The 60,948-nt window shown below is 43.7% G+C and overlaps 1 long non-coding RNA gene across 2 annotated transcripts; it reads right to left on the minus strand.

Annotated features, from left to right (window-relative positions):
* Positions 1 to 23,498: 23,498 nt before the first annotated feature.
* LOC109492853 lies at positions 23,499 to 47,279 on the minus strand. Of its 2 annotated transcripts, XR_006586865.1 has the most exons (4): positions 47,153 to 47,258; positions 32,349 to 32,448; positions 26,118 to 26,289; positions 23,499 to 23,921 (listed from the first exon to the last, which is right to left on the minus strand). It is a non-coding gene; the product is annotated as an uncharacterized LOC109492853 (long non-coding RNA). The 2 variants fall into 2 exon arrangements; XR_006586866.1 differs by lacking the exon at positions 32,349 to 32,448 and having other exon boundaries at positions 23,502 to 23,921; positions 47,153 to 47,279.
* Positions 47,280 to 60,948: the final 13,669 nt, after the last annotated feature.

Genomic DNA, 60,948 nt, shown 5'->3' on the forward strand with positions numbered 1-60,948 from the left:
GCACCGCCAGACACCTCACGGCGCGCCCCAGCACCGCAGAGCCCCCGGCCAGACACCGCGCCGCGCGCCCCAGCACCGCACTGCCGCCCGCCACCGGGTCTCCACTCCGCATCGCCGCCAGGCGGACTCTAGGCTCTGCCTGCGGCACGGCACGCCACCCCGCTCCCCTCCCCCGCTGCGTCCAGCACCCGAAGCCCCCCCACCAACCGCCCGCCCTCGTTTGGTGCTTCTCACTGCCTCCCGCTACCTGCTGATGATTACTTGTTTCGCACAAGTTAATTCTTTTATTTCAAAACAACAAACTCAGTCTTTTTTTTTTTTTTTAATTAAAATGTATAACTGTACGACTCCGGCTGTGAAGTGGTGGTGCTTTTCCTTGGAAATCTCAGGCTGGGGTGACATTTACTTCTAAATCCAGAAAATGCCCAAGATAAAGTTTGTGTTTTTGAGGTCACGTATACCGCGAGTGAGGAAGGGAATGGTTCTGTGGCTGCTGCCTGGTCCCGGTGGTAACCTGGTAACCGGGGCATTTTTCTCCCGGAGACGCATACCGTGCGCCCCTCACAGCGCCCCTCGCCTCCCAACGGCGCAGTTCGGACAGCGAGGAGCGTGGGCGGCGGGGAGGCTGGGTCAGCGCCACGGAGGCCACAGGACTCAGGAGTGAAGCTTTGCTGCCCTGGGTGTGCTGCCTCACATTCCAGTCCAGCCCAGCCAGCGGGGTGTTCTGTCCGCCAGACCCCCAGTCCCCTCATTTGCGGCGCCAGACAGGATCGATGCTCCCAGACAGAAAACTTGACTTAGTTTACACCCCAGGCCATCTCTCCAGGTTACCCCGGGATGCCGGCAGTTGTGGAGTGCTGGGGACAGAGAGGGGATGCCAGGCTGACCTCTGGAAGCACTCCAGACAAGCAGTTCGGGTAAACAGAAGAAAGAGGCCCGAATCTCCAAGGCTCCAGTAATTTCTTGTGACTCCTTTTCTCATCTGTAGAGTCAACTTCAAGCGAAATTGTGGGTTTTTCTAAAACTGGCCCCGCGGAGCCTGGATCCAGCCCTGTTTTTCCTCCAAATTAGTGTTTACACTTTCCCGATATATTCCAGGTGCTTCACCAAGGCAACGTGTACCTTTGGCGTCAGGCTCCTGTTCCAGCTTCTCCAACTTTCCCTTCTCATCGCCACTTGAAGAGGAAATACCGCGGTGCCTGGGTGGCTCAGTAGGTCGAGCATCTAGACTCTTGATTTCTGCTCAGTTCAGGATCCCAGGGTTGTGGGATCAAGCCCCACCTCAGGCTCTGAACTGAGCGTTGAATTTGCTTAAGATTCTCTCTCTCTCTCTCTCTCTCTCTCTCTCTCTCTCCCCTCTGCCCCTCTCCCCTGCTCACATGTTCATGCTCTCTCTCTCTCTCTCTCTCTCTCTAAAATAAAAAATAGAGAGGAAATAATCCCCCACCTGTGATCTTGTTCCCCTCAATCCCTTCTGCACAGAGCAACTGGAGTGAGCTCTCTGAAGAGTAAGTCTGACCATGTTGCTCCCAGGCTTAATAATATTCACTTGTCCCTCACCGTTCTGAGGATAAAGTCCACACCCCTACCCAAGCTTACCTCCCTGACTTGTCTCTCTAACAGGTGTTACAGAATGTTAAACAACTCTTAACTCTCCTACACCTAGAAAACTCTTTCCACTCTTTCCTCCAACAACTAGCCAAATCCTATTCATGTATAAGGAGGTTACTTCCTCCTGAAAGTCTCCCCAGACTATGCCACCCACCATCTACTCAGGATTAGATTGAATGCACCACCTGTGTGATTACAGGGCAACCTTGCACAATTTGTCAGTCACCCCACTTGTCTGTAAGTTTCCTTCAGCTAGAAATGATGCCTTGTTTATCAATGTCTTCCCTGTGTTTGCCTGGAGATTAAAAAAAATATCTGTTATTACCTTATTATACTGAAAGAATATAGTTTGTCATCAGAGGCCCAGGCTCTGATATTTCTCTTTCACCATGTGAGACCTCTATTCACAAGACTACCTTAGGACCCAATATGGCTGCCAGCTCTACAACCATTGCATCCACCTCCCAGGCTGGCCTTAGGAAGAACAGGGGAGAACTAGAGGGCCCTTGTCCTTTCCTGTTTATGGAGCCTTCCCAGAAATACCACAGAATGCATCCGCTTTCCCCTCATTGTTAAAACTTAGTTACCTTAAAGAGGCAACTGCAAGAGAGATTGGGAAATGTAGTTTTTATTCCATATGGCAACATGCACAGCTAGAAGTCAAGGTTCTGTGATTATGGATGAAGAGGAGAATGGATTTGGGGAGGAATTAGCAGTCTCTACCAGCATCAAATGTGCTTCTCACTATTCTTAACATTTTTGAAAATAAAAACTATGTAAAATAAAAATACTTGCACTTAATAGAATGCAACATGCCTGGGGCACCTGGGTGGCTCAGTCCTTTAAGTGTCCGATTTCAGCTCAGGTCATGATCTCGCAGTTCTGGGTTCGAGCCCCACATCGGGCTCTGTGCTGACAGCTCAGAGCCTGGAGCCTGCTTCGGATTCTGTGTCTCCCTCTCTCTCTGCCCCTCTCCCACTCCTGCTCTGTCTCTCTCCCTCTCTCCCTCTCTCAATAATAAATAAATATGTTTAAGAAATTTTTTAAAAAGAATGCAACATGCCTTGTACACTTGAAAAATACTTTCACTCCTCCTCACCAAGGGGTCACACTGAAAGGTCATTTCCTGGGTCCAGCTTGGAGTCCAGCACCTGTGGGGGACAGTCATTCTTCCTTTCATTCTGCCACTGCCCATCTCAATATTCTGATCTCCTAGATTAAGTTGTCTAGTCCTAATTTATCTTATATAAACAGAAGAAAAAATACAAGGCAGTTAGTTAAAATAGATATAAACACACATAAGGCACAGCAAGGAAGAAAATATAAGTAGAAGTTAGAGTTCATTGTTTTTGCAACTCGTCACAAAGCTATAAGTCATAAAACGATACCAATTTATGACTCCTCTCTTCAATGCATATTACAAAATCTCCATTTCTCTTTATCAAGCATCTCAGCTAATCAGGAGATAACTCTCATGTCTGAGGGATCTGAGTATGTTAATTTTTATTTTAAGGTTTTTTTATTTATTTGAGAGAGAGAGAGAGAGAGAGAGAGAGAGAGAGAGAGAGAATGAGTGGGGGAGGGGCAGAAACAGAGAGGGAAACAAAGAATCCGAAGCAGGCTCCAGGCTCTGAGCTGTCAGCACAGAGCCCAACACAGGGCTCAAACCCACGAACCATGAGATCATGACCTGAGCCAAAATCAAGAGCCAAACACTTAACCGACTGAGCCACCCAGGCACCCTGAGTATGTTAATTTTTTTTTAACAAAAAGTTTTTTCCCATTGGACATCCCACAGCAAGAGACACCAGCACGGCTAGCTTCTACGGGCCTCCTTTTGCCCATTGTGTGATGGCAATCTTACATCCCTTTGAGTGTCACTATCATCACAGCCAACAGTAGAAGTGAGCTTTCGTGCAATTTCAGCCCCTGGCATGAAGAGTCTGGAATAGCCAGTATCTCCATTTCGATCTCAAGGGAGCTATGCTGGAGTCCCCTGGGAGAAAAATTCCTCCTCGGTCGCTATGACCTTCAAACTCGCAAAGCCCAAAGGAGAAGGGAACAGAAACAAAAACTTTGCAAGTGGGTCATTTGGCATATCAGAGATGCCATCCCCTTGGATCCTGTACCCACGTATCCTGGCTGCAGGAGAAACACCATATATTGGCCTTGAGATCAGAAGATAGCCTGTGTGTGCAGGACAGTCATATTGTCCTTGCAGGTGTATCTTCCAGCAGGCAATATCACCAAGCCTACAACTGTCATTCCATTATTCTTTAAGCCCAGCTGCTTCTAAGGGACAGAAATTAGCCCACCTTATTTCTTCTTTTGGTGCAAAGTGAGGTTCTTAGTCAGAAGCAATATTGTGTAGAATGCCATGATGATGAACATGCCATTCAGAAAGTCTGAGCATGAGAGCATAGGCATGGTGGGAAAAGAAATCCAACTTCAGAAGCATTGTCTCTTTCAGTGAGGACAAATCACTGATCCCCCTCCATGATGAAAGAAGTCTATATAATAATCTGCTTCCAGGTGTCTGTGTAGGACCTCCTCTGAATTTGGTGCCTTTTGCAAGACTCATTTGGTTAGTGATGCTGGAAAGAAGCCAGGTCAACCGTGGAAGGGGAAGTCTAAGTTGCTTAAAACAAGGCTGAGTCTCTGCCTACATGGTCACTGTGTCCATGAACCCACTGAATAAGCAGTGGACTAGCTGGGGAAAGAAGCTGACTTACATTCAAGGCGCTAGCTAACCTCTCCTCTTGAATACTGAGCGTCTCCAGTGTAACTGGGTCTTTTGGTGACCTGACTTGGTGGCTTGATGGACCAAAATAACATTAGGCTCAAACGGACAGCTCTAGACTGCATGGTAATCTGAGTTTCTTCATAAGGCATTCAGTTCCTTTCATGGCCCAGTAGCAAGCCAAGTTTTTTTCTCAAAAGGAAAATAGCTATTTGACAAAGAAGGTATCACTGAGAGTTGACACTGTGATTCTCCTAATAGGGCTTGTCACGAGTACCATACGTCTGTCCAATCTGCCATTGGCACTTGGATCCAATGCCATTGGATCCACTGAGTCGAAGGCAGCAGAACAGATTGTACTGCAGCATGAGCAAGATGGAGAGTCTTCTGTATCTCTGGGCCATTCCTCAAAATTAGCACCCTCTGAGTCACCCAGTAACTCACCCAATGTGACAAATGTTGCTTCCATTGAGGACTTCAAAGCATTCTCTCTCTTTCCTGTAGGAGGTTGTATAAGGTACAACCGCTCATCCTTTGCTTTGGAGAAGCTATCTCAGCCTGCTGAGATCACTAGACTCTCTAAAATTGGCTCCAAAGGGGGGTGGGGTGGCACCTGGGTGGCTCAGTTGGTTAAGCATCCGACTTTGGCTCAGGTCATGATCTCACAGTTCATGGGTTCGAGCCCTCCATCGAGCCCTGCATCGGGCTCTGTGCTGACAGCTCAGAGCCTGGAGCCTTCTTCAGATTCTATGTCTCCCTCTCTCTCTGCCTCTCCCCCCCTTGCACGAGTTTGCTCTCTCTCCTCTCTCTCTCAAAAATAAATAAATAACCATTTTAAAAATAAATAAAATTGTCTCCTAAGGTCACAAGTCCCTGTATATTCATGCAGTGTATTTCCCACACTATGATTTGCATGTTTCTTACCAACACATCTAGAATATATATGATTTGTGCTGTTGGGCCCCGCGAGCATGATATCATCAATGGAGTAATCACTGTGTTGTCCTAAAGAATGTTGAGCTGATTACAATTTCTATAGACCAAACTGTGATGTGGAGCCGGAGTTGACATAATACTGAAGCAAGATGGGAAGCCGTCCTTGCCAGATGAGAGAAAGCAGTTTTGGAGTTCTTTGCTTAATGGGAATGAGAAAAAAGCATCCTTCTCCAGGAGCTGTGTGGATTTGCTGTACAAAGTTACCACCTTGTGAAGCTCATGATAACTCATTATCACTAAGACCCGTCCATCTTCTACATCAGCTGGACCGTTAAATGTGGATGTTGTCGGAAGTTACCACTTCTGAAGCGTTCAAGTTCAGGCCTAAGAATTGCATATGGGTACAAGTTGTCTGTTGATGACGTGTCCAAGCTGGAGCATCCTGGTGTGGATTACGTAGGGCCATGGAGGACTACCCATCTATTTCGGTGCTAGGACTCATGGTCAATTAGTTTCTGCCAAAGAGATCCAATGTGTAGATAATTCTGATTCCCAGACTGGCCCTGAGCCAGTCAGCAGGCCTTCCACTGAGATGACCTTGCCTCTCCTGGTGGTTGTGCCCCCACTGACCTCTGACGCCCGGAATCCTGGCAAATGTGAGGGAGTCTATTTGACTCCAGCAGCTCTGAACAGCATCCCTGATGTACATAAAACAGCCATGGCAGTGCTTTTGAGAGGTGGTGGCATTTCCCTCACCAATGTATTTCTCAGTACCTCGATGAAAGGGGTATCTCCTGGTCCCTCTCAGGGAACAGAGTTAGGGGATTGGTGAATGGCTCAGACGCAGTATATCCACACCCACGTTCCTATTTCCTTCGGCTCTCGCTTCTCCATCATGCCAAAGGAATTGAGGCCTTTCAACCTCTCTTGGTGTGGGCCACCGGGTTTCATTCAACCAAGCAAGCAAGCCAAGGCTTAGAACCACTCCCCCTGCTCCAGGAAGCACACTGAGCGAGAATCTCTTGGGAAGGAGACATCCAGTTCCTCCCTCCCCGGTTTAACACCCTCAGAATTGATCCCCACGTGTATTTCCAAGACTTTTGCCAAGATAAAGAGCAAAATCTTGCACTTACTTTGGTGTAGAAGTCTCTTCCATCCAGGTTTGACTTTATTACATGAGACACGTGTTGGCATTTAGCTCCGGTTTTGGTCTGAAGATCATGAGAGGTGGCAAAGTGACTTCTCAGGCAGGAACATTATAGGTCTTCAAGCACATGATGAACAGCAGGGAGAAGGGGCTACTTTGTAAAACAAGGGAAGCTTTGTGTTCTGTGAGTCCTCCGCCCCCGTGTGTCCCATTTCTCACTCTCTCCGAGCAGTCCCTTAACTACCAATGAGAGACGAGAGGAGGTTGTGAAGCTAACAGATGTTGCAAATCAGGAACCCACAGAATCTGCCTGCTGGTCTCAGTTGCAGTTGCAAAAAGATAAGGTATTCTTTCCGTAGTCATTGAAAGCTCCTTGTTTTCAGACTGTGCCTTGGACGAGAAGTTAAGACCTTGCCATTCGCTTCTTAATCTTTCCAGCCATTAGGATCAACCCCTCCACCCCCACAGTTCTTGAATTCTTTGCTCCCTTCTTGCTGTTTTCTGGAAGCAATGGCTTGGTTTCTCAATGCCCTAACCTCAGTGGGACCTTCACTGTACTGGACGGCCGCTGCAAGTGACAACAAGGCATCATTTGCGCATGAACTGTCTTAATACTACTTGAATTTCCTTTGTCATGAGATCCAAACAGGCTAGATGATCAGTCTCCAATTCTCTCCCGTTTCCCGAGGGTATGTTGCTGCCATCACTCCTGGTGTCAATTTGACGTGGAAGTTTGTGTCACAGGCTATACCAATGCTGGACACTGGAAGCTGCCTGTATCCACTGGGGATGAAAACGGTTGCAGATAACAGAAAACCTGGTTAGTAAATAGGTTACAAATAAATGCTTATTTTTCTCACATATCTAGAAGTCAGTGGTTGCAAGCATGGATTCAACTGTCCAAAAAATCTGCCAAGGACTCTGGCTCTTTGGATCTGTTCTACCACCCTTAGTATATTGGCTCTAACAATCCTGAGAGTTGTTACCTCGTGGTTGCAACCTCATGGTTGCAACATGGCTGCTGAAGCCCCAGATAAGACATTTGTGTTGTCAAGGCAGAAACTGGGAGAAGACAGAAAGCGTGACTCTCATATCAGGAAGGCAAGAGTTTTCCCAGAAATCTCAAGACAAAACTCCACCTATATTAGCCTGGCCAGAAGTGTGCCGAACAGTCATCTAGTGACAAAAAGGAATCTGAGAACGTACATACTTGGCAGGACCAGGCTCTATATAGTAGGGGCAGGCAAGGGGTTGTAAAGGCTGTACGGGGCTGTTGGGTGAGGGAATCTCTCTCTAGAATAGATTATGCAGCTCACGCTTCTTTGAGTCAAGAACTTCTAAGTCAAAGTCTGGGGCAAGGCCATCTGTTTGGTAGAGCCTTGGCCATGTTCCCACATCCTAGCAGCAATGGCGGCTGGAAGCATAAGCATCTATAGCATCTTCAGCGGCCAAGGTGGGAGGTTCTACTTCCTAAAGCAGGACATTCCCCAATGTAGAAAGAGACTTCAGATGCTGGAGGGGCCCAAACGGTGACAGACATCTTCCTTCCTACATCGTTGTAGACCTTCCCAGATTATCGTCTGCAGGCAGTTACAAGTTGAGAATGAACTTTTTTTGGGAAACAGAATATTTGCATGCAATTATTATTTTTTAATTATCTGTCAGCTGTCCTCAGATATTCTTTTAAATACTTAAAGGGTGAGAAGGCAGCACTCCAAAGAAGGAAATCTGTTCCGCACCTTGGCTTGTTGCTGAGGTCCGGCTCACCACCAGGCTTCTCTTCCAGCTCTGTACTTTCTGTCTTGACTGGGGGTGCAGGTATCCAGGAACCTGCAGCCGCACAGCTGCCCCAGACCTACTGACCACAGCGTGCCCACCCTCCAGGCCTTTCCAGCACCCCCCACCCCCACCCCATGCTCCAAGCCCCATAAAATGCATCTGTGTTCCACTTCGGAGGACTAGAATTTCCAAGGTAGTAAGTAGCTCACTTAGATACACAAATCCTTGCTGGTACTTTGCTGGGAGAACGCACGCTGTCCTATTCGGTACGGCTGGTTGCAGCTACGGAAATGCATGAGAGTTAGAAACCACATAACCACCACGGCCTGACCATATTAATAAAGGCCCTGCGAAGGCACACACACTAACGGGGAGAAGCAGTCAACTGAAGAAGGCGTGGCCCCTGAGGCAACAGAAACTGTCCTTATTCACATTAATAGGTGTGAATTGTTAGGTGAAAACTACCTCATCGGTTCCAGCAGCCCCAGAATTATTGTTGTTTCACATTTTTAAAACTCAGCGCCTGAAAACTTTGTGTCATGTGGCTGTCAGTCTCTACATTCCACTCCTGAAAGGTTTCGTTTTGCTGTAAGAGACGATAGGTTTGTCCTGCCTCAGCAAACCTAAACTTACAGAAAAGCATAGTGATCGCTTCATTTTCGTGATCAGCACGTATTAGATGTTTGATGGCTGCAGTGTTTGTTCTTAGCCATTTCTTGTGGGTTTCTGGTCTCATTTGCATTCTTAAACTTTGAAAGCTAAGAGTTTCAAACATTTCAGGAACGCTGAGAGATTCATGGGGGAGTAGGTGAAATACCATGAATGAGAAGGGTTTTGTAAGCTGAGATTATTCTTAGGCAAGATTTCAGCAAACAAATCTCACTTTTTGTGAAATACGAGTGACTTACACACCTCTTTCTTTCTTTCTTTTTTCTCTCATGCTTGTACTTCCTAAATTAAAAGACTATAAATCATATCAGATTTTTTTTAAACGACTTTATTGGATCCACCAAATGAGTGGATTTTAAAATTCACCCATTTCAAATGTACAATTCAGTGATTTTTCATCACCTCGCAGTGCAACTATCTCCATAAAACTGTGTTCGAATGTTTCATCCCTCCCAACAAGCAGCGTATCAGATTTAAATTCAGTCAGGTAGCCAGAGTGGGATTATTTGTAACAAACTCCAAATCTAGGACAATGCTGAACCGGTATCTAAGCAAACAGGCAGATGGTGCAGGCCTCCCGGGGTTATTCAGTAACCGCATTAAAACTTTGGCATTAAGTGGATGTGGGGCAAAAAGGGAACTTAGTGCAAACTGAGGCCCACAGCGGTCAAGAGCGTGGATGTTGCCTACTTGCCTGGAAACGGAACTACCAGTGAATCCCCAAGAGCCTGGCAACATCACACTCTGCTCCAGGGGAGTACTTTTCAGGGGTTTGCTCAAGTTTTGGTGGGGAGGGGAACTAGATCCAGTTCTTTCCAGGATTTCTTGGAAAGGCACCCAAGCTGCCTGCTATGCTCCATATTCCTCTTTGTAGCCCGTTATCGTCTCCGGAAAACGTAGCGCTTGAACAGGACACGGAGAAGCGAAAGCAGATTTCGCAGGGCCTGGGAATAACCATATCTTATTTTCAGGAGTGGAAGGTGCGTGCACAGCAGGGAGAATGAGCTGTTAGGATTAGACCACGGGTCTGCTGGGCACACACACATTTAGCCATGGAGGGTGGCTGGAACGTCTGTTCCAGTGAACTACGTAGAAAGGCTCGCCGATAGCCACAGGGCAGGGCAAAAGGGTGAGAGGTGTGCGTTCGGAGTAATTCTGAGAAAGCAGTTCCAGAGGCTGGGCTCGATCCAGGTTTCGTGGGGCCTGAAGCTTCCTCGATGTCGGAAACCCTCTTTAAGGAAAGAAAAACAAAACTACTAATACAAAACTAGGTAAAGTGAATATTTACTTGAACAACAAATTACAAAATTTAAGAAGCCAATCAGCACCACAAATATCACAAAACCCAGAACAATGCAGGGATTTTACTAATTAATTGCCTGAGGCATTTCTAAATACTTTGTTCCCTTTATTTGCTGGCTGTATACGCCTCTTCACATAAGAATGATTCTGCAGTATAATCTTCTGTGGAGAGAAGAGAAAGATAATTCTTTCCTCGAACATGATTAACCAAATACTGATTTTTATTACCAAAGTTCAGGGGAGTTTCAGCTTCCTCACTTGGTAATGTTAGTCATGTAGAGCTTTAAGATTCTTGTCCGTTTGGGAAAACTTCAATGAACTTTTCTTTCACTTACAATCCATAGCTTGCAGGGCATCTCAAGCTTTCTTGTGCAGTGCTGAATGTTAAGTGGTCTTTGAATCAAGGGCCCTCGTTACCCAGTTGGTTGTGATGTCCCTGTTGGGGTGTATTGAAATTTCAGGCTATCTTTATATGTCAGGTCCAGCCTGTTGGAAGGGAAAACAAAGGCCACAGTAAGAAAAACTGCAGGCCAGCACTTGGGGCCCCAGGCTGGGCCACACCCAGAGATTCATTTGCGTTTCTCCTGTGAGGCAGTGCATAGTGATGCTTTGTGCTTGGAGAGGGAAGCATGAGCTCCCGGCCCACGGTGCCAGGGAGCGGCCTCCACCATCAGCCGTCTGGAGACCAGGGCAGGAGGGAGCGAAAGAGGAGGACGGAAGGCAAACTGAGGACCGTGCGGTGGGCAGGGCCGGGCCGCGCGGTCAGGGATGGTAGGACGTCACCAGCAGAGGCCTGGATCTGGACAGATGCCTTCTAGAGTAGATAGAGAATTGAAACCTGGCGCAAGAGTATCTAGCAGCAGATCCTAAACAAAATGCTTGCCCACTGGGCTCTTGAAGTGGGAAGCAGCACTGGGGAGAAGAGTTCTAACGGCAGTCATGCCCGATCGCTTGTCCTGAACTGAGGATAAGGAAACTAACAGTGTTCGTCTGCTCGGGCTGTCGTAACAAGGTACCAAAGAGTATGTGGCTTAAACAACAGAAATGGACTTTCTCACGGTCCCAGAGGCCAGGGGTCCACGGTGAGGCCTCTTCCTGGCTTGTGGATGGTCACCTTCTTGCTGTGTCCTCACATGCCCGAGTGAAAGTAAGCTCTGGTGTTTCTTCTCATAAGGGCACTAATCCTACCATGAGAGCCCCCCCCTCGTGACTTCTCCTAACCCAATTATCTCCCAAAGGCCCCAACTCCACATACCATCACACTGGGGGTTGGGCTTTCGGCACACGACTTTTGGGGGAGACGGCATTCAGTTCACAGCAGCATATAAATGAAGGAAAGGGTAAAGCCCAGGGAATCACAGGGCTCAAACGAGTCGGGGAGAAGTGGAGTCACACAGGCAGTGAGAGCCAGTCTGGGGAGCTAGTGGGTGGGTGAGCTGCCCCCCTCTGCCCATAGGAACAGCACAAAGCCACACCACAGCCACAGCGGCCCTGGCCCGTCCACCACATGCTGCCTCAGCCCATCTGGGTCATGGGAACAGCGCCAGCCTTCTGCTTGGACAAACTCAATGACCAAGCTTCAGAACAATCTCCCATGATGGTGCAGTGAGAGCCCTCCACCAGAGGGCATGCAGCCTGAGCCCGTCAGCTGAGTAGATGGCTGAGCCACGTGGCTTTCTGGAGCACAGGGAAGCCCCAGAGGAGGAAGAAGGACATTCACAAGCCCAGCGCTAAGCTGCTGAGGCCGGAAATGGGTCACTCTGGAACCTGTGTGGGATGGACAAGTACCGTGCCTCACTGCTTTAAACATAGACTTGCTAGGGCGCCTGGGTGGCTCAGTTGGTTAAGCGTCTGACTCTTGATTTCAGTTCAGGTCACGATCTCATGGTTTGTGAGTTAACGCTGACAGCACAGAGCCTGCTTGGGATTTTCTCTCTCTCTCTTTCTCTCTCTGCCCCTCTCCCCAGCTCATGCTCTGTCTCTGTCAACATAAATAAATAAACTTTAATAAACATAGCCTTGCTGATAACCATGGTTCTTCTGTCCAAACTAGGTGATCAACACACAGGTCTACTGTGAAAAAGTGAAATAAAATATGCATATGAGCTCTTAGCCCTGTATCTAGAAGATTCCGCCAGTTGGGAGCAGTGAACGGTGCTGCCGTTGAAAGTTCCAGGGTGGTGATGGGGGACTGTCAGTGGTGAGAGGTGTATTCCGCTCTCTCGGTCCCCTCCGACCTCATTCCCACTGTGATGGGAGTGACTCAGCCACACGTGCCCTGAAGCGAGCAGTCACGTAGGAGACGTATGACCCCTCAGCTCCAGGGCCGAGAATCACAAGGTCAAGAGGGAAAGAGAAGGAAGTCCAGCATGAGGGAAGGCTCAGGGGACACGTAAGAACGAGGAGTGCACAGAACAAGGTTTGGCAGATGGAACAGAAGAGGGGCCCGGTCTCACGGGTCGTGTGGACTGTTAGGGGGGATGGGACGCAGGCCTGGGATCACCAGAGGAGGCTGGAACCTGAGAAGGTGGGGGGAGGAGGGCTGAGCATGGGAATTAAAAACGCTTGAGGAGAAGCAAACAAGCAAACAAACCAACAACGATCATCTCTAAGGTGTTAAAAGAAAACATTTTCAAGCATAGTATTTCATGCATTCCTAAGCATATTCCCGTTAATTTAACATACTGTTCTCTCTGGGTGATGAAAGGCTCAGAGAGGGTAGGAGAGTCCCTGAAGTCACACAGCTCACTGAGGGCAGAGCCGGCCCGGGAGGTCTCGCATTTAGCCCTGAAATGCTGTACAGTTCTGCCCAAAAGCACAGTGATGATCACCCCCCCCACACACACACACACACCACCCCCCACCACCCCAGCACCAGGGCAGGTGACTTTATAAACTGTAACTTGCCCCACCTGGCCTGCTTCCTTTAATATGTAGCCACGTGCTGGACTCTGGTCAGCGCAGCAAGGACAGCGAGCCCTTGGGCCAGGGGGCAGCCCAATCTGTCACGCTTCAGTAAGAGCTGCTCAAGTGACCACTTGGCAATGGCATTTTAACTATGAGCTGCTTTTCGGGCTCGGCCTCAGTCTGGATCCCACATGACTCTGCAACAGCAAGTTGTAGGAGACTCGAAACTGGCCTGTAGGCTGCATCTCTGTGAGCACTGGTGGGCTCCCAGGAGCTAACGGCCAAACCACCACGGACAAGCCGGTCCCCAGCAGGCCCTCCCAGCTGGTCACCTGCAACACAGGCATCAGGCACTGAGGCAGGTTCTGAGAATGCAGAGGCGTTTACTACACAGGCCTTGGCCTTGAGGAGCCCAAGGCAGAGACGCTCGCAAACACCATGTAGCCGGGGAAGCTCAGAGGCGGGAGGTTCAGCCTGTGGGTGGGGAACTTGGGTGGACTCTCCGGCCAGGGTGGCTTGGGGGGTATCAGCAGGCACTTGCAGAGCTGAGGGTGGTGGTTTTGGTTGGAGAACCATCTGGGGGCTCAGAGGGAAAGCAGACCCCCCTCTGTCCAGCCCATGGAGCGTCCCCTGCACTAGAGAGGGGGCAGCAGTGAGAGAGGAGCCTGGCCAGCAGCATTGACCAGGAGCTGCTGAGTTAGGATCTTATTCTGCAGAGACGGCATTAGTCAGGACGCTCTAAGTTGCGAACATCCCAAACCGCCTCCAATGAACAGAGCTTAGGGGGGCAGAGGTGGGGTTGGCCTTCAGGGTGTTGGGGTGAAGCCTGGGCGGGCCCCCGGAGGCCCCCTCATCGCAGGTCAGCTTCTCCCCACAGCAGGGCTGTGGCTGCTGCTGTGCACACGCACCTTCTAAGAGTTGGCCGGGAAGATGGCTTCTGTCCCCAGGCACAGTGGGGACACATACTCCTCCCTCCCCCTTCTGGGCAGAAACTCCTTCACGGGTGGCTGGCGGAGCCTTGTGCCTCAGGGTGGCGTGGCGGCTGGCTCTAAAACACAAGACAAGGAACTTCTCTAGTTGGATACGTTTGACCCCTGAAACAAAGTCCCACAGGGTGGGTGGCTTCAACCATAGAAGTTCGTTGCCTCACTTTTCTGGAGGCTGGAAGGAAGTCCACGAGCAAGGTGTCCACAGGGTTACTTTCTTTCTGAGGCCTCTCTTCTCGGCTGGCAGATGGCCACTCGTCACTGTGTCCTCACATGGTCTTCCTCCGAGTTGTCTGTGTCCTTTTCTAATAAGGACACCAGTCATACTGGATTACGACCAACCCACATGAGCTCATTTTCCCTTAATTCCCTTTTAAAGATCCAACCTCCCAATACAGTTACATTCTAAGGTACAGGGGGTTAGGACTTCCACGTATGAATCTCGGGGGGGGGGGGGGGGACAGGAATAACAGGGCATTCGAGGTGAATTGTGACTAGGAGGTAAGAATGCACGTGATATCAATTTCTAGTGCTCATTGGGTTCTGTCTTTGTGCCAGACACTGTTGTAAGACTAAGACCTTTTCATGAAGTAACTAATTTTATCCTTGTAACAATCAATGAATTACGATTTCCCAATAAACTTCTGACATCCATTACAAAACAAAAAGCAAGGGGTGCCTGGGTGGCCCAGTCGGTTGGGCGTCCGACTTCGGCTCAGGTCATGATCTAACGGTTCGTGAGTTCGAGCCCCACGTTGGGCTCTGTGCTGACAGCTCAGAGCCTGGAGCCTGCTTTGGATTCTCTATCTTCCTCTCTCTCTCTGCCCCTCCCCCACTCATGCTCTATGTCTCTCAAAAGTAAATAAACGTTAAAGAAAAATAAAAAATAAAAAACAAAAAGCAAAACCAAACAAAGGTTCGGATGTAGGCAATGGTCTTGGAAGAGAGCAGGAAAGGTGCAGGCAGACTGTTCATTTTAATGGTCCATATTCAGCACATACATTGATTGCCCTCCTTAAAACACACTGCAAAGTCATATTCCTTCTTGCCCAATTTTTTTGTTATAATACCTGTTAATCACTTTCATCAACAGATATCTATGGAAGATTTACTCAGTACTGGGCACAGAGCAAGATAGTTAGAAAACTTGCAGGTATAAGACATAATCCTGTGGGCGAAATAGTTCCATGTTTGCTTGTATATGGATAAAGAAACTCTGGAATGCTATAAAAGAAACAAATAGCAATGGTTAGCTGAGGGTGGGATTGGGCCCATGGTAACAGAGGCCTGGAGGATTGTCACTGTATCCCTTTTTGTAGGTTTTGATATTTTTTGAACCATATATCTGGATGGCCTATTCACAAAAATTAGGTTAAAAAAAGTTAGATGTGAACTCTGCACCCCCCCTGCCTCCCTCCACATCCCACCAAGGCACCTATAATTTGTCACATTTAGATCAGGCTTTAACTGGGGTGGCTTAGCAGGTTAAATGTCCAACTTGGGTCCAGGTCATGATCTCACAGCTCATGGGTTCGAGCCCTGTGTCGGGCTCTGCACTGACAGTTCAGAGCCTGGAGCCTGCTTCTGATTCTGTGTCTCCTTCTCTCTCTCTGCCCCTCCCCTGCTTGTGCTCTGTCTCTCTGTATCTCTCTCTCTTTCTTAAAAATAAATAAACATTAAAAAATTTTTAAAAAGTAATAATAAAAGATCAAGTTTTAACTTTAACAGTGAGGTAAATCTAAAATTATCCCACCTTCTTCACCCAGTAGCCTCAGAACATGTGTGACTGGAACCATTATCCTTGCTTTGCAGGTAAAAAGCTGAGCCCAAGAGAGAGTGTGTGCACTGATCACTCAACACGGGGGTAACTGAGCCTAAACTGGGGGCCTGATTCTCTGATTTCTAGCTTGGGCCCCTCCTCACCACATACATAGTTGGTCCTTAGAGAAAGAAGATAATGGAAGATACCATCATCATTCATTCAACAAGTACATTTTGAGTCTCTGGCAAACAAAATGTACATGGTCCCTGACCTTTGGGGGTTTATGTTCTAGGGGGAAAAACAGGCAGAGACTCAAGTGAGCATATCATTACATGTTGTGGTAAGTTCTACAAAGAAGAAAAGAGATGCATTGAGGAGGAGAGATGATGGTGGAATGTAGGAGGATCCCAAGGTCACCTCAACCCACAGACACATCTAGAAAACACGCACATCAGTGCAACAAACTCAGGAAATGACCTGAATCCTGACAGAATAGACTTTCTACGGTTACTCGCAGAGAGGAGGTGAGAAGGGTAGGAGGGGCAGAAACATGGTCAGGAAGCAAACTTCTGAAAGGACTAACCACAAACAGGAGGGACGCCCCCAGCATGGAGAAAGATGAGGAACCGACCCCACACCCAGCATCCCAGACACAGGGGACCTGCTCTGGGAAGACAAGTCCCCATAACATCTGGCTTTGAAAACTGGTGGGGCTTAGCTTTGCGAGATTTTACAATCAGTGGGGCTTAACTGAAGGTACTTTAAAAGTCAGGGGGCTTAGCTTTAGAAGAGCTGGAGAGTGATAGGAAACTGAGTCCCTGCTCTTAAAGAAAAAGGATAACAAACAGCTCTACCACGATCCAGCATTAGAAGCACAGTTTGAAAAGCACTTGCGGTATATGTGAACACTGATTTATACTATTCTCAGAATGTGTGCTGGAAGGAAAGGGATCTTTCGGAGACTTCTCCAAGAACAAAAGAGCTGGCGGAGGTCATTTCTCCCCCATCCAACCCCCGCGTGGATAGACTGACACTTCCAGAAACCAGTGTGAACACCCGCCACCCATCTTGCCAACACCACAGCCCTGCCCCAGTGTTCTCCTCTGTGTCTGCTCTATCCAACTCACCTCACTCAGCAGGTGTCCCCCCGAAGTGGCTCCTGCTACAACACATCCTGAAAACAGCTCCGGTGGGGCTCAGTGCCACTCCAAAGCGACAGCTGCCCTGGGCACAGGGGAAGATGACCTCACACAACACTATGACTGCAGCCCCAGCAGACAGGTTAGGGGCAGGCCTCTGGTCTGACTGCTGACATCACCTGACTACAAGCCCACAACAGCCCCAAGCTGGCCCCTTAACAGCACAGGCTCCAAACCCTGCCCAGTGTGCCTACAAAAGGCAAAGTGGGCCATGGCAGGCGACTAGCCTGAAGGCAAATGTGGCTCAGTCACAACAGCAGGGCGCACTCAACCCACACAGGAGACACCCCTGAAGCATGTGGTTCTGGTGAACAGGGGACATTGTGCTACAGGGCACCCCAGGACCTCTTCTTCATAAGGCCACTACTTTCAAGATCAGGAGACACAGCTGATTTTCCTAACACATAGAGAAGCAAATACAGAAAGTTAGGCAAAATGAGGAGACCAAGGAATGTGTCCCAAATGAAAGAACAGGACAAAACCATAGCAAAAGAGCTAAAGAAACAAAGATAGGCAACATTCCTGATAAAGAATTCAAAGTAATGGTCATAAAAATAGTCACTGGGAAAAAACAAAAAAGGTAATCACTGGACTTGAGTGGAGTGGACGATCCCAGTGAAACAAAGAGAAAGAAAATATAAAAAAGAATCAATCAGAGATGAAAATTTCAGAGATGAAATTAAATACATTAGAGGGAATCAAACAGATTAGAGGAGGTGGAAGAATGCATCAGTGAGCTGGAAGACAGTAATGGAAAGCAACCATGGACAGCAAAAAGAAAAAAGAATAATAAAAAATGAGAATAGGTTAAGAGAACTCAGAATCATGCATAATAACGTTTGTATTATAGGGATCCCAGGAGAAGAGAGAGAAAAGGGGGCAAGAAATTTATTTGAAGAAATAATGCTGAAAAATTCCCACATCTGAGCAAGGAAATGGATATCCAGATCCAGGAGGCACAGAGAGCCCCCAACAAAATCAACCCAAGGGGATCCACACCAAGATAAACAGTAGTGATAAAGAGAGAATTTTTAAAGTATCAAGAGAAAAGAAAACAGTTATGTACAAGAAAAATCCCATAAGGCTATTAGTGGATTTTTCAGCAGAAACTTTGAGGCTAGAAGGGAGGGGCATGATATATTCAAAGTGCTGAAAGGAAAGAAACCTGCAACCAAGAATACCTACCTAGTAAGGCTATCATTTAGAATAGAAGGAGAAACAAAGAGTTTCCCAGACAAATGAAAGTTAAAGGAGTTTATGACCACTATACCAGCCATACAAGAAATGTTAAAGGGAATTCTTTGTGTGGAAAGAAAAGGTCATAATCAGGAGTAAGAAAATTAGGAAAAGAAAAAAATATCACAGGTGTAGTAGATTAATCACTTACAATATCACTATGAAGGTTAAAGCACAAAAGCAGTAAAATCAATTATATCTGTAAGAATCAGCCAAGGAATTCACAAAAAAAGCAGAATGTAAAGTACAGTATTATATATATAAAACATAAGATGGTGAGTAAAAATGTAGTGTTTTTAGGTGACCACCAATTTAATATAGACTGCTGTATGCATAAGATGTTATATATGAACCCAATGGTAACCACAAGTCAAACACTGTAATAGATGTACAAAAAAATAAAGATCCAAGCATATCACTAAAAAAAGCCATCAAATCACAAAGGAAAAGAACAAGAGAAGAAAGGAATAAAGAACTAAAAATCAACTATAGAGCATGTTACAAAATAGCTATAAGAACATACCAATCAACAATCACTTTGAATGCAAGTGGACTAAATGATCCAGTCAAAAGGCAGGGTGACTGGATAGATAAAAAAGCAAGACCCATCTATATGTTGCCTACAGGAGACTCACTTCAGACCTAAGGACACATGCAGCTTGAAAGTGAAGGGATGGGAAAACATTTATCATGCAAATGGAAGCAAAAAGAAAGGTGGGGTAGCAATATTTATATTGGACGAAATAGACCTTAAAACAAAGACTGTAACAAGAGACAAAGAAGGCCACTACCTAATGACAAAGGGAACAATCCAATAAGAAGATACAACAATTACAAAAATTCACGCACCCAACATGGAAACACCTAAATACATAAAGCAACTATTAACAGACATAAAGGAAGAAATTGACAGTAATATATAATAGTAAGGGACTTCAACACCCTACTTACATCAATGGATAGATCATCTAGACTGAAAATGAACAAGACAACAGTGGCTTTGGACACACTGGAACAGATGGACCTAACAGATATATTCAGAATATTCCATCTGAAAATGGTAGAATACACATTCTTTTCAAGTGCACATGGAACATTCTCCAGAACAGACCACACATTAGGCCATAAAACAAATCTCAGTGAATTCAAAAACACTGAATAAAGAATTCATCATGCAACTTTTCCAAATACAACAGTATGAAACCAGGTATCCATTACAAGAAAAAATCTGGACAACACACAAATACATCAAGGCTAACTAACATGCTGCTAAACAATTTCTTTCTATGAGGAAATAAAAAAAAAAAACATACATAGAGCCAAATGAAAAAGAAAACACATCAGTCCAAAACCTCTGGGATGCAGCAAAGCTGTTCTAAGAGGGGAGGTTATGGCAATACAAGCCTACCTTAAGAAGCAAGAAGAATTTCAAACAACCTAACCTTATACCTAATGGAGCTAGAAAAAGAACAAACAAATCCCAAAACCAGTAGATGGAAAGAGACAGTAAAGATTAGAGCAAAAATAAATGAAATCAGGATTTAAAAAACAACACAACAGATCAATAAAACCAGCAGCTGGTTCTTTGAAAAATTAAACAAAATTGATAAAACTTGGACTACACCCATCAAGAAAAAGAAAGGAGTAAATTAAATAAAATCAGAAATAAAGGAGGAGAAATAAAAACTGACAACACAGAAATACAAAGTGTTACAAGAGAATACTATGAAAAATTATATGCCAACAAATAAAAGAATCTAGAAGAAATGGCTAAATTCCTAGAAATGTGTAACTTTCCAAAATTGAATCAAGAAGAAATAAAAAATTTTAACATACCAATTACTAGCAATGAAATCAAATCAGTAATCAAAAAACTCTCAACAAGCCAAAGTCCAGGACCAGATGCCTTCACAGGTGAATTCTACCAAACATTTAAGGAAGAGTTAATACCTATTTTTCTCAAACTATTCCAAAAACATAGAAGAGGAAGAAAAGCTTCCAAATTCATTCTATGAGCATTACTCTGACAACAAAGCCAGATAAAGAGACTATGAAAAAAGAACTACAAGCCAGTATCTCTGATGAACATAGATAAAAAACCCTCAACAAAATATCAACAAGCCAAATTCAGCAATACATTGAAAAACTCATTCACCACAACCAAGTAGGATTTATTCTAGGGATGCAATAGTGGTGCAATATTCACAAGTCAATCAACCACATTAACAAGAGAAAGGATAAAAACAATATGATTTATATAAATAGATGTAGAAAAAGCATTTGACAAAGTATGACATCCACTTATGAAAAAACTCTCAACAAAGTAGTTTCAGAGAGACCACACCTCAACATAATAAAGGCCATATATGAAAAAGCCACAGCTAACACGATATTCAATGATGAAAAACTGAGAGCTTTTCTTCTAAGATTAGGAACAAGACAAAGTCATCCACTCTCACCATTTATTCATCATAATACTGGAAGTCCTAGCCACTGCAATCAGACAAGAAAAAGAAATAAAAGGCATCCAAATTGGATAGGAAGCAAAACTTTCACTATTTGCTGATGACATACTACTATACACAGAAAACCCTAAAGACTCCATCAAGAAACTACTAGAATTGATAAATAAATTCAGCAAAGTTACAGGATATAAAATTAATGTACAGAAACCTGTTGCTTTTCTATATACACTAATAATAAAGTTGCAGATAGAGAAATTAAAAAAAAAAAGTCCCATTTACAATTGTACCAAGAATAATAAAATACCTAGGAATAAACTTAACCAAGGAGGTGAAAGGCCTATATTCCGAAAACTACAAAACACTGATTTAAAAAAATTGAAGACAACACAAATAAATGGAAAGATATTCCAGGCTCATAGATTAGAATAATTAACATTGTTTAAAAGTCCATATTACCCAAAGCAATCTACAGATTTAATGCAATCTCTATCAGAATACCAATAGTATAAGGGCATCTGGCTGGCTCAGTCAGAAGAGCATGTGACTCTTGATCTCTGGGTTGTGAGTTCAAGCCCCACATTGGGTGTAGAGATTACTTAAATAAATAAACATTTTTAAAAATGTTAAAAAATACTGAGCACATACACCACAAAGCTAAAATGAATGATACTAAAATCTGTATGGGACCACAAAAGACTGAATAGCCAAAGCAATTTTGGAAAAGAATGAAACTGGAGGTATGACAATCCCAGACTATAAGATATACTACAAATGTGTAGTGATCCAAACAGTATGGTACCGGCACAAAAATAGACACATAGATCAACAGAACCGAGAACTCAGAAATAAATCTACAATTATACGGTCAATTAATCTATGATAAAGAGGCAAGACTACGCAATGAAGAAAAGACAGTCTCTTCAGCAAATGGTGTTGGGAAAACTGGATAGCTACATACAAAAGAATGAATCTAGACCACTTTCTTACACCATACACAAAAATAAACTCAAAATGGATTAAAGACCTAATGTGAGACCTGGAAATATAAAGTTCCTAGAAGAAAACATAGGCAGTAATTTCTTGGACATCAGCTGTAGAAACATTTTTCTAGGTATGTCTCCTTTGGCAAGGGAAAGTAAAGCAAAATTAAACCATAGACACCGCACCAAAATGAAAAACTTCTGCATAGTGAAGGAAACCACCAACAAAAGTGCACCCTACTGAGAGAAGATATTTGCAAATGATATATCTGGTAAGAGGTTAATATGCAAAATATCTAAAGAATTTATACAACTCCACACCAAAAAAACCAACAACTACAACAACAACTAAGCAATCTGATTAAAAAATGGGCAGAGGATGTGAATAGGAGACATTTTCCCAAGAAGGCATAAAGATGGCCAACAGACACATGAAAAGATGCTCAACATCATTAATCATTAGGGAAATGCAAATTAAAACCACAATGAAAATCACTTTTTTTCTCTAGTCAGAATGGCTAGAATAAAAAATATAAGGAATAACAAGTGTTGGTGAGGATGTGAGAAAAAGGAACCCTCACGCACTGTTGGTGGGAATGCAAATTGGTGTAGCCCCTGTGGAAAACAGTCTAGAAGTTCCTCAAAAAATTAAAAATAGAATTACCATATGATCCACTACTGGTTATTTACCCAAAGAAAATGAAAACATTAATTAGAAAAGATATATGCCCCCCTATATTTATTGCAGTGTTATTTACAATAGTCAAGATAGGGAAGCAATCCAAGTGTCCATCGGTACATGAATGGATAAAGAAGTGGTGTAATACATACAATGGAATACTACTCGGCCATAGAAGAGAATAAAATCTTGCCATTTGCAACAACATGGATGGACCTAGAATCTTCTAGGAGTCTAATTCTAATGCTAAGTGAAATAAATCAGTAAGAGAAAGACAAATACCATATAATTTCACTCATGTGGAATTTAAAGAGACAAAACAAACAAACAAAAAAAAAGAAATGACAAAAACCGGACTCTTAAATATGCAGAACAAACTTGTGATTGCCAGAGAAGAGGTAGGAGGAGTTACGAGTAAAATAGATAAAGGGAATTAAGAGTACGTTTATCTTGATGAGCACTAAGAACTCTATGGAATTGTTGAATCATTATATTGTACACCTGAACTAATATAGCACTGTGTTAATTATACTTGAATAAAAACATAATTTATTATGTTGAGATGCCTTGAGAAAATAGCAAAGCAAATCTATGTCCAATGCAGTAATCTAGATGCAGGTCATGGTCACAGGTGAGTGAAGCAATGGGGCTGGCATCCTGATCTGTGACAACTGGTTTTAAGGAAGAGACTTTTAGCATGTCAACAGGGAGTGACACTTAATAGGCCTAAACACATTTCTTGGGAGATTTTTTTTTTCCAAGCAGAAAATTCAAAGGTTTTTTTGTACTTATTAGCAATACTGCAGTAGACCCCAGCACTCTACGGTTGAAACCTATCAACACTAGAAAGGGAGGCTGTCGGCGCCTGGGTGGCGCAGTCGGTTAAGCGTCCGACTTCAGCCAGGTCACGATCTCGCGGTCCGTGAGTTCGAGCCCCACGTTGGGCTCTGGGCTGATGGCTCAGAGCCTGGAGCCTGTTTCTGATTCTGTGTCTCCCTCTCTCTCTGGCCCTCCCCCGTTCATGCTCTGTCTCTCTCTGTCCCAAAAATAAATAAACATGGAAAAAAAAAAAAAAAAGAAAGGGAGGCTGTTGTTACAGCAGAGGCCATTCGGGACAACCAGGAGCTTATGAAGTAAATACACAAAGGAAAAAAAAACAATCAGGACACACAGTAGGGGAAGAATTTTCTTCTACTCATCATAGATTTCAGATGACATTGTATAATAAAGGCAAGATTAACAAGGCAAAAACGAATAAAACTCCCCAAACCCAAGTTTATTAACATGTATATCTCACATCTCACATGTACACGGGACAGAACAATTCAAAGAAGTGGCTTAGAACTCTGGGTTCTATAACATAAACAAAGAACAACACATTTATAGAGAAATTAAAGACAGGGAGAGCGAGACAGAGGGAGACCATGAAAGGAAATAACCAGGGTAAAACTTGAAATCCAGTGGTCAGGGAAGACTCCGGTGGAATGACATTTTGGTTGACATCCGAAGAGCTGCAGGAGGGTCTGTGAAACACAAACAAGATTGTGGGAGAGAAAAAAGTTGAGGACACAAAGGGAAGGGTCATTCCATGAGTCAAAAATCTGTGATCTTTGAACATGTCATTTGTGGGTTCTGTGTTGCCCCACTGACCATCAAATGTGCCCAGCTTGCTATCTAGTGATTTGGGATGAAAAACGAAGTAGGAGCCATGCTCCTTGGCCTCAGGAAACTTACCAGGTGGTAAGTAACCCATGAAACAATCAGACTCAGAGAGAATCATGAGATTGGGGAGACAGAAGGAGGGATGTAAGTGGCTGTATTCGTTTGGTAGATGGTGAAATGCAGAAAACCTAACAGGCAGGGAAAGGAAGCAGGTGGATCAGGCTATCAGAGAGGCAGAGTATGGCCTTAGGGTCATGAATGGTTTTGAACCCCCAGTTGTGTAATGTTGGGTGAGTTCTTTTTTCTCTCTGACCCTCAGTTTCCTAATCTGGCGATTAAATCTTGTATTTTCTACCCCTTTTGTGGTTGTGAATATTAAGTAAAGTAAGATACATGTAGGACTTTGGACAATGAAATGCCTGAACCCCATGGCCGTCTAGGACATGGAGGTGGACCATCTCCCCCGGGGCAGCACTTGGTGAATTTCCAGTGTTTGCTGCAACCACGAGCTCAGCCTCCTGGTTAATAACCAGCTTGGGGGGTACAGACAGCAGTCCAAATCTGTGCCCCCTAATTAACAGTCTTGACTAAATGATAGGTGGGTTTTGTGGAAACCGCTCACAACCATTAAGGAAACCATCTGGGTTTGTAAGAGGTAATCTCTCTGTCTCTCTCTGTTTTTCTCTCTCCTTTCCCTCTCAGCAGTGGCGCTGGCCAGATCTCTCATTCAGTACAGCCATCTTTCAAAGAACTCTGAGCAGGTTCTATATCACACAGATGAATCAATTATGTCATTTATCCCAACTCATAACATGTGAAAATAGTTAAAACCAAGAGTGCAGTGAAAGTCCTTTCTTCCCAAGAAGCACCTCAAATAAATTGGGCATTTACATAAGCAACAGTAATCAAGACTTGGGTCATAGTCATGGGCGAGTGGAGATAAGTCTGTGACTACCCGCACCCTAAGAGGATTCAGCCATTCCTTTGATAGTTTGGAAAATGTGAATCAGTTTAGCCTTAAAAGTACTGAACAATCTTTAACTGCCAATATTTTCCTCTTTCTGAATGTCAGAGTTGAAAGATCTCCAAATATCCCTTTGGTGTACATATGAAGAAGGCTCCTGGGCATTATGAGGTCATGTAGCCAGTTAGTGGCCGATCTAGAAAAGAAGAGTAGAGGACCCCGATGTAGCTAAGATCTCTTTCAGCTATAGCACTCTGCCTTTCTGTCTTGTGTGAGCTCATATGCAGCCACAAGCTCTTGTAGGCTGTGATTGGGGACAAGCAGACACCCTAGTCTGGGGGAGGACAGAGTGACATCCTCTGCTGAAGCACACTGCTGGCTCTTGTTCCAGAACATACAGCAGGGGGTGGGAGAGGGGCTCCCACCAGATGCTGGTCTTCTTCACTGTTGTGGTGTGGCTTTATAATACCAGCTATAATAAAACTCTTCAATTTGGGCTGTCTGTAAAATGATTTCTGGTAATAAGTCTTTCTACCCTAGTCTAGGGTTGCAGCACTTACTCTGTTTTCTTATTTTCCTAGGACCGTGCAGGAACTGCATCCATTTCCTCTCGGCATCTTGTCCCTGGACCAGGTCGCTCAGTACTAAGAATGTTTATAGTGGAAGGGCGGGACTTTTGAAGACCTGGCTTTCAGTCCTAGCTGTACCCTTCAATGATTTTGAGATCTCCATCAAGACATCAATCTATTTTCTGGAGCTGCTTACATTTATTAACTTTTTGTCCAACTATAAGATGTCATACTAAACACTGAGATATAAGAGGGCAAGCAAGATCCTTGCCCTCCAGGAGATTGCCCTGTGGTGGGAGACAGCCACACAAGCAATTGTAACCTACATTCTAGAGTAGAGGGACTACACGTATGCTGACGATGTATAAGCAGCCTAGTTCTCCAACACTGGAACTACAAATGGTTCTATGCTGCAGACTTTAAAGGGGTGCTACTGAGGATAGTGTTTGAGGTCATGGACAGCCAGGTTAGAAGCAGCATTCTATATCTAACTAAGGAGCTTAGGTTTTATCCTGTCAACTCACATCACATTTGTAGACTTGAGGCAGGATCCGATTTCTCTCTAAGAAATATCACACTGGTTGGCAGGGCAGGCCTAGAGGCAGGGACCCCGACAGGTGGTTCTGGGAGTGGAGGTGAGTTCCTGAGCCAGGACGAGGAGAAGTCAGAAGAAAGATCCAAGAGGTAAGAGGAAACCTAGGAGAGAGGGTGTTAAAGAAATTTCAGAAGGAGAAAATTTCCAGGAGGGATTAGAAAACAGATTTTCCAATCCTGCAGACCAGAAGTAAGCAGCCCAAGACATTCTGCCACCAGGACATGCTGACAGCCCTATGATGGGACCAGTTCCAGGGCAGCTGTGGGCAGAAGCCAGACTGCAAGTGTTGAGAAGAAAATGGGAAAGGCAAGGAAAGAACAGCTAGAAAATCTCGGCTTCTTTACCTGACCATTAGGACAGGAATAAAATGTGTTATGTGACTATCCATTCAGAACCCTTTACGATCCCTTGGCTGTGGACGAAAATGTCCTGGGGGTGGATGGAGGCGACAGCTGCATAACAGTGTGAATGCACTTAATGCCACTGAAATGTACACTTTAAAAAATGGTGAAAATGGTAAATTTTATGTTCTATTTCGATCTTTAACAGGTTAAAAAAAAACCCAGCTTACAGAAAACTGAAGCATTCCGTACAATTTTGTTTTCTTATGTAGAAGGCTTAGAAGCAGCATGCACCGGCCTTCGGCTGCAGATTTGGACATGTCCCGTAGGACATGCTGGCTGGGCAACCGGCATGGGGAGGCAGCATCTTTTCAGAGCCACACGGTTGTTTTCACCTGTTCAGACTTCCTTTGAGGTCAAGTGAGAAGCTATACACGAAAACACTGGATAACACAATGCGTGTCAAACGATCATGAGGTACGTTATTATTCGTGTTCCCCTGATCTTACTATTTTGTATTGCAGTAACCGATACAGTTTAAGCTCATTTTTATTTTCACTGAGTATTTGAAAATATAGAAAGCCATCAAATAAGATAAAAGTTAACCATTGCTTCACAACCTGAAAATACTGAATTTTATAACATGACTTTTAATAACTTCTCTTACAGTTGTTATATTTATATCCATTGTTGAAAATCTGGGAAATACAGGAAATTCAGATCTCCCATAATCCCATTGTCTAGAGATCATTTGGCATATTAATGATAGTTTGTCTTTTCAATGCTCTTTAAACTATTGGGGCGCCTGGTGGTTCAGTCAGTTAAGCATCCAACTTGCGCTCAGGTCATGATCTCGCAGTTCTCACGCTCTGCCTCTCTCTCTCTCTCTCTCAAAAATAAACATTGAAAATTTTTAATTAAGCTATATTATTTTGTAAGCTGTTTATTTTACTAAATATAACATGTTTTCTCATATCATGAAATATTCTTTTAAAAATTTATTATTATTATTTTTAACGTTCATATTTTGAGAGAGACAGAGACAGAGTGTGAATGGGGGAAGGGCAGAGAGAGAGGGAGACACAGAATCCAAAGCAGGCTCCAGCTCTGAGCTGTCATCATAGAGCCCGACGAGGGGCTTGAACTCACTGAGCCATGAGATCATGACCTGAGCCGAAGTCAGCTGCTTAACTGAGCCACCTAAACATTTTAAATGACAATATATCCCACTGTTGTGTGTAAAATTCTACTTTTAGACATTTAATTTTTAATTTTCAGAAAAAAATGAATTATTTTTGTTTTTTAAAATTAATTATGATGGTTCTGTGCATAAAACATAGAAAAACAGAAACAGAGAAAAAGCCACCTGGAATCCTACCACCTAGATAGTCACTGTTAGCAGTTAAGATTTTTTTCAGTCTTTTCCTCTGTATGTGTGTGCATGCATGTGTGTGTATATTCACTCGCCAATAACAATTCTCTCTTGTTGAATATTTCAATCATCTATCATTTTTCAATATTATAAGTTATATCCCATAGGATACTATGTAATCATTAAAATAATTTTCTAAAATAATATTTCATAACTTGACAAAATGCACATTCTACATTATAAAATAGTGGACAAAAATAAGTTACAAAATGTTATCATAATGATGAGTGTATTCATGTGCCAGGATTTATCAAACCGTATGCTTTGAATATGTACAGTTTACTTCATGTCAATTATAGCCCAATTATCTTTTAAAGAAAGATAAAGTACACTTCCTAAAAAAGTTTTATATTGACATGGAAAACATCTTAATGAACATATATTTATCCTCAGAGCAGGTCCTCAGACTGAAATTCCTGCCTCCAAGTTTCTCGATATCTCCTGACAAATTGCAGGGAAGGATTAGCAATGTATATTCTGAAAGCTAACTCACTTTTTTCATGCACCAGATAGCTAGAGAAGAGGGCATGATGATTTTTTTCAGCAAGTGCAAAAATATTTTAAAATATATTTGACTCCATGTTGGGTGATATTAAAAAGAGTGAGAGGGGCGCCTCAACTCAGTTGGTTGAGTGTCCGACTTTGGCTCAGGGCATGATCTCGCAATTTGTGAGTTCGAGCCCCACATCGGGCTCTATGCTGACAGCTCGGAGCCTGGAACCTGCTTCAGATTCTGTGTCTCCCTCTCCCTCTGCCCCTCCCCTGGTCACGTTCTCTCTCTCTTTCAAAAAAAAAATTAAAAAAAAGAGAGAGAGAAGGCAGAATTAAGTGTAAACAGGACACAGGAGAGGAAGAACAGGAGCCGCCACGTTCCTCCACCTGTGCGAGCCTCTGCACCCACACCTGGTAATGGGATGCAGGTGCACCCTTTGCAGCCGGCCCTACAAGCCAAGAATGCTAGATTGCCAGCCACCACCAGAAGCTGGAAGAGGCAGGGAAGGATTGTCCCCTAGAGCCTTCAGAGGGAGCATGGCTGTGGACGCCTTGATTTCAGACTTCCAGCCTCCAGAGCTGGGAGAAAATACCTTTCTGTTGTATCAAGCCACCCAGTTTGTGGTACTTTGTTACCACAGCCCTGGCAAACTACACTGAGCACGTTTCTTCACTTCTAACTAGAGCACAGTTCTCCCCTGAAACACTGGCCACAGTTGTACTTTACATATTGTTTGTATCATTTAACTAACCTCAGTCATGGGACAGGTATCCTGTACCTGGCTACATGCCAAGGTGCATGTGACACAGGAAGTGACTTGGGAAGTCCGTGTGCTGCCATCCACCCATGGTCCTAGATGCTTGGCTGTGTCACTGCTTTGGTAACAGTGACACCATCGGGCACGCTTGATTCAGCCTTGGCCAGGTACCAGCTACTCTGCTCAGCATTTGGCCACTACTGTTTCACTTAATCCTCACAATAGCTCTACCGGGTTAGTCCCTGTGTGGTTCCCACTTTACAGATGTAGAAATTGAGTCTTGGCGGAGGTGGCGCAGCTAGAGAATAGCAAAGCCAGGACTTGAGTTTAGATTTGCCTGGCCCCAAGTCCTGGCATGAACATCAAGCACCTCCCAGAGTTGTTGCTTCATTCTGTTGACCGGGCAGGTCCTAACCTCTGGGGTCACCCCCTTTGGTTAGACTTGAAATTTGAATTTACAAAAGAAACGTACAAGTGGGATCATACCCAGGCAGGGTCCCTCGTTCACCCTCCATTCTGTGTCCAGGGTGTGGGGCCATGTAAGTCAAATCCCTTCATATCAATCACATGCTTAAAACCCCATAGCCGTTGGGGGTAAAATCCCTTGGTTCTGTACCCTTCACTGACTTCTCTGCTTTCAGCCCATGTATCTGCCACAGCACATGGAGGCCCTGTTCTAGCCACCTGGAGACATCTGCGGTCCCCAAAGAGCCACCCTTGACACCTTCCTGCAGCAGCTCTCTGAGGTGGCCTTTCCCTCAGCTCCGTCACCCTCAGCAGACTCAGTAGGTTTCAAGAAGCTGTTCCTGACCCAGTCTGAGCTGGATGCCCTTTCTTAGTGTTCTCACACTGGCCTTGAGCAACCTTATCACACTTGGTTACTTGCTTGTCTCCCACCAGATATCCAGGACATCTGTGTGCTTGGAACTCTGAGGGCGTGGGGCAGGGAAAACCTCTGCGCTCTGGCACTACAAAGACCTGGGTTTGTACCCTGCCTCCTCCAGTTGCTCGCTGGGGCACCTTTAGGTAGCCATCTAGACTACCTGAGTTTCATTTTCCTCACTTGTGAAATAAGCATTCTCTACTCGTCTTATAGGGTTGTTGCGAGTTTTGATTTACACACAAAAATAACTGCATATATTCATAACGCCAGGTATGTAGTAAAACTTCATTCCCTGTTTCCAATTCCACAGAGGGGACACCTTTAGTAAGATTAAATGCACTTGGAAGTCCCATTTTATATTCTTCTCCATCTTACAAACCTTGGCAATTCATATAGATACACCTCCAAACGGTGTTCTCCAGTGTGTAGCCACTAACCACATGTGCCTAATGAACACTTAAAATGTCCGAATTGAGAGGTACTCTCAATGTGGAATGAATACTGGATTTCAAAGACTTGGTAGGAACAAGAGAATGTAAAATATACTGATTATATATTTTTTTACTATTAATTACATGTGACAATGATAATATTTAGGATATATTGGGTTAAATAAAGTGTATTACTAAAATTACGATCACATCTCATTTTCCTTTTTTTTTAAGAAGGCTGCTAAAAAAACCTTGAAATTACATATGCAGCTTACCTTTGTGGTTTGCATACATAGTATATAAATATAAATGTTAATTTAATATATGTTAATTATATAGATTACACATATATATTAAATATGTATATAATATCTATAGTATAAACACCTACATATTCTCTATATAACATATATATAGAATATACAGAAATATATTTGTACTTGACACTGTTACCCTTGACTCTCAGAGAAAACCTGAAAGCTTACATCAATTCATTTACTGTGTGTGTGTGTGTGTGTGTGTGTGTGTGTGTGTGTGTTTAAGTCTCATGAATGGCCACAGAAAAGGGAGCAAACTGTAGTCATAGGTGGCCTGAGCAGGGTAAGTGGGTGTGGGACATCAGTCAGAGAAGAGGCTTTAGTTAAAAAAAAAAAAGCCGAATTCAAATTCACTTGCTCTGACCCTGGCTGTGGCCCTTTGGGCTCCCCCGTGTCCAGTCCAAGCTTCCCCATCTTGAGAGGCAGCTCTGATTCTTTAGCTTCCATCACAACCCCTGGCCCAGATCCATTCACTCAGATGCAATCTAAGGAGTCAAGTGTCTGCCAGTTGAGGCTGGAGGGGCTTCAGATTTTCCAAGGTGTTTTCAGTAAGAAATAGTCATCAAGTGAGTAGAGAAAATATCCACTTAGCAGATGGAAACTGAGGCCCAGAAGGCAAAAACCTTTGTATTAATAATACAAGAACTCTTACTTGAGCCTACATCAGATAAAGAAAAAAATATTCTGATTCCAGGAATGATGGCTTTGAGGAATTATGATTCATCCTTGGAAATTTCTGAGAAAATTAGTTGGTAGAGACCAAAGGGCAAATGTGAGAAGATATAATTAAAGAGGCTACTGATTAGGATAAAATGCTTATTTACCTCAGGAGTCTTTCAAAGACAAAAGTCAAAGAAACCAAGCAGCCACTTGAACATTATTAAAAAAAAAAAAAGAAAAGAGAAAGAAAGAAAGAAAGAAAGAAAGAAAGAAAGAAAGAAAGAAAGAAAGGAAGGAACAAGTCAAAGAAAAACTACCATACTAGGGTAAGGAGAGACATCAAAAAGTCAGGAAGATAATTAAAGATGAGAATCTAATTACAAAGTGCATAGATTCAGACTAATAATCAAGAGCTCTGCAAACACATATGGAAAGAGGGGAAAGAAAATGTCCAATTTAGAGAAGGAAGTCCAACTAGTTCAGTTCTCATCTCCCTGGACCTCAGTTTCCTCATCTGTAAAGATCTCTAAGGCTCCTTTCAAATCTAAATTTAATATTTTATAAAACAAATAGCTAAATGAAAATTTTTTATATTTTTCTTCATCTTCAACTCGAAAATTACATGGGTAATTTTTGTAGAAAAAGTAAAATCACATCTAAGCAAGGAAGAAAAATCAAAATCATCAATCTCACCACCTAGAGAAAGCTACTGTGAATATTTTAATGTATATTCTCTTGGGTTCATATATACATGTAGAGATAATTTGGTACAAATTTTGTTATTACGTATTTCCAGTCAATGAAATACTTCAAGGATATTTTCTTGGCTCAGTTTTCTTTCCATACCATTGTTCTTGATGGCTGCCATGTGTTGTAGTTTAAATGAGGGCTTCAGAGTACAATGAGTTGCAGGATGTGTCATAGGGCAAACTTGAGTGTATCCAGACTGGGAGACGCGAAGAAAGCGGAGGGAAAAAAATCACGTATGACACCTTCTAGTTTATAAAGGATTTTGTACAAAAGCCTTATAATCTACAAAGTATTTTTATGTTTTATGACTGCCCAGGTAGCGCAATGTCTGGCATATAGGAAAAATCAATAAACATTATTGAATAATTGAAAAAATATTCATTATCTTCTGTATTTCTCATAAAACTGGGATGAGACATGCATCATTTCACAAATTTTACAAGGTTACCCCTATCACCTTGGTAATGAGCATAGGATTTTAGTCCTAAAGACAGATAGAAACTGAGGCTAGGGTCAGACGGTCAACAAGTGGGAGAGCTTGACCTTGAATGCAAACCCACAACACTCTCCATTGCTTCCCAGCCTTGGCATGTCCCGCTCCCCCTTTATTTAAGCAGTTTGTGCTGTGGGACAAATAATCTGTGTGCTGGTAAATGGTTAACATTCAGCTCTGGCTGAGGGGGAGCCGTGATGTGTGGTGTTTACTGATTTCCCTGGTGTAAATACTCCCACCACCGCTGATATGAAGCTACTGACGCGGTATTACTGAACACAGATGTCCACACTTAGCACACAGGTGCCAGCTAGCTTTAACATACTCCTGCATGGAATAATCTTTCCTTCCCCCTAATTATCAATTCCTGGAGGCCAGGGACTGCATCTCTTTTCCGTTTTCATAATGCCACGTACCTAGATAGCAATTAACAGATGCTTAGGCTTGGTGTCAATGTTTAATTAGCCTGGCTTTGCAATTTCTCACTCTCTTTGGTTTCCTCACCTGCACAGCCCTTTTCCCCAGACTTGAGGCAATGCATAGAGACCATCCTGTCACTTGGATGGTTTCCCTTTCTTTCATCTCCATTTGTGTCCTTGCCGTGGCCTGGGGCAGAGTCATGAGCCTGAAGACAGCAGTGGCAGCCACTGGGGCTCAGGATCTCCTGTCTTACATTTATAGTCTCTTACTCTCAAATTTAGAGCCTTCTTCTGCCCTGGGGTCCCAGTACCTCACTGTTAAGCAAAACATCTGACCTCCCTGAGGTCGGTGGGAGGCAGAGGTGGCAGATGGGGAGGGAGGCTGACCTTCACCTGCTGGTACATTTCTTCAAACCTAAATTGGCACAAAATCCATCAACAATCGGGAAACCTGGAAGTTCTTAGCTATGTCAACCACGGCTACACCTCTTGAGGCTATTTCCCCCCCCTCAACATCTTCTGCTGTGGATCTCTTACTAGAGCTGGGCTGTGCTGATACAGAGACTTCATTTTCTTGAGAGTGAAATGTGCAGACTGAAACTCTAGAGTGAGGAAGGAGGTGGAGAAAAGGCAGACTTTGGCACCACCTTCTGGAAGCTCCTGTTTTTACATGCCATGTATGAATTTACTAAAGTTGATATGATAGATATTTTGTATTCTGTTCTCTGATACATGGCCAATTTTGAAAATCTATAAGAAAAAATATGGGAGGGGCACCTGGGCGGCTCAGTCAGTTAAGCATCAGACTTCAGCTCAGGTCATGATCTCGAGGTTTGTGGGTTCCAGCCCTGCATCGGGCTCTGTGCTGACAACTCAGAGCCTGGAGCTGCTTCAAATTCTGTGTCTCCCTCTCTCCCCCTCCCCTGCTCATGGTCTGTCTCTCTCTCTCAAAATTAAACATTAAAAATAAGAGACTCTTAAAAATTGAGAACGGAGGGTTGATGGGGGGTGAGAGGGAGGGGAGGGGTGGGTGATGGGCATTGACGAGGGCACCTGTTGGGATGAGCACTGGGTGTTGTATGGAAACCAATTTGACAATACATTTCATTAAAAAAAATAGAAAAAAATTAAACATTAAATTATTTTTTTAAAAAAGGAAAAATATGGGAAACAAATTTAATAAAACAGTAGTTAAATACTAACTTCTCCCCTACCAAAACATTTATCAAATCCACTGCCAGATTGAATTTTAACTCAACTTACGTTCCCCTCCAATCTACCCTCCCTTCAAATACTAACATTTAGTAGAATAGCCAAAGACTAGAGAAAGAAAAATGGGAAAAGGAAAGGCCACTGGTCTGGAGAAACTGAGAAGTGATTCTACATGCAAAGCCAGCATAACCTTCTCTCTCAGGAGAGAGAGAAATGTACTTCCAGCAACTTCTAACATGAGATAACCACAGCAAAAAAAAAAAAAAAAAATGACAACAAGAAAAGATATTCCAGCTGCGTGTACCAACAAGCCACACGCCCAGCAGCAGCTTTGCTGGAAAGTTTCTCCCCATGATAGTCCAGGCCTCCTGGGTCAGGGACAGACCTTCACCATTGGTCTGGGCAAGTCACACCTGGGGAGCCTGATCTGTTAATGCTAAGTCCCTTGGCTTCATTTCCACACCAAGGAGCAGCTTCAGAAAGGCTCGGGATTCTTTTCTCTTCTTCCTGAGTTTTACTTCATTCACATTCATTTTCAATGGTTTATTTGTAGGACACTGATAACTACATTTTTCTCTCCCCAAAAAGACCAGACCAAAATTATTTTCATCGTAATATTACTTGGTATTAGTGCATCACTTGATGATTTTTATTTTTACATTTTTTATAATGTTTATTTATTTTTGAGAGAGAGAGAGAGAGTGCACACAGGAGAGGGGCAGAGAGAGAAGGAGACACAAAATCCGAAGCAGGCTCCAGGCTCCCAGCTGTCAGCACAGAACCCAGCGTGGAGCTCAAACCCATGAACCATGAGATCATGACCTGAGCCGAAGTTAGACGCTTAACCGACTGACCCACCCAGATGCCCCTCACTTAATGCTTTTTAAAAGCTGCCATTGCTGTCACCTCCCAATACCCTGTGAGGAAGGTAGAAAGGGGCTGATCCTCTAGCCACCAAAGAGACACTGAGACTCCAGGAGGGCTGATATGTTGTCCAGACCCCACAGACCAGCACCTCTGGCTCCCAGGCTGGGCCTTCAGTCACCCGGTGCCCTGTAAGCCCCGGGGCCAGGTGGGGCTTCCGTTGTGTGGAGTGGTAAGGACGAAGCCTGGGCCAGCTGCTGTTCCCATCCCCGTGCCAGGCTGCCTGAGCAGGTGCTCTCTGGAGCTGAAGGGACGGATGTAGGGAGAGAAAACTCTCCAAGTCTGTACTGAAGAACACTGGCAGCTGAGCATGGGATTGATTCAAATGTCATGACATACTCGTCAAATACCTACTATGTGCTGGGAGCCCTAAGCCAGACTGGATCTCATATGGTCTTCAGGGGGCTTTCAGTCAGGTCAGGCAGAGAAGTTAAATGACCACAACGCATAGCAGGAAATGGTCGCTATCACAGGACAAAGTGTGCTAGGAGACACAGAGGAGAGACGTCCCTTTGGTTGGCAGGGGAGGGACAGAGGAGTGCTCAGGTGGCCTTTAATAGGGCCTCTAAGTGGAAGAGCAGATGTGAGGGATGATTTGGGACCAGAAAGTTATACCCACACACACACTTACCCTCAGTCACACACAAACATACACACTCACAGAGGAAGACCCTCAGACCCTCTCCATCCCTCAGTTTTCCTGGGGCTGCCCCAGAGGCCCGCCTCCACCTGAGACCTGAGGAGCAAGTCACATTGCTACTGACGATGCTGAGATTCATGAAGGTTTTCTCCAAAACTGAGGGATGACAAAGGACCGTCTCTTCCTACTTTTCCATACTCTAGCCTTGTTTGAGCTTTGCTAGGACCAAGCCTGGGGCTATCCGGTGTCACTGGCTTGGACCAGTGTGGCAGCTCTGCCTAGTTTCTGGAACCAAGGGGCCTGATGAATTATAGTCCTGGGAGTTATTTCTATGTTTCCTGGGGTTTCCCAACCTTCTTGGAGATGGGACAGTGCACACTGAAATTGCTCCATGGTGATGGCAGAAACTCCTGGCTTAATCTATTTATTTATTTTTTTTAAGAGAGAGAGAGTACGAGTAGGGAGGGGCAGAGAGAGAGAGGGAAACAAAGAATCAGAAGCAGGCTCCAAGCCCTGAGCTGTCAGCACAGAGCCCAATGTGGGGCTCAAACTCACGAACTGTGAGATCATGACCTGAGCCAAAGTCGGGAGCTTAACCGACTGAGCCACCCAGGTGCCCCTCAACTGGCTTAATCTAGAGGACACTCTGCTTGTGACCCACACTGTCATCCTCATGTACCCTTCTTTTTCTTCCTCTGACAATGACTGTTTATCCTGATAATGACCACATAATGACTCCGATAATGACCCACAAATACCAATGAGTAATTCCCTTTGGGTTTTTAGAACATGAGAACCAAGGCAGTAATTTCAGGGGTTGGAAGTAAACTGCAGGTCCATTTTTTTCAAAGTTTACTTGGTTATTGTGAGAGACAGAGAACAAGTTGGGGAGGGGCAGAGAGGGAGGGAGAGAGAGAATCCCAAGCAGACTCCATGCTGAGCATGGAGCCCAATGCAGGGCTGAAATTCACGAACCATGAGATCATGACCTGCGCTGAAATCAGGAGTCAGACACTTAACCACTGAGCCACCCAGGGGCCCCATGCAGGTGCCATTTTTATGTTAAAGGCTTCACTGAGGTTGGTATGTTCTAGACACAGGAGAAAACAAAATCCTACCCTTCCATGGTTTATGAAAGTCCTATCCATTAGCATCATGATCACAATAATTTTATCTGGGCCTCAAGCCAGGGGCCCCTAAATGGATCATGTGGGTGGGGTCCATGCTGCAAGTGCTGGTTCTGGAAGTGTGCTTTGGGTTTTTGGAATCCTCTGAGGATGTTCATTGGAAAGCAAGATGTCAGGCTCTGGAAAGAGATTTTATCCTTACTCCTCCTCACTCCTGTTTTTAATCCATAAGTTGGAACAGAAGTAGAATTCAGGTTCATTCATTCATTTGACAAACATTTACTTAACACTTGCCCTGAGCACACCTTATATTAGGAATTGGAAATACATGTATGATTAGAACCTGGTCCCTGCCCTAAGAGATAAGGTACATAATAATGAAAGTGTACTAACGAGCTAAGAGCTCTTTAATGAATGGTTCCCGGTCTTACTAATTTTCTACCCCCTGTACTTAGCACTGAGATTTAAGTGAAGGAGCTCAGTAAGATTTTATTGAATGAATAAATGGCCAATGATTAAGAATCCACTTGTAACGATGGCAATGCGTCCTCTTTAGACAGGACATGGCAACGGTATGTTCTCAGCAAGGACTCTGTGGTAACATGCAAATAAAGGAGTTATTGCTGCAGCTTATTAAAGAAATAAAAGTAACATAGCACAGAGGAAAGAACATTTCATTGCGCCTAGGAGGGCTGTGATGTTGAAAGGGAGGAACTCATTGTTTCTCCTCTATTTACCATTCTACTGTCAATAATTCTGGCATCAAACGTGTGTGTGTGTGTGGGGGGGGCAGTTCTCATACCAAGCAATTCTCCAACACCAGCTAGGTGTCCTACAGTTCACTCAGTCCTGACACTATCTACCTGAAGATAATGTCAGATTCCACAGGTTAAGGGTTCAGTCCCACAGGACTGTCCTCACTTCAGATACCAATTGCAAGCCCCGGTTGTCACCTGTGCTTCTGACCAGCTATAAAATCCGAGGTTCCCACCTCCCCCATCTCAAGTTTGATAGTTTTCTAGAATAGCTTGAAGAACAGGAAAACAGGCTGCTTAATATATACGTGTGTCATATATATATATATATATATATATACATATATATATATATATATATATATATGACACACACATATATATATATATACATACATATATACGACACACACAGCACCAGATATGGAGGAAGGGACATGGCACTCCCACACCCTTCCAACACCTCCCTATGTCCACCAACCCAGAAGCTCTCCAAATGCCTAGGGTAAGACATGTTCAGAGCAAGTGTTAAATGTTTATCAGATGAATGGATGAACTCTAAATTAGGAATTTTTATGGAGGCTTCATTATGTTGACATGATTGATTATACCACTGGCCATTGGTGATTGATCCAACCTCCAGTCCCCCTGGAGTCCCCAGAGGTCTGGAGGTGGGACTGAAAGTTCCAAATCTAGTTATATTTGGCATCCAGCCCCCATCCTCAGGGTCTTTCAAAAAGTCACCTTATTAACATAAACCCAGTGTGGTTGAAAAGAGCTTGTTATGAATAACAAAGAGATCTTTATGACTCTTATCACTTAGGAAATTCCAAGGGTTTAAGGAGCTCTGTGCCAGAAAACGGACAAAGACTAAGTAATATATTTCTTATTATAAAGCACAACATCACAGATGTCTTTATAGGGAAGTTACCGTTTGAGCTGAATTTTAAGGGACAAGTAGAATTCACAGATGTGTAGGTAAAAAGGTCAGTCCACAAAAAAGAACAAAGGGGGCAAATCCCTAAGAAATGAAAGATCATGACCCATCATGGAGTAGATGGAAATACAGGACATGTGTGGGCAAGCAGAGAGATGATGGCAAAAATCTGGGTGAAGAGCTCGTTTTCCTTTTGCCACTCTTAGGAGGTCAGGCTGTCTCCTACAGGCAATGCCAAACCACTGAAAAGTTTTAGAACTCGGCATTAGCCATATGGAAGTGCAGGCTGGAAGCTGCAGACATTAATAGAAGGTGGCATTAGTCCACATGAGAAATGATGCAAGTATCAAATAGGCCAGCCCAGGGCAGGGGTTGGAGAGAGAGATGCAGATGTGAGGAGGGTTTAGGACATGTGATCAAAGGTAGTGCACAGTGGCAATGATGAACTCAGGTTTTAGAATTAAACAGATCCAAGTTTCAGTTCAGCTATCTATTCACTCTGTGACCTTGAGCAAGCAATCTGTGCCTCAGTTTCCTCACCTATAAAATGATGCTAAGAGTACCTACCTCATATAGTTAGTGTGCTAAATTAAAATATTAGGGATTAGTATAATGTCTGACACATAGGATGTGCTCAATCAATATTAGCTACAATTATGACTACTGATTAGGCATGGGGAGTGGAGACGGAAAAGGAGGAATCGAAGAAGCCTTAGGTTTCTAGACAAAGCATCTTTCCCTACTCCCTTTAAGTAGGGAAAGATGGTGTCATGGAACCAGATGAAGAATCAGGTGGAAGAACACACTTGAGGGAAAGAATTTTAATTTCCAGTTTTGGAAATGTTGAATTTAAGATGTCTTTGGGACAGCAATGGAAATGTCCACTGGGCACTCAGTAGAGAGATCGGGGCTGGAGAGGAAGATTTAGAGGATTCACAGCACAAACAAGGACATTGAAATCAGTAGAAGATGTAAAATCAGTTGAAAAGGGGTATTAGAGTAGTAAGAGGAGGAAACTCCGAGAACACCAACATGCAGAGGGGGTACAAAGAAGAGCGCTGGACAAGGATCCTGGGGATTGTCGCAGATGGAAGAGGGAGACTGTCCACTCGCAGTGCTTCCAAGGGAGAAGACAGTTCACCCAGAACCCACTGTGTGCCTGCTTTCTGCTGAGCAGCTCATAAAGAGAAGTAAGACACCAGCCTGGCCCTCACAGAACTTAAAAGAAAGCCCCAGGAGCTTCAAAAACCACATGGTAACGGACTGCAACTCTGTTTCAGTTGCCTCTTTTCCGTCTTCTCTCTTCTTTATGAATAAATAATTTTCACTTGCAATTTCTCTGCCCATCTCTGTCTTTGCTTATAGGGTAGCTACACACGGGCTCAGCCCTCGTGTAGACAGCAGGTCTCCTGAAAGCATTATGTGGTGGGGCCAGGCCAGACCAGATGTCCTGTGTTGCCTTCCGGTTCTGTAGAGCTTCCTCCCAGTCTACTGTGGCACACTGCCCCACACAGCCAATGCTTTGAGAAGTGAGTCAAATACTCTGGCCAGGAAGGAAGTAAGTGTTGCAGGTCTGTGGGAATGTAATGTAGCTACTTTAACAACAATCTTGTGCTTTGAAAAAGATACATGGATTTCAAATTAACTTTAAAGCATGTCTAGTTTTGCAACAATGTGCTATACATGTCTAGGGTATGCACAAAGCTGTATTCATGTAATTTATTCAAAGAGAGCCACATGTTCTGAGATTGAGTGGGAACTAATGGATGGAAACACTTAATACTTGGTCACTAACTCAGCAGGTTAGTGTAGAGCTATAACTCTCTTGAACCTTTGTCAAATCCCCCCCCCCCCCCCGACACACACACTGTAATGAAAGGGCATATTAGTGCAAATCTGCAAAAAAATGCTCCCAATAGCTCCCTCTATGGATTAGACAACTTTGTCCCAAAATCAAAGGCTGGGGTAGCTGCCTTATGATAGCCCTTGTCCCCCATTTTCCTGAGGCTGCCTCCTCTGTATAATCCAGACAGTTATATTTGGTACTGGGCAAGGAAATCTCAGAGTGCCAATGAAATCAAGTTTAGTTAACTTATAGGTACACAGTAACAAGTGATGAGGATGATCATGAAAGAAGAATACCAAACACATCCTTAATGCTTAAAGGACCAGGCATTGTTTTAAGTACTTTATATGGAATAACTTAATCCTTGCAAACACCATAGAAGGTAGGCGCTATTATTAGCCAATTTAACAAAAGAGGAAACTGAGATGGAGAAGTGGCTGGGTGGAAGACAGGGACTGACTGTAAAACAAAAACAAAAAACAAAACCCACAAAGGATCTTTTTGGCGTGATGGAAATGTTCCATAGCATAATTGTGATGGTGGTTACATGACTGTATCTATTTGTTAAAATTTGCCAAACTGCATATTTAAGGTTACTGAACTGTACTGCATGTAAGTAATACATCAATAAAGCTAATTTAAGAGAAGAAAACATAAAGAAAGCTTCCCAAAAAAACGTAGCAGAGAGGGGAGCAAGGCCTTACTAGGTAGGTGAAGTAGGCAAGCTACATAACAGCTCTGTGTCTCTATTTCCATATACATAATAATAATACCTAGTCCTCAATAAATGTCAGGTGTCTTCCTCTTGTCTTTTGTCCCTTTTCTGTACCATAAGACTGAGCCAGCTATAAATCAGGACTATCATTTACGGGTGGGGTGGGGGTTCTTACCACAGTCCCTCCAGACAAGGCTGTCAGATAGAAATGGTTGTCTCTCCAAAGGGGGACTTCTCTCCTCTACAGATAAGAAGACTATCATATGTTATTGGGAAAGCTCAAATTGACACAATAATTTCAGAGTAGAATTTTATAGTACGTGACAACATTTTAAGCCCATACACACTTCTACAAACCTATGTTAAAGAAGTGCCAGCAAAAAACCTGCAAAAAGTATCTACGTAGAAGGATGCACATGGAAACTCCGTAAGAGTAAGAATTGAAAACAGTCTTAATGCCCATCAATAAGGCTTGGTTCAGTGAGTTAAGAGACCTCTGTCCCTGGAATACCATGAACGGACAGGCAACATAAATATTTACATACTGACATAGGGAGACCTGCCCAACATATTGCTAAGAGAAAAATCTATGTGTAGAGCAATATGCGTGAAATGATACCATTAAAAAAAGAAAGCTTGTGGGGCAGAGCTTGCTAATTGTTTTTCAGTATCCCTGCTTTATTTCATTTAGTAATAGAATTCTGGTCTCCTGCCAATCCTGTACGTTTTAAATGGGCATCTAAAGACTACATTAGCTTGGGTGGGTATAGAGATCCCAGGGGGCAATGTAGCCCAATCCTACATGTACATGGATGACCAAAGCCTCCTTCTTTAGCCAGGTTTGGCAGAGGGTCTAGATTCTGGCCAAAGGGACGTGAGCAGAAATGATGCATGCAAGTAAAGGTCACATCCTTCAAAAGGAAGCTGGTTGTCTTTCACTTCCTTTGTTTCTTCCTGCAGCTGGACCCAGAGATAACCCTTTGATGCAGACAAGGACCCCTTCGTGGAACAGAGGCAACTACCTGCTCACTCCTCCAAATGCTTCTAGAAAGAGGAAGAAACCTCTATAGTGTTTGAGCCACTGTAGTTTGGAGTCTCTGTTACAGCAGCTAATCCTGTATCCTAAGTAACACAGAACACGTTGACAGTATTACCACTGTAATACTGAGAACTGTAACTCACAAATCTAGTGCTTATTGTGTGCCAAGCACTGTTCCAGGTGCTTCACATGTAATAACGAATTTAACCCTCACAATAACCCTATGAGTTGAGTTCCGTAACTGTCCGTCCTACAGATGAGAAAACTAAGACACAAGAAGGCCAAGGAACTTGCCAAAGGTCTTCCAATAAGAGTGGCAGAGTTGGGACACGCACTCCAGAGGCTATGTTCCTAATACAAATCCCAAATTACCTCTGGATGTGGAATATATGGAGGGAAAAGGAAAAAGTCTCCTTTTTACATTATGCTTTTCTGAATGTTTGAATTTTTTTATAACAGCCTTGCATTATTTTTGTAATTTATAAAAGTTTTTTCTAAATCTAGATATTTTGGTAAAAAAATAACCACAATGTAGTGGTATCATTAATTTAAAATAAAACTTATAAAAAGAAGAAAAAATTCACTTTTCAGGCCTAATTGCTCAGGCTCAAAGACAGCAGGAAAGCTGATCTGTGCCGAGCCCTAATATCACAAGACAGTGGGGTAAAGGATGGATCTGATGCAAAGACAGCAGAATAAGTCTGAAAATGCTCCACAGATGGGCCAAACCAGCCAGCTGATGCTGCTGTTGTCCAAACAAGCAGTTGGACACATTTCTCATTTTTCATCATTTGTTTTGCTATGATATATCTTCAACGTAAACCTAGAAAGGGAAAAAAAAAAGACCCTCTCAGTCAACCACTCCTCCCTTGAGAGGGTCTCAGACATACAGTCTCTGTTTGCATTTGTAAATATTTAGCCCTCTAGTTCCTGGAAGAAGATGAGTCTTGACTTTTGTAAACCCTCCTGTGCTGCATGACAACTCTGGGGCGGGGGGGGTGCCGAGACAAAATGTCGCACCATATATGAACTGAAAAGAGTGGTTTGCTGATTGTTTTAGTTTCAGATCTTCTAACTGGAATGAAGGATATTAAGTCCACACAGTTACTGGATTTGCAAGACTAACAAGCACTTAGGAGTTTCTGTCCAGTTATTTATCTGCAGGGCTTCCTGGCTGATAGGAAATGCGTGTGCATTACACAGAAGCCCATGTAAGCCCTAAGCCAGCAGGTTTTAAGTGAAAACTACGGTTTGCATCTAGGTTAGACTAGTTATAGAAAATAATATTTTCTTTTTAGGTTTTCACGTTAGGTTAAAAAACTCTACCCATAACACATTATGTCCTTTAAAGATGATGTTAGCAACAGTTTCATGATCGCTGTTTTACTCATTTGCTTTCCCCTCCCCCAACAATATGACAACCAGCTGTGTTTTATTTCTTAGCATTATCTATGGAATATCATCTTACCAAATGATTCTATTTTGTGGGCAACAGTTTAAAATTATATATTTTTTAAATTTTTTTAAAAATTTTATTCATTTTGAGAGAGAGAAAGATACAGAGCCAGAGAGGGGCAGAGAGAGAGGGAGAATCCCAAGCAGATGCGGGGCTCAAACCCCACAAACCGTGAGATGATGACCTGAGCCAAAATCAAGAGTTGGAGTTGACCAACTGAGCTACCAAGGCACCCTAAAACTGTATTTGCTTTTAACCTGTATGGACACCTATCGTTTTTTCTCAGGACCCTTCTGGACGGAGAATAGTTACTTGGTCTCTCATGTAGGATTTGATGTTAATACCCCAGGGAGGTGGTTTTGTTATCTAATGGACTCATGTCTGAGTCATTCTCATTAAGGAAACTTTGCTTTGAACAGGATAATTTTTGCTCAAAATCAGTTCAGTTTGGTAAGAATTTCATGAGCACCTACTATGCTCCTTCTGTGACAGGACCTAGAAATAAACCTGGAATGTTGAGTCTAGTCAGGGAAAAGGACTCTCTTTTTCTATCAACATGATAACAAAGATATAAAAATGATACTATTCTAGGGCATGAATGAAAAAAAACTTTTTTCCTGTCTTTTAATTAATTTACTCATATAATTTAACATAGATGCTGACAGTTTTCAAACTACCATTAAATTTAGGTTTATCTCAATATTTTTCAAAGAGTGATATAACATTTTAAAATGCCAACATTTATGATACTCTGAATGCTACATACTTTGCTAATGTTTAGATTTTTTTAACGTTTATTTATTTGAGTGGGGGGACACTCAAGAGCAAGGCAGGGGCAGGGAGAGGGAGGGACAGAGAGAATCCCAAGCAGTCTCTGGCATGGTCAGCACGGAGCCCCATGCAAAGCTCCATCTCAGAAACCATGAGGTTGTGGCCTGAGCCGAAATCAAGTTAACTGACTGAGCCACCCAGGCACCCCACTGTTTAGACATATTACTAAAGTTTTATGTTTTGGGTTTGTTTTTTTTTTTGTGGGTTTTTTTTTTTTATTACAGAAAAGGTAAACTTGTATGTATTCTGTGCAAAGAGGGGGATAGAAATCACCTTAATATAACATTGCCTTTCCTTTGTTGCAGTCACAGTCCCATCAACAGGCCAGGAAAGCCATCCCATTCCTGTAGTAAGCACTTGTGAATGGGGAAAGGGAACCCACATTGTGGTTGTAGCATCCAACGGCCGCTCTGATGTGGCAGGGCTGGCTCGCATCGCTGTAAGCCTCAACACCACACAGGCTTGAAGCACTCTTTTTTCTTTTCCTTTGCTTGGTTTTAGTGGAGTCTTACCCAGCACTCCCATTCCCTTGGGATCCTGATGCAGTTTTCCTTGAGTGCTGTGATCCAGATGATGGAGCTGTTGATGTAGGATGAGGTGTGTTCTCAGGAGACTCTGGGTAGGACTTCACGCAAGACCCCTCAGCAGTTGTGATACTGGATGAAGATTACACAAGTGGTGTGGCTACAGGGGTCTCCCGCCTTGGTTACCATGTCCTGCCTCACAAGAAGAGCCAGGTCCACTAACTGTGGTTTCCACTAACCCAGGTCCACTAACCCGGTTTCTTAAGCTAAATATACAAAACAATGTGCAATGAGGCGTGCAGTCTTGTGTAATTGTTTATAGAAAAATACCCAGGGGTTCCTGGGTGGCTCAATCAGTTGAGCATCCAACTCTTCATTTCGGCTCTGGTCTTGATCTCATGGTTGTGGGACAGAGCCCCATCATGGGATCGAGCCCCACATCAGGCTCCATGGTGATTGTGGAGCCTGCTTGGGATTCTCTCTCTCTCTCTCTCTCTCTCTCTCTCTCTGCTTCTCTCCCACTCGCACATGCACTTGTGCATGCTCTCTCTCTCTCTCTTAAAATAAATAAACATTAAAAAAAAAAAAGAAACATGGGGGTGCCTGGGTGGCTCAGTCAGTTAAGCGTCCCACCAGCTCAGGTCACCATCTTGCGGTCTGTGGGTTCAGGCGCCTGTGTCTGTACTGACAGCTCAGAGCCTGGATCCTGCTTCAGATTCTGTGTTTCCTTCTCCCTCTGCCCCTCCCCAGCTTGTGCTCTGTCTCTCTCAAAAATCAATAAACATTAAAAAAAATTTTGGGGGGGGGGGGCACCTGGGTGGCTCAGTCAGTTAAGTGTCCCACTTCAGCTCAGGTCATGACCTCACGATCCATGAGTTTGAGCCCCGCGTCGGGCTCTGTGCTGACAGCTCAGAGCCTGGAGCCTGTTTCGGATTCTGTGTCTCCCTCTCTCTCTGACCCTCCCCCATTCATGCTCTCTCTCTGTCTCAAAAATAAATAAACGTTTAAAAAAATTTTTTTTAAATATGCATGCATACCATTACTTCTAGGTTGTGATACACAATAGGTTCCAAATATGCATTTTTTAGGCAAAGAAATGATACTTCAAAAAGTAGTGATGCTGCAGAAAAGCACTTTTTTCCTAACATATTGGAATAATGTGATACTCCTATAACGGTCTTTCCGTGGAGTTGCCAGGCTTTCTAATTAATGCTCTCTGTTCAGTACAAAAGCGGGAATACATAGCTATTTTCCAAACACCTTTTAATCAGTGCTATAAAAAAATATACCCTTCTGCTGTTATACAGAAGAAATATTCACACTTTTAGAACCAGAAAACAGAAGGCCTTTGGGATCACACCTGAGTTGGGTCCAGGTTCTACCCTTTAAATAGGCTCCCACCCCTGGTTGAACCTCCGGGGACTCAAAAGTAGGACCCAAGGTAGGAGAGGATAGCCTTGCCTTGTCTTCAACAACTTCCTCAGTTGATTTAAGGGCGTCAGGCTATTTTCCTTCTTCCTGTGTATAAAAGATGCCAGTGCCCACTTCACAGAGTTCACTGCTACACAACACGAGGTCAACGAGTGCTACTCAGGATTGCCAGTGGACTTGGACTCCTATGGTCCGGTCAAGCAAGCCGGTGCCAGAAAGTTAAACACCAGTAGATCCTACTAGAAGTGTTTGGCTTGCATCACCCCACCACAGTCGTTCTCCGGGGAAGGGGCAATTGGTGACAGCTGGCAAAATTGGGGGCCTTTGTGGTCGCCCGGCACCTAGCAGGTGGTGACCATGTTTGCTGCTAACCATTCTAGACCGCGCGGGGCAGCCCCTCACAGAACCTTGCCTGACAGCAACAGCACGTTGGCTAAGAGACCCTGGGTCTCTGAAGGGAAGCTGGTCCAAAGGGCCCTCGCTTTCCAAGGTCTGGCAGGCACCCAGCCCTCTCTCTGCCTCCTTAGCTGGTGATTACAACTACACCTTACCTTGCGACGCCGCCTCTGGCACGCACAGCTGGCCAGGGCTCCTCACGCGCAAGTGTAAGCAGGACAAGTCCCCCGCCGCCGCGCGGGGCCCGCCGGGAGCACGCGGCCGCCGCGCGGGGCCCGCCGGGAGCACGCGGCCGCCGCGCGGGGCCCGCCGGGAGCACGCGGCCGCCGCGCGGGGCCCGCCGGGAGCACGCGGCCGCCGCGCGGGGCCCGCCGGGAGCACGCGGCCGCCGCGCGGGGCCCGCCGGGAGCACGCGGCCGCCGCGCGGGGCCCGCCGGGAGCACGCGGCCGCCGCGCGGGGCCCGCCGGGAGCACGCGGCCGCCGCGCGGGGCCCGCCGGGAGCACGCGGCCGCCGCGCGGGGCCCGCCGGGAGCACGCGGCCGCCGCGCGGGGCCCGCCGGGAGCACGCGGCCGCCGCGCGGGGCCCGCCGGGAGCACGCCGAGCACCTGCCCAATCAAGTCTGTTTTCTAAGACGCAGAAACAAAGAAAACCCAATAAGGTAACTGAGCAGGGTTTGAGAGACGAGCAGGAGCTTACCCAAAGGCTGGGAGGAGAAAGGGTGAAGCTCAGGAATCTGGCAGGCAGGGGTGCAGAAGAGCTGGTGCGTCTACCGTGACGGGTGGGTCGTGAGGGCTGGGGGAGGGCCTCGTGGGCTGTCACGGAGCTCACGCTCGGCTTACTGCTCACAGGCACTGTTCTGGGGCCGGCCTTGTTCGGGTCTTGGTTGTTGGATTTCCCAGGGAAGGTTTATGTGACATCCAGGCCCAAGTAAAGACAACCAGAAAGAAGGTGGCAAGCACAAAGCAGTTTATTAAGGACAGTACATTCTCAAGGTGGGAGAGCGGGCAGGCCCAGAGGTGGCGTCCGCACCGGGTTATATGTTTGCACAGGTTATGGGTCATAGCTAGGTTGTTTCCAATCATCTCAGGGACGCCTCCCCACCAGTTGGGTGGGGAAGCTTTAGGCCCTACGAGGTCCTTGTCCAAAGTGTCATGGCCAACTTCCCCTTCTGGGGGCGGGGGAAGATTGAAACCCCAAGTAAATATAATGAAGCTGTAGGTTACCCTGGGACAAAGGTTGAAGAGGAGGGTACATGTTCTGCACCTGTGGCTCCTGGTCTTTTAGCCCTGAGGTCTTGGAAGCCTCAAAGTCAGGATGTTGTGTCCCCAGGCTTCTAATGTGTAACTTATCACCATCCTAGCCTCTAGCTCATGTCTAACTGCCTACTCTATCAGTAAGATCGTCTAAAATTACATGCATTGTCATTGCATATTATATGTGTACAATCACAATATATAGTTATCCATATAAATAGGTGAATTTTATGTAAGTAAAGCAAGTTTATATAAAGCCAATGGGTGGTAGCAGGCCCACTGGGGATAACTTAGGATCAAGACCAGAGTTAACGAGGGTCCCAATTCCCAAAGTCCATTTCTGTTTGTATTTCAGCGTAAGAGCGCACCCTCTTAAGCCTGAATTCTGGCAACCCAAGTCACAGCTGGCCTGGATATGCCTAAGGATGCCCTAAACCAGAGCCACCTGCATTCCCTTCCTCATGATGCACATTGATTGGGGGGTGGAAGGGAGGTCTTTCCTTTCCTAGGAAGTGGTTTATTTTCTCTCCTCTAGTAAAGATCCTGTAAACAACCACCCAAAACACCCAGTCCTTTCCGATGTGGTCCTTTCAAAGCCAGAACCTTTCAACTCTAACAGGAAATCCTTTATTTTTTCCCTTCATTTCAAATCTGAGAGGTTACCTGAATGTTCTAGTGGAGTTTTCAGTTCTCCCTTAGAACCGAGGCCCTGTTCAGCAGCTTGTATTCCCACTGCTGGCCCGGGTTCAGCCATGACAGAGAATCAGGTGGAATGACTCTGGACAGGGGCTGATATCAGATCCTTTCTGATTTAATTGGGAGGAGCAAACTGGGATCAGGCTCAGGATGTAAGACAGAGTTCAGGGACCAGGAGGTACTCCTGAACATCCCTTTTTCAACAACTGCTCCTCTGCTCACATCCCAAACACCACACAAGCACATGCACACATACAACACATGACTATACACACTGACCTCACCTACCACTCTCCTCTCTCATTCTTTCTCTGGCTCCTCTGGCCACTTCCCATACCAGGCATACTCTAACCTCAGGACCTTTGTACTGACTGTTTCCCCTCTGCCTGGTATACTCTTCCTCTGCACAGCCTCATGGATCATTCCTTGACTTTCTTTTAGTCTTTGCTCAGTTGACACTTTTTCATTGAAGCTTTTCCTCACCACCTTATTTAAAATTCATAGTTCCCTCCTGTCACATTCCCAGTGTTCCCACTTTTCTCTATTTTCCCCATAGCACTAAGCATTTCTTATATATTATTCAATTTATTATATTTATTTCCTGTCTCCCTCAACCATAATGTAAATTCCATGACAGAAGTCGTGTTCATCTATCCCATTCAATGTTGTGTCGCCAGTGTCTAAAACCAGGGGTCAGCAAACAATAGCCCAGGGTCAAATCCAGCCCAACCCTAGTATTTATGTAGCCAGCAAGCTAAGAATGGTTTTTACATTTTAAAATCCGAAAAAAACAAAACAAAAAACACAAAAAAACCACACATACACACAAAAACAAAACCACTACTGGCTTTTTGGTGAGAGAAGCTGCTTCAGGAATTGAGGACATTACTGGGGCGCCTGGCTGGCTCAGTAGAGCATGCAGCTCTTGATCTTGGGGTTGCAGATCAGAACCACCCCTCTCCCCCCCCCCCCCCCACATCATGTTGGGTGGAGAGATTACTTAAAAATAAAAATCTTGGAAAAAAAAAAGTTGAGGACATTGCTTCTTGGCCTGCAAAGCCTAAAATATTTACTCTCTGGCCCTTTACAGATAGATTTTATCTACCCCTGCCTGAAACCATGTCCAGCACATAGTAGATGCTGAAAGAACAAACGAATGAATGAGTGAATGACTGAATGACTATGATTTTACTTTCAGTTGAACTCAAACAGGAACTATGTGGCTGTGTTTAGGAGGAATTTGATTTTCAGAATTACCTGGATCAAAGGGGAAGTACATGGGTATGTCTCTTGTTTATTAGAGAATATGAGAGGAAAGAGAAGGTACATGTCAAACAAAGTAAAAGTAAAAAGGTAATAGTGTAAAGGGAAATATGTAGACGGAGAATTGAAAGAGGGCAGGGAAAAGTGAGAAGAGATTATGAAACCAAGGCATCATGGATGTGCAACAAAAGCATCACTATTCCTCATGGAGGCTGGGGTGAACAGCTTGAGCAAAGAAAAGTGCCTTACTCCATCCAGCCTAAAGACATTCATGGACCACCCGATATGTGTGCAAGGCCCTGCACCAGAGGAGAGTTCTAGAGGATAATTCGGAGATGGCCATGTAAATGCCAGCTGATGAGTCTTATGGACTTACATAGTGGGTCTCGGGCTTTAGCCAGCATCGGAATGCCCTGGAGGGTTTGTTAAAACACAGATATGGGGCTCACTCCTAGGGTGTCTGATTCGTTAGGTCTAGGTTAGGGCCCTGAGAATGTGCATTTTAACAAGTTCCCAAATGCTGCTGATGCTGCTGGTCCCACATTTCGAAAACCACTGGGCTAGTGTCCCCTCATTAGGGGTTCTTTCCTCAATGCCCCTATCCAGCTAGCATGGTCTTCCTCATGCCCCTATCCAACTAGCATGCCTTCTTACCCACACCTCCCTCTCTCTGGCTTCTCACCCTGCTCCATTATTCTTCACAGCCTGGGTCACCACTGGACACTGTAGGTTTTCGTTTGTTTATTATCTGTCTTCCCATCTGTAGGAAGCATCATGAGAGGAGGGACTTTGTTTTGTTCCCTACTATTTCCTCAGATCCATGCTTACACATAGTAGCTACTCAGCAAACATTTGTGCAATGGAGAGAGCACAAAAACATAGAGAACTAAGTATGATACAAATCAGAGTAATCACACTATAAAAGACAGGTAGGACGAGGTAGGACTATTCATTGCCGGGTTGGGGGAGATCAAGACTCATGGGATTCAGAGCATAAGATCTAGACCTAGAATGAGCGAGATGCTGACAACAGGTGAAAGGCGGCTGGACAAGCGGTCCAAGTGGTTATTATCAGATGGATGCAGAATGGGATAGAAGGAGTAAATGGGTCAAAGTGGGTCAAATAAGTTATGTAATCGGCAGGGCCTCCAACTGGGGTTTGTGTCGGGTATACCCTCCAAGGGCTACACAAACTTGGGTGGTTTCAAAGGAATCCATTCTAGATCTCCAGTTCCATTGCATTCCTTTTTAAAAATGATCCACCTATTTGTGAGTTTTAAGCAGTTTCGAAATAAGTTATTTTTAAAGCAGGAAAAAGAATACAACTATGTCACATTTTTAAAAATAGAAGATATAAAAATAATTTGTGTACGTATATACATCCTAATGCATACATCGTTAGCATGTGGCTGATTTCTTTCCAGTCTTTTTTGTCTTGGTATATCTTCTTACATAGTCATAATGCACAGACTTAAAAAGAAAGATGTGACTGAGAAAACTCAGAAAGTTGAGGTGTCACACTGTGTCTTACTTTGCTAGCACACTTGGGAGCTTAAACAGCAGACATTTATTTCTGGAAATGTTGGAGGAAATATTCAAGGCGTTAGCAAGGTTAGTTTCCCACGAGGGCTCTCTCTTTGGCTTAAAGATGGCTGCCATCGTGATGCCTTTCCACACGGTCTTTCCTCTGTGCACTCCCGGTATTTCCTTGGGTGTCCGAATTTCCTCTTATAAGAACATTAGTCATTATTAGGGTCCATCCTAATGGCCACATGTTAACTTAATTATTTCTTTAAAGGCCCTATCTCCAAATATAGTCATATCTGATATACTGGGGCTTAGGATTTCAACGTATGAAGTTTGGGGGAGATACAGTTCAGCCCATACACACTAGTTTTCCTTTTCAACGTTTATTTATTTTGGGGACAGAGAGAGACAGAGCATGAACGGGGGAGGGGCAGAGAGAGAGGGAGACACAGAATTGGAAACAGGCTCCAGGCTCCAAGCCATCAGCCCAGAGCCTGACGCAGGGCTCGAACTCATGGACCGCGAGATCGTGACCTGGCTGAAGTTGGACGCTCAACCGACTGCGCCACCCAGGCGCCCCACTAGTTTTCCTTTTCTAGCAATCTTTTCAAAACTACTATCCTCTCACTTTACAAAAGGAAGGCATTCTCTTCACCTTTGCCAAAGCCTGCTTTGGTGTATCGACTTGGGAGTGTGAACACCTTCTGGGCTTCAAGTAAATACTTAAAATACTAGTAGGGTATTAAGAAAGCCTGCAGCTTAAAAACAATTTTTTTAATGTTTATTTATTTTTGAGGTGGGGGTGGGGGAGGGTATGCAAAACAGGAGCAGGGGAGGGGCAGAGAGAGAGGGAGGCACAGAATCTGAAACAGGCCTCAGGCTCTGAGCTATCAGTACAGAGCCCAACGTGGGGCTCGAACTCACGAACCACAAGATCATGACCTGAGCCGAAGTTGGACACCTAACTGACTGAGCTACCCAGGCATCCCAAGGGGGGGCCTACAGCTTTAACTGTAGGTAACAAATCCATTTGCCCATCAGATGGTTTCCAATTCTTTGGTAGAGGACCAGCTTAAGTTGTCACCTGACATCTATTTTCCATCCCCCTTCCATCACCAAAAATCATCCCTTTGCCCTCCCCACACCCTTAAGGATGGCTTATATTTATGAATTATTTTTTCTTCAAACCTGCCCTTGAATTTCATAGTAATTTGATTTAATCTGTAGTCAGACATTGAAAAGAGGGTTAGCAGGTTTGATCTGAGGAGCTTTACAATTAAAATTACAACAAATTTGAAAATTGAGAATGAGAATAATATAGATGGGAGTGGAAGATCATGATGGGAGAAATGCTAAAGGAGCTAATACGTAGGGTCTGCAGTTATTAAAGGTGCACCTTATATTTTGCCCTCATAGTTCCTTAAGCAGATGGAACAAAAAAGAAAATAGTTAAATTTCTGGAAGAAAACCCATATTAGTACCTTAGGGAAGATGAAGATTTTCCTGGCATTTGGATTTAATGGCAATCTAAGGCTCTTGGTAATATTGTAAGCAATATCCTCAACAAGATACAGGTGATAAATGTGAGTGTTTCCTACAGGTGTCTCTTCCAGAATCCCCTTTTGTGAGCCAGAAACAACTATGTCTAAGCCAAGTCACAACACAGTGTGAACAACCATGTATGGGTCCAAACAATCTGATCAAATTGTACAGCTTTCTGATGTTCCAGAATGTTCCAAGGTTATCAGAAGAATGAGTAGGAAAACCCACCCTTAAAACCACAACTTTCAACCAGGCTCTTGACTATTAACCAGCAAACCTCTCTCTTTGAGAGAGACTATAAGCAGACCTTTAGTGCTACCGACTGAGGGCATGGCCACATTATTTAAGGATCAGCATATGGACTGAAGGTCAGCATCCAGAACTTGTAAGAAGTTTTTGCCTACGAGTAAATGAAACCCCTACTCAAAATGGCTTGAGCCAAAAGGTAATTTATATTATCTCACATAACCAGAAAGCTGGAGGCAGGGCGGGTGGATTCATTGGCCCAACAATGTGTTTAGCTATGGGAGTCTAAGACCTTTAGTGAATTGTCTTTCACTCACTTCACTGCCTCCAACAAGCTGGTGAAAACTAACCAGTGGTGACCTTGTCAGATTACTTACATTTATTATAGCATTGTTCAGTATAAAAATGATCTAACATAGGTTTATTCACTCTATCTTGATGAGACATTTCAATTAATATACATCACACACACACACACACACACACACACACACACACACACACACACACACGGTATTCCTTTTGGGTATAGGTTAAAAGGTCCATGCTATCCAAAGTGTGGTCTACAGACCAGAATTAGTCTGTGGATTGTGACCAGTACTCAGCGAGACAAGTACACAACCTGAGAGCATCTGTGATTAGAAAGTTTTATAGCAATTTGATAGAGTAATTTTATATCTGTTCAATCTAGTAATTAAAAGTATGAGCTTTAGCACTTAAAATTTTTTTCATTTTAGTTGTTTTTTATAAAAGTATCAGTCCACTGCAGATCGGGCATTTAAAAACTAATCCTTGGGGCACCTGGGTGTCTTAGTTGGTAGAGCGTCTGGCTTCAGCTCAGGTCATGATCTCATGGTTCGTGGGTTTGAACCCTGCGTTGGGGTCTGTGCTGACAGCTAAGAGCCTAGAGCCTCCTTCTGAGTCTCTCTCTCTCTCTCTCTCTCTCTCTCTCTCTCTCTCTCTCTCTCTGTGTCTTTCCTCTGCTGGCATTCTGTGTGTCTCTCTCTAAAAATAAATAAACATTTTTAAAAAATAAAATAAGAAAATAAAATAAAAGCTAATCCTTCCCCATGCGCAGATTGAAAAGCTCTCCTCCAGGCAGGCACCTGCACTAATACGTTAGTGACCATGTAGGTGTTGTTTCCTCTCTACCATACATACCCTCATTCCAGACCGGATCCTGTACAAGGCCTCCTATCAGACCAAAGTCCAGATCCAACCTGCAAGCATTGGAAAAGATGAGAATCAGGATGTACCCTGCAGAGGAAGCTTGTGCCATCAGCTATGAGGGCTTGGGGTATACTCTGCAAGAGACTCTCTGTGATTGATCCCCTTTGTTGGACTTGGCCCTTCACTCTGATTCTTTTCTCACATAAGAGAAGTCCAGAGGTCACCAGTGCAGGCAGTGGGCAGTCCATGCAGTCCTTGGGGTCTGCTTGCAGCACTCTCCCTCATGGTTTCACACCTCATGGTTTCAATCAACTGCTGAGCTCCAGCTAACACATCTGCATCCCAGGCAGCAGACGAAGGAAGGAAGAGGAACTTCCCAGCACCTTTCACTAGGTAGATATAGAGAATACTTTTAACAACCCATTGGTTTTCATGTTCATTGGCATTCATGATTTCTAGGCCAGCCCTTTTCCCCCTGGGCCACTCAGCCATTAGTAGGACACATTTCTTCCCAGGATTATTATGAAGAGGGGTTGAAATGCCCTTCCTTGATCTCCCATTGTATTGGTTCAAATGTTCTTTATTCTTACACCTTTGTGTGTGTGTGTGTGTGTGTGTGTGTAGGAATAGTTTGTAATCAGAATTAAATGGTCCATAAGCAGGAAATCCCATTGTGATGGGAATGTCCCGAATGGAACCAGATGAGAAGCGATGATCCCGTGGACAGTTGGCAGATCTTAAGTTTTGATTGACGATGGTCCATCTAGGCTGCTTACCAGATTCTCTTTGTAAGCTGCACTTGTCTCCCCACCCCCTTCCCAGATCCTGGCACACCCCCAGGTTATCAGAATCTGTGGAAGGTGATTCTGACTCTTACCCTCCTTTCTGCCTCCCACCTCTCAGTCCACCCTGCCAGGAATCACTGTTCTGAAGACAGCTGGATGTGCTTTCTTGTCCCTGGTGGAGTTTCGAAAAACTGAGAGGCTGCCCAACCTCTTGGAGAGGCTGCATGGAGAAGTCAGCATTATTTCAAAAGCCAAAATGAAAAGTTCACCATTAATATGAGTTGTCCTTTCATATCTCTGTAAAGGAAAGGACCCTGTGTTTAAAGACCTGGCATTGCCTCTGGCTCATTAGGTGTCCTTGGGAAGGCATTTAATCTGAGTCTCAGTTTCCTTATCTATAAAATGAGGCTAAAAACTGCAGAAGAAATGAGATTGTAGACATACTATGTAAACTAAAGGGTTCTCAGCCAAGATGAGGTGGCGTTAAAATCATTGATAAATAGGATGTAGGAAAGAGAGAGATTAATTTTTCTGGGGGGATATGGGAAGGATTTTTGCAGAAGATCCATTTGAACTGGATCTGCAGAAAGGTTTAAAGACACGCATCTTATTTCCCCAGTGATGGTTGTGATTTTTGTCCCTGTCCTACCTCTCAACTCCCTTTGCCCTCACTCCCGACAGTGACATACCAAGGACCATGAAAATGTTCACATGCTTATTAAAGGTTAGTGTCTATAAATCATATTTTAATAAAGTTGGTTTTTTAAAAAAATGTTCACATCTTTTGACCCAGTAATCCTGCTTTGGGGAAGAGGATTTTAGGAAATAATCCCCAGAGAGAAAGAGCAATATTTACTGCAGATGTGACTCAATAATAGCCAAAAAAAAATAGAAACAACTTAAATGCTAACAGTAGGGCAATGGTCAGATCACTTGTGCTCTAATAAATGCAGTGTGTATGAAATAACTATGAAAGGTATGTCCCAACATGGAAAATCAGTATACTATAGTGTTGATTGGAAAAAAGTGAATACGAAATAATGTATATATGCTTTAGCAGCAACACTACATGAAATTCGCATATTGTCTCAGTTTGCTACATGCTCAGTGGCTGAGAAATGCATACATACTGAAGCACCTATGGCACCTTTCCCTTGAGAAACACCTGAAACTTTCTGTAGAATTATTTGCATGGCTCCCAAACCCATGGTCAGGGTGCTGGAGGAAGGGAACAAAAAAGAGAGAAAAATGAGAGAAATGAAGTCAAGGGAGAAAAAGAACAGAGAGGAAAATACGAAGTAGGCTGGGTAGGAATTAAAGAGAAGATCACTGGGCCCAGGGGGACAGGACGACCTTTGCAAAAGGAGCTGCTTGCAAGTTAACATAAGGAGTGGAAGGAGGAATATCTGAAATCAGACAGAAAGTTGTAACCCCAGATGGGGCTGGGCGTGGCTCATTGTCCTGGCCGGAGCTGTGCTGGCGTGCATTTTGCACATTCCTACATGGCTCAGTTCAAGTGGGTGCAGTTTTCTCTGGTCATCTGGTGTTTCTCCAAGACAAAATTTTGCATAAGCAAATGCAAAATCGCATTATGCTAAAAGTGTACCCTAATATATCATTCGTGTTGGAACAGATCTGCAGTTTTGAAACAAGCATTATAGCAGAACTGAGTGTACCTAAAGTTCAGTGAGAAGACAATAGAATTTTGCTCCAATGATAATGTCTCATTTTATCTCACGCTGGAATCATTTTCCTTCTTGGTTCTCTGGTACTAGATTTGTACCATTTTCAGAGGCAGCCGTTGAATTCAGTCTTGGAAGTATTCTGGTAATTTGGTTGATTGCTTCCAGTTTTGATATTGCCTGTTGAACTACTTTCAGGTGCTTACTAACTGTCAAAAGCCCTTGCTGTGGCTAATAAGGCCAAAGGGTCTACTCCTGCTCACCCATCTGACCTTGCTGGTCTTTGAGCAGAGGGGCCCATTCTTGCTGAGGAACTTTACATCTGTGGTCCCCACATCTGCTCCAAATGGGGCCCCATCCAGACATCTGCCTACACTGCTCTTTTATCCTGTCCACATATGGTTCCCTCACTTCTTCAGGCCTCTGTTCCAAGGGGAATAAGCACTTGAAGAGGACTTCCCTGATCTTCCCAAATAAATTATTCTCACACCCACCCACATCACTCTACTCTCAAGTCTTTTCTTAATTTGTTTTCATTCATTAGCACTTTTACCCATCAGCACTTCACACAGTATCTAATTACTTGTTCATTCCTTTGTTGTTCATCTCCCCCAACTGGAATATTTTATTCTCAGGTGTTTATCAGTGTCAGGTACATAGTAAGTGTTCAATAAATAGTAATTGATGAATGCATGATCAGCATAGGTTTATTGAAGGTATAAATATAAATGCTAGGTAAAATTATTTGGGGTCAATTAACCCATCAAAAAAGTCTAGTACGAAATGTGTGCCTTGTCTTCAATACTATACCTGGCTGACCCTGGGGGAATGTGGAACAGGCCAATTGTGCCTTAAGCACCCAGTTTTCCCAGTCTGTTATTTTCCCATCCTCAATTGTGTCTTTACATCTAGTCTCCTGAAATTCTCTCTGCTTTATGAAAAGATGCTTTTACATAACTTCCAAACTTAGGTGGCCTCTGATTTTAATTGGAAGGAAAGCCTTAAGTTAGGCAAACAAAATTAAATTAATTAAAATTAAAGCCGGTGGGTAAATCAGGACTTGAAGAAGTCTTTTGTATCCTCTAAAATAATCCCCTGAAGCCAGTTGTCTAATCTATTTTATAGAAAGATAAAATATCCAGAGAATGCTTTATAATGCAACCTTGCCCCAGAAGGTCTGGATTCTAATCACAGCATCTAAGTAGCCTATACCATTGGCGTGGATTGTCTACAGAAGTTCTAGTTAAACATAGTCACTTACTTTAGCCTGCTAAGCACACTTGATCTCATAAGGATCTTATAAGGAAATGTGTTACAATTTTTTAAAATTTTGGCAGATCTGATACCTACCCACCTTGCTAAGTCGTTATTGACTCTCAGCATTAAACATAGAGCCAGAAGCCAAATGGTGACTATTGATCAATCCCATTCCAACAAGGAGATTTTTACAAATATAGTTTTGTAAGTACTTGTCTTCTAATTAGCTATGACAAAGTAATAAGCCATCATGGTCTAACAACCTTCTTGCTGTATGACTGAGTGCAGTCATATAGTGAAGTACATTACAATCAGTCAGTCATCACAATTTATGAATTTATTTATTTATGCAAATTTGAATTCTTGCAAAATTTATGCAAATTTTCAAGTTTGGTTACATTGTTTACCACATGGGAACAGGACTGTTTTTTAAGTTTGTTTGTTTGTTTATTTATTTAGAGAGAGAGAACAGGAGCCAGAGAGGGCCAGAGAGAGACGGAGAGAGAAAATCCCAAGTAGGCTCTGTGCTGTCAGAATGGAGTCCCATGCAGGGCTTGATCTCAGAAACCATGAGATCATGGCCTGAGCCGAAGTCAAGTCAGACACTTAGCTGACTGAGCCACTCAGGCACTCTAGGAATAGGACTTTATGAAGATTTATTAACAAAATTAAGAAATAATACCTTTTTTTGCACTTGACTCAGATTGAATGCTATTTGACAATCTCAGGCAAAGATAATATGATCTATCACAAATCACTATTGCTTTTTAGTTATTTATTTATTGAGTATAGTTGGCACACAATGTTACATTTATTTCAACTTAGTGATTTGACAAGTTTATACATTATGCTCTGTTCACCACGAGTATAGCTACCGTATGTCCCATGAAATCATTATTATAATAGCATTGACTACATTCCTTGTGTCGTGCCTTTTATTCTGATGATTGTTCATTGCGTAACTAGAAGCCAGCATATCCCTCTTCCCTTCACCCATTTTGCCCAACTGCCACCCCTCTTCTCTCTGGCAACCATCAGTTTGTTCTCTGTATTTATAGGTCTGAATCTGCTTTTTCTTTGTTTATCCATTTTTTTTATATTCCACTTATATCTGAAATCACATGGTACTTGTCTTTCTCAGTCAGACCTATTTGAGTTAGCATAATACCTTGTATGCCCACCCATGTTGTCTCAAATGACAAGATCTCATCCAAGATCCCATCCCTTTTCATGACTGCATAATATTCCACTGCACACATGTATATTACATTTTCCTTATCCATTTGTCTATTGATGGATGCTTAGGTTGTTTCCATATCTTGGCTATTATCAATAGTGCTGCAATAAACATAGGGGTACATATATCTTTTTAAATTAGTGATTTTGTTTTCTTTGGGCAAATACCTAATAGTGGATTTACTGGATCATATGGTGATTCTATTTTTAATTTTTTTGAGGAATATCCACACTTTTTCCACAGTGGCTGCACCAATTTACATTTCCAACAATGCATGAGAGTTCCTTTTTCTCCATGTCCTTAGCAACACTTGCTATTTCTTGTCATTTTGATATTAGCCTTTCTAACTGGTGTAAGGTGATATCTCATTGTGGTTTTATTTGCATTTCTGTATGGTGAGTGATGTTGAGCATCTTTTCACGTGTCTTGGCCATCTGGACGTCTTTGGAAAAATGTCCATTCAGGTTCTCTGCCCATGTTTAATCAGATTATTTGTCTTTTTGGTGTTAAGTTGTATAAGTTCTGTGTGTATTGTGGATATTAACCCCTTATTGGATATGTCATTTGCAAATATCTTTTCTCATTCAGTAGGTTGCCTTTTTGTTTTGATGGTGGTTTCTTTTGCTGTACAAAAGCTTTTTATTTTGGTGTAGTCCTAATAGCTTAATTTTGCTTTTGTTTCCCTTGCCTTAGGAGACAGATCTAGAAAAATGTTGCCATGGCTGATGTCAGAAATTACTGCCTGTGTTCTCTTCCAGGATTTTTACAGTTTCAATTCTCACATTTAGGTAATTAATTTTGAGTGTGTGTGTGTGTGTGTGTGTGTGTGTGTGTGTGTGGTGTTTAGAAAGTGGTCCTGTTTCATTCTTTTACATATAATTGTCCAGTTTTCCCAGCCCTATTTATTGAAGAAATTACCTTTGCCGCGTTGTATATTCTTGCCTCCCTTGTCATAGTTTAACTGACCATATAATCATGGGGTTTATTTCTAGGCTTCCTATAGTGTCCCATTGATCTACGTGTCTGTTTTTGTGCCAGCACCAAACTGTTTTGATTACTACAGCTTTGTAGCATATCTTGAAACCCAGTATTGTGATAACTCCAGCTTTGTTCTTCTTTCCCAGGATTTCTCTGGCTACTCAAGGTCTTCTGTGGTTCCATACAAGTTTAGGAGTTTTTGTTCTAGTTCTGTGAAAAATGCTGTTAGTATTTTGATAGGAATTGGCATTGAATCTGTAGATTGCTTTGAGTCATATGGATATTTTCACATTATTCATTCTTCCAATCCATG

This window comes from Felis catus, chromosome D2, assembly GCF_018350175.1.
Source record: "Felis catus isolate Fca126 chromosome D2, F.catus_Fca126_mat1.0, whole genome shotgun sequence".
NCBI lineage: Eukaryota > Metazoa > Chordata > Mammalia > Carnivora > Felidae > Felis > Felis catus.